Source organism: Lycium barbarum, chromosome 4 (assembly GCF_019175385.1).
Source record: "Lycium barbarum isolate Lr01 chromosome 4, ASM1917538v2, whole genome shotgun sequence".
NCBI classification, from domain to species: Eukaryota; Viridiplantae; Streptophyta; class Magnoliopsida; order Solanales; family Solanaceae; genus Lycium; species Lycium barbarum.
This window is the reverse complement of record NC_083340.1, coordinates 32,651,492-32,723,580: the sequence shown is the minus strand read 5'-3', so window position 1 is coordinate 32,723,580 and position 72,089 is coordinate 32,651,492. Positions and strand designations below refer to the sequence as shown.

Here is a 72,089-nt window from a genome sequence, read left to right as displayed (position 1 = left end):
ACCCAAAAGAAGAAAACTTTGCAATAGCTTAAATTCGATATTGCGATATGGGTGTCAAGGATTAACAGTAAAAAAAGGGGAAATAATTAGGTTTTCAAGAAAAGACATAGGAAAAAGAACGTCGCATTTGTTGTCTTATTATTGTCTCGCTGGAGTTGAAGAGGAAGATGGCGGAGGTCGCCGGATTTTCTATATATATGTGTGTGTGTGTGTGTGTGTGTGTGTATGATATCTCTAACTGTAATTTGAAAAATATGTAATGCCCTCCCTGACTTCACAATCGTTGCCGCTATCGGCGCCGCCGACTCTCTCGCTATCGGCGCCGCCACCACTGACCACAGCCTCTCAAAATTCCACATAGCCCTTAAGAAATCCAAAGTGTGAAATGTAGAGTTTGAAAAATGGGTTTGAAGGGTCGTGGCTCCAACGGGCAGATCTAGAGAAAGATCGGCGATGATGGTCATGAAGCAGGTTTGGAGGCTGAGGTGGTGTCGCTGGATATAATGCTGGTAGTGAGGTGGCTGTGAGGTGATAAAGAGAGAGAGACAGAAAAATAAACAAAAATATATTTGGTTAATAGAAAAATATTATAAAAATAATTTCTTAACATTTGTTTTGGCTTCTCACTCTCTTTGGGAGAGTGGGATATACTCTCTCGGCCACATCAGCGCTCAGGGAGCAATATATGCCATTTTAAGGTATTCCAGAGATTTGGAGGGGAGGGGGTGGCGAGGGGGAGGTAATAGGACCTTCGTAAAGATAAAGTGTGTAGTTGGGATTTCGGTCAAACGCTGGAGGCTCATTTGGCCATTTTCTCAACAAATTTTAGAACATGGTGAGAATTCAAGCGTGTGATTTAATCTAAGTTATTCAGGAAGTGATTCAATTGTACTACATCTCTTGATCATTTGAATTTTCGTGTTTGCATTAAAAATGGCAATTTTTCGAGAAATATTTGAATACCGATCCAAAAAGTGGCTGTATAGGCCAGGCCACCCAATTTGTTCTAATATATTGCTTTTATTTAAACAAAAGGCTTACAACTTGTACTTGCATTTTAAAGCGTAATTTGGACGATAAAGGATCCAATTTATACTGTGTCACTCTTATTTGCTTTGTAGTTACTTTAGATAAGTAAACCTATGTTAGAGGGCTACTTCACATGACATAAAAAAATGGCTTAATATATATAAGAACTAACGAAAATCCAAATTGTATCAATATGCTATTCTGTTCGTAAGAATACATGAATCAAAAGAATGTGTTATCATGCATCTTATTGTAGCTCAGTTCATTCTTTTTAACTTTTTCCGTTATTCTTTTCCATTAAATTTTCCCATATATATATATGGATGTTGGAAAATATTGGTTAAGATTAATCTTCTATATAAAATGCTGATATTTAACCAACCTTATTAGTTTGCCGACACTTTAATTTCTTTTCCACCTTACCCGAAAAGTACACTTCCTTAGAAAGAAGAGAAGGATCAAGAGAAATAGTCAAACACACTTTGCTTTCTTTAGCAAGCAGAAAGGAAGGTTTAATTTTGACCAGACACATGAACAACTTAGTTTCGTAAAAACTTAATAGTTTGGCATCCTTTTCAAGTCTTCACTGATTTACGAACGCAATGTCTTGGCAGAAGATATACAACTTCAAATGGAATATAAAAACCAAGGGTAGGCAAACGACTTGTTCCTAATTTATATAACTCCTTCCGCGTCTCAAAATAATTATCATGTTTCGCTTGTCGAGAGCCAAGATACGTGAAAATTTTAACCAACATTTTAAGATGTATCTTTTTTGGCCATATTGATATGGCAATAATTACACTTATAGTACTTCTCGTATAGGTTTTGAATATTTAAATTTTAATTTTTAAACTATTAAATTAATCTCAAAAATTTGCCAAATTGACTCTCGAGCCGAAACTTAACAAGTATTTTGGGACTGAAAGTATCATATTTTGAAGGACTCCAATGGCTTAAGAAACCTTCTATACAAAGTCATAACTTCATATTGAATCTTTTTTTTATTGGTTAAAAGATCTTGAACCTGTTATAGCATAGTAGGCGTAAGAAACTTTTAAGAAAATCTTCTAAATAGTTGCCAAAGAATTACAAGAATTAACAAAGATCTCTTCGCCGTGATTTTCAGGGCCTAAATCTCGTCTATTCACTCAATAATTTTCTTATTGCACATTGATAATATGAAAAAATTGGGATTACTAACCCGTACTTTTTGTTATGTCAACTAAATAGTTTAATCAGCAATTCACTATTTTCATAAATTGAGATGGCAATCCTAATTAACCAAGTTCTCCATGATATATACTAGGCAGTTTGGTTTAGAAAAGCTTAATATTAAAAAGGGAAAAGTAGTAATATTGTATTTTTATATTAATAATAAATACGTTAAAAGAATTGTCATAAAATAAGGAAGGTAAACATAATATCATGAACCACACAAGGGTGGTTAGTGTGATGAAACAAAACCTGGAGGAGGTCTCTAAATTTATTAACTTTAGTATAATTACCGTAACCCTTAATATTTTCCAATCAAAGCACACATATTATGCACATTGTACAACTATGAGATGGAACTCTCAGAATTTTCACGCCCTCTTCTCCGTCTAATCAAACTAGGGTTTAGATTGTGATATGGGGTTTGCTCTAATGCACTGTGACAACCACCACCGGTGAATAACTTCAGTCGCGGTCATTTTATAATTATCAGTTATCCAATTAGCTTTGATCAACCTGTTGCTTCAAAGGGAGTTTGAGTTATGCTAGTAACACTTTCAAACTCCAGCATATCGCATTTGAGTTTTTCCGTATTTTAGCTTGGGATACTTTTATCCAAATTTTATTTTTGCATAAAATGGCTATCTTTTAATTACAATTCAGATTTCAACCAAATTTGAATACCGATCCAAAAGGTGGCTAGGTCACCTCATTTGTACTAATATATTGCTTTAATTTTAAACAAAAGGCCTAGAACTTGTACTTTCATTTGATAGTGTAATTTGGACGGTAAAGGATCCTTTTAATACTTGTACTTATTTTACATGACATAAACCTATGTTGGACGGTTACTTCACATGACATAAAAATATTGCTTAGTATTTATGAGAAGAGGGGTACATGTTATAATGATGCAATTTTATCCTACGTCACATATTGCATGTAAAAGTTTAATCTCATTAAATCATTTTTTGTTCCTATATTTCTTCGTTCCACTCCAAGAAAAATCTAAGAGAACTAACGAAAATCCAAGTTGTATCAATGTGCCATTCTGTTCTTAATACCAAATGAATCCAAAGTTCAAAACAATGTGCTATAATGCATCTTGTTGTAGCTCACTTTCATTCTATTCAATTTTTTCCTTTATTTTTTCCATTTTATTTTCCCATATATGGATGTTGGAAAGTATTGCTTAAGATTAATCCTTCTTATGCTGATTTTAACCAACCTAATTATCTTGCCGACACTTTTCTACCCGAAGAAAGAGGAGAGGAGAAATAGTCAAAGACACTTTACTTTCTTTAGAAATCAGAATAGAAGATTTAATTTTGACCAGACACACATGAACAGCTTAGTTTCGTATAAACTTGGGGTTGACATCCTTTTCAAGTCTTTACTGATTTACGAATGCAATGTCTTGGCAGAAGATTTACAACTTCAAAATGGAATATAAAACCACAAGTGGGCAAACCACTTGGTCTTAATTTATATAGCATCATATATTGAAGGACTCCAATGGCTTATATACAATTGACAGACCTTCTATACAAAGCCATGACTTCATACTGATCATACATATCAGGAAGATTTTGAATCTGTTAACGCAAGCGTAGTAAGTACTTCTAAGAAAATCTTCCAAATGATTACCGAAGAATTACAAAAATTAACAAGAAAAATAATTCTCTTCCATGATTTTCAGGGCCGAAATCTCGTCTAAACAAATTAAATTTTCTTATTGCACAATGATGTTATGAAAAATTTGGGATTACTAATTACACGTACTTTTTGTCATGTCAACTAATTTGTTTAATCAGCAAAATCAACTATTTTCATAAAAACTGAGATGTCGATCTAAACCGAGTTCTCCATGATGCTAGGCCAGTTTGGTTTAGAAAGAATTTTCCGTTTTTTTTTTATTCAAAAAAAAGAGCATGTTCATTTGGAAAAAAAAAGAGTCCGTGGCATTTTGCACCCTTAATGTGTGCTCTTTTTTTCAACTTGCACCCTATCCTATTTTTTTTTATGATTTAAACCCCAATCTCTTTATTTCCTTGCAAAACAATAAATTCACCCTTTTTATAAATTTATCATGAGGGCAAAATAGGAATACAAATAATATATCTTTTTTTCCTTCAATTTATTTATTTTATTAGAACTGCAACAACAATAAATTTTATTTTCAAAGCTCTTTTTTTATTTTTTTTATTTTAAGTGATATTTCTCTATCAATAGTTGCTAAACATTTGGAGTTCTTATTGTTACAAGTTTGTCGTTTTTCCTTTATAAATTAGTAGTAATTAAATTATAAAGGAAAAACGACAAACTTGTAACAATAAGAACTCCAAATGTTTAGCAACTATTGATAGAGAAATATCACTTAAAATAAAAAAAATAAAAAAAAAGCTTTGAAAATAAAATTTATTGTTGTTACAGTTCTAATAAAATAAATAAATTGAAGGAAAAAAAGATATATTATTTGTATTCCTATTTTGCCCTCATGGTAAATTTATAAAAAGGGTGAATTTACTGTTTTGCAAGGAAATAAAGAGATTGGGGTTTAAATCATAAAAAAAAATAGGATAGGGTGCAAGTTGAAAAAAAGAGCACACATTAAGGGTGCAAAATGCCACGGACCCGAAAAAAAAGGCAGAATGCCTATAGACCCTCTAAACTAGACACTTTTAATTCAGATTCCCTAAACTATTAATAGTCTTAATTATCCCCCAAACTTAGCTATTTGATAGTCTTTACTCCCTAGATGTTGATGACTTGATGTGGCAAAAGAATGTAGTCACTCTGTTTTTAGGCGTGTGGGGATGAAGAAAATTGAAAAATCAGCTCCCAAGTAGGTTATTTTTCAATCGTTATTCGACATAGTCATAGATAATTATGAATTTTTTGCTTCAGCTTAATATATAATGCAATTCCAAAGTTACATTTTCAAAATTTGCTCTTAAATGAATTTGGCTCGAAACACCATCATTTTAGCCAAATAAAATTGATCTTGGTAAAAAATGAAGTACCAACTGTATTTTCTTTCTTTAGAGACGCAATGTCTATTTATTTTAACTGTGTATTTTCTTTCCAGTCCAAAATTAATTTTAAAAACTTAGAGTTCTATTATATTTAGTCAAATAAAAAAAGATTTAGCCAAAATAATGAAGTTGCAATTGTGTACTTTTTTTATTTCTTGTTTAGATATTTATTTCAACTGTTATTGTTTTCTTTTTCTGGTCAAATCCATATATATATATATATATATATATATATATATATATATATATATATATATATATATATATATATATATAAGGTCAGAGTTCATTTATTTTTAATGAAATAAAAAGCTTTTGCTTAATAATGAAGTTCCAACTATATACTTCTTATTATATCTTATTTAGATGTAATGACTATCTGTTTCAACAGTGTATTTCTTCTTTTCGGGCAAATTCTGTAAATAAAAAAGAATTGGCTAAAATTTTATTATTTTTAGCCAAATAATGTTTTCCTTAAAATGGAGTTCTAACAAAAAAGTTTTACTAATTTGACCCGAAAAAAGAAAATCTAAAATATTAATGAATTTTAAAACGTAAAACAATGCCATGTGGACAAAATATCCATGTGGCAGGCAAATGTTTCTCTCTTAGGATGAGATTGTCCGGTGGATAAAGGCTATCAAATAGCTACGTTCAGGAGGGTAATTAAGACTAATCATACTTTAGGAGGATCTGAGTAAAACGGGTGAAGGAGAGTCTTTAAGTATTATGCCAAAAAAATAAAGTATATATGGTATCTGAAACTCAAACCAAAGTATTTTCTGGAAACAAACGTTAATCGAAAACAAGTTTTCATTCTCCAAAATATCTTTTGTCAAAAGTTAATCCAAAAAACACAACTGGTCTCCAAATTTATTTTTCAACAATTAAACCAAAATTTGGACCAAACGCAATATATAACTGACAGCATCATCGTCAACGTTTTAAGGTAGACTTTTTGGTTCGGCAAACCCAAAGCTGCCGTGCATTTAGGATCAAGGCATTTTAAAAATTAAACAGCCATGCATGCATGCTAGATTCAAGGGACGTGTAGTTAATTTCACTCTCAAGTTTTATACCCTAACACCTATATAACGAGACCATAATATGCATGCAAAGTACTACACCTTGAGATCCTTGAGAATAATAACTTTCTAGCATTGATTTTTCCTAGTTCAATTTAATTTAATTTGTTCAAATGGCTCAAACCAGTTTTGGGCTTCTCGCCGCCGTCCTCCTCCTCCTCCTGGTGGTTTTGGCCGAGGGTGGACCTCCTAAACAGATGAAAGTGAAATGCCAAGACAGGAAATTCCCCAATTGTTATCACAAAGACCTTTTTTGTCCTGTCACATGTCCACGTACATGTATAGCTGATTGTAACTCATGTCAGCCTATTTGTGTTCCTCCACCACTTCCACCACCAAAACCACGTTCACCTATGCAAGTGAGATGCCAAGACAAGAAATTCCCAACTTGTTATCACAAAAGCTTTCCATGCCCCGCCAATTGCCCCCGTGCATGTGTAGCTGATTGTGCCTCATGTCAACCTGTTTGTACTGTTTCACCACCACTATCCCCTCCATTGCCTCCCACTCCTCCTTCTGCAGGCGGAAAGAGAGTCTCTTGCAAGAATAAGTTGTACCCTCAATGCTATCGCCAGGAGTTTCAATGCCCTAGTGATTGTCCGGATACTTGTGAAGTTGATTGTGTCACTTGTAGTCCTGTTTGCGGTATGATCCTTAAAACTATTAGTAGTACATTTCTTTTTTATGATATTAAAAATGGGAGTAACTCTTTTGTACAATAACTTTCCCTTTTGAACATGCATAATAGTCAACTTTCTATTCATTAATATATTTAAGCCACCAAAAGATGATAGATTTAAGTTATACACTACATTGATAATGTGAAAAAAAAAATTATACATGTAGTTTAACCTATTATAGCAGGTTAGTTACCGTATTTTATCAAGTTATCAATTACTACTACAATATATATATATGAAAGTTACTTGTAATTATATTATAAGTGACCTTATTTTATAAATATTTTGTATACCGTTAATGCATAGATTTCAAACTTATGAATAATCGTAAGTAATCAGACATTGAATAGACTAACTTCGTTCCAACTGTCCCAATATCTCCAACACATACTGATAATACTTTTAGAACAGTTCTTCTGGAACATATATATTAAAACTGGTGATTATGATATTATGCATATATGATCGTGAACAGTTTTTTGTGATTTGGGTGTTTGTATCATTTATTTTACTGTGATAACTATAACCATTTTAAAATGCGTTTCTGTTTCCCTTAGCCAAACTTTTTTCTTTGTATAGATGATAATAGTGCAGAAATATGAGTTCAAATAAGAAGTTCAATCAAGACATGCTTGCAAATAATTTAGATTTGTGCTCCATAACAGCTCGTTGGCAAGCATATAGTTAATATTGACTTCTAGTCTCTCTTAAGTAGAAATGAGTCTTATGTACTTTATCTAATTAACCTTGAATATTTTTCACAACTCTTATGTACTTTATTTGTGTCCAAGTAACCTTGAATATTTTTTAACATTGTGAACAGACTGCAATAAGCCAGGGGCAGTTTGCCAAGATCCAAGATTCATAGGCGCTGATGGACTTACTTTCTACTTCCATGGCAAAAAAGATGATGATTTTTGCTTAGTGACCGATTCCAATCTTCACATCAACGCTCATTTCATCGGTAGGAGAAACGAAAACATGAAGAGAGACTTTACTTGGGTACAATCTCTTGGAATTCTCTTTAAGAATCATAAGTTGTTTATTGGTGCCAAAAATACATCAACATGGAACGATGCATTGGATCGCCTAGACTTAGCCTACGATGGACAATCAATTATCCTTCCTAATCGTGAAGGGACCAAGTGGGAACCAATTTCAAGTACTCAAGGAGTCTCAATTACACGAAATCGCGATACTAATTCTGTTTTAATCGACGTGGAAGGGAATTTCCAGATAAAAGCTAGAGTGGTACCGATTACTGAAAAAGACTCAAGAATTCATAATTATGGTATCACAGAGGAAAATTGCTTTGCTCATTTAGATTTGAGCTTTAAGTTCTATTCTTTGAGTGGGAAGGTAAATGGAGTTTTGGGACAAACTTATGGGAGTAATTATGTGAGTAGAGTGAAGATGGGAATTGACATGCCAGTTTTGGGTGGGGAGAAAGAATTCTCCTCCTCAGGTATTTTCTCCACTGATTGTGCTGTTTCAAGATTCAGTGGCACTTATCAACTTGATCATGGCAGTAAAGAAGACATTGAGTATGCTGACTTGAAGTGTGCAAGTGGTATGGATGGAAAGGGAGTTGTTTGCAAGAGATGAACAATGTCGTTATTAGCTTCATCCCTATTGATGTCGCATAATTAAATAACTTTAATATAATGTTGTGGAACCATAATAACTAGTAGTCTATTACTGGTACTACATTGTTTTAACGAAATTAAGGAATAAGATTATTATGATATGTTTTAATTTTGTAATGGTTTCGTGAGTTGTACTGAATTATTAATAGTCTAATAAAAGCATCAAATTGAATACTTAGTTTTTTACATCAAGCTATATTAAGCCACCGGCGAATTTGACTGCTCTCCATTACACTTTCTCTCCATTTTCTCAAGTACACACTTAGATGAGCGACATGGATTTGACTCCTCTCCATTTCCTGAAGTACACATTTAGATGAGTGACACTTGTCTAATATAATTTTAAATGGTTAAGATTAGATTAATCTAACAAGCATCTTAACCATGGTTAAAAATAATAAGTTTTGAAAAGAAATTTCTATTTTTGGTACACATTAATATATCATTAATTTCATCCTGTAAATTTATCAATAAACTTCCTACCCCCCTCTCCTTCCCAAATCCGTATAAATAAGAAAAAGATCTGTCATCATAAATTTTAGTAAATTGATTTAAAAACAAGTCCTCAAAATTGAATTAAAGAACGTATGGAGCTCCTAACATTGGAGGTGAAATGATAATTCTAATTTTTCAAGAGACAAATGGAAAGCAAACTAGAGTATTGAAATTATCTGCGACTGTATTTAGTTTAATTTCTTTCATTTAATTTTATGATGAATATATGAACGATTGGGTAGAGTATATTGAACCATTTAGTGGAAATAATATTTAATTTGATGCTCTTTAATTTAGTTAAATGGTGAATATATGAAAAGACCTGGGAAGAATACTGTGACAATAATATTTAATTTGATGCTTTTAAATTTAGTTAAGATTTTGAATATATGAACAAACTTCGAATTTACCCATTTTTTAATGTAAAATTTACAAATGAAATTAATTAGTACCAAAATATGTGGGGAGATTGATATTGCATACCAAAATTAAAGAGTGCTTTCCAAAACTTATTATCAATCATAGCTAAGATGCTTGTTAAATTAATCTAATCTTGACCTTTAAAAATTATATCTGACAAGTGTCACTCATCTAAATGTGTACTTGAGGAAATGGAGAGAACATGTAATGGAGAGGAGCCGGATCCGGAACCGGCGATGAACAAATAATTAATCTGTCATATTGCAGCTGCATGCCTTATAGCTTGTTTGGATGGTTGTTACCTATGTATTGTATTGTTAGTTTAAATACAATATTTGTTTTGATTGTTACTTAGATTTTATGATATCGTATTGTATTGCCTTATTACTTTAAATGCAATGTTGGTTTCATTTTTACTTAAATGTGTCGTGTATTATTGCATCTGTTGTTATGTAACAAAAAATGTTATTTTATGTAATACTAACCGATTTGATGTGGTCGCATTACCTTATTATTTTTCTCATCTTGACTTTACTTACTATTTCATAACCTATTTTTATTCTTTACCATACCAATTCCACAACGTACATACACTAAATTTTTCTTTGTAATATTGTTAGGTTATTCTTCATATTGCTAGTCTATGGCATTATGAAACAGGAAACGATACAATCTATCTAAAACATTATGTTATCAAAGCAATACAACAATATGTGCTCTTCCTCACATATCAGACCACTCTCCTATGATTTTGAATATTGACACTGTCCATTGGAGCCCAAAAGTACCATTCAGATTTTTTAATAGATGGGCTGAGCATGAGAAGTTTTCAGGACTAGTACAAGAAATATGGTGTATAGATCAGCCTGCTGTCAATATGGAAGATATATGGTTAAAGCTACATAGTCTTAAACCAATCTTGAAGCAACTGAATGTGCAGGAATTCAAGGGTATTTCACAGAATATTAGCAAGGCAAGACAAGATCTAGATGTTATCCAAAATCAGTTGAGGATTCAATCTGCATATGTTTTGCTAGAGCTAGAGAAAGACACTATCCTAAAGCTGGAGAAATGGCATAACATAGAGGAGAATGTGCTAAAACAAAAATCAAGGACTCAGTTGGTAAAACTAGGGGATTCAAGTTCCAAATATTTCTCTGCAGTTATTAAGGAAAGAGTTCACAGAAAGCAGATCCTGGAACTTCAATAATTACAAGGCCTCATACTGGTAGAAGATAAAGAGATCAAGCAAGAGATAGTGGAGTTCTAAAAGAGTTTGATGTGATCATCTACATCCTCTCTTCCAGCAGTAAATAGAATGGTAATGAGAAAGGGGCCAATTTTAACTCAGCAACAGAGGATTGATATGTGTAAGGAGGTGACTGATGAGGAAATATACCAAGGATTATGCTCAATAGGTGATGACAAAGCCCCGAGAGTTGATAGATACAATGATTTCTTTTACAAGAAAGCTTGGCCAATTATTAAGAATGACATCATTAGTGCTGTCAAAGATTTTTTTCATCATGGACAGATGTTCAAACCTATTAATTTTACATCCATAACCCTGATCCCTAAGACTCCAAATCCAATGACAGTGAAAGAATATCGACCAATTGCTTGTTGCACAATGCTCTATAAACTCATTGCCAAGGTTTTGACTAGCAACTACAACATGTAATGCCTACTATCATTAGCCAGTCTCAGGCTGGTTTTATACCAGGGAGGAAGATAGGTGACAACATATTTTTGGCACAAGAATTAGTGAAAGGGTACACAAGGAAGCAAATATCTCCAAGATGTATATTGAAAATTGACCTGCAAAAGGCCTGCAATTCAGTAGAATGGCCATTCTTGGAGTAGATTATGGATTGTTTAGGGATGCCAAGTCAGTTCATGAAATGGGTGATGGGATGTGTTCAAACTGTTAATTATTCCATATTAGTGAATGGTGAACCATCAAGTCCATTTGAAGCAAAGAAAGGACTCCGATAGGGAGATCCAATGTCTCCTTATTTGTTTGCAATTTCCATGGAATATCTAAGCCGGCTGTTGAATGAATTAAAAAAGAACAAGGCATTTAAGTTCCATCCTAAATGCAAGAAACTAGGAATTACTCACATGTGTTTTGCGGATGATCTTTTACTGTTTTCAAGGGGAGATAGCGCTTCAGTACAGGCACTGTTCCATTGCTTTCAAATATTCTCAGCCTCTTCTGGCTTACAAGCAAATCTGGGGAAGAGTAGTATTAGTTTTGGTAGTGTCCAAGTACAAGAACAAGAATTGATCAAGCAGCAACTTGGGTTTAGTATAGGGGAATTGCCTTTCAAGTATTTAGGAATTCTTCTTACTACCAAGAAACTGACCTTTGTCCGGTGGATACCTTTGATAGAGAAGATTGTGGCTAAAATCACTTCATGGATAGCTAAAAAGCTGTCATATGCAGGAAAAACTCAGTTAGTGCAATCAGTGCTTTTTGGTGTACAAGCTTATTGGTCACAGCTCTTTGTCCTCCCGGTTAATGTTTTAAACGCAATAGATGGATACTGTAGATCTTATATCTGGTCAGGGAGTAATACTATCACTAAAAAGGATCTGGTAGCAGGGGAAAGGGTGTGCTCGCCAATCTCAGCAGGTGGACTTAATTTGATCAACATTCATTTGTGGAACAAAGCAGCAACTATTAAGACATGTTGGGATATAGCTAGCAAACAAGAAAAACTTTGGATTCGATGGGTACATGCTTTCTATATTAAAGATCATAATTTTTTAAATGTCGTAGTTCCCCAGCAGGCCTCCTGGATGATAAGGCAAATATTGGAAGCTAGAGTTTCTTTAACTCAAATCCACGTCAACACAACAGCAACACAAAGTATTATTAAGCAAATTTATTTGCAGTTGATGGGAGATAGGCCAAGGGTTGAATGGAAATGTGTAATGTTCCACAATGCAGTAAAACCAAAGGCTCGATTCACCATGTGGTTGCAACTCCAGAATCGATTAATGACCATGGATAGACTAGACAAATGGGGTATGCAAGTGGACCTGCAATGTGTACTTTGTTCCAAGCATAATGAGACTCGAGATCATTTGTTTTTGCACTGTGAGTATTCCCTTTTCGTGTGGCATAAGATCAAGCACTGGCTGCAACTCAACATGTTCATAAACACTAACTGGGAACAACATCTAAGGTGGGTGGTAGCAAGTTCCAAGGGCAAGACTCAAGCTGCCCAAATCTTCAGATTAGCTTATGCTGAGACTATTTATGCACTATGGATTGAGAGGAACCAACGGGTATTTGACAAGAAGACAAGACCATGGAGTATTGTTGCTAAGGAGATAGCTTATATGTGTAATGTTAGAGCCCCAGTATGCATTAGACAGTATGTTTCCCAGCTTATGTTTTAAAAGATCCCTGCATAACTTAGCTGATAACTAGGAGTAGGAGTATTGTTTTCAGAGAATTAGCCAGTTGTGTTACCAAAAAAAATACAACAACATAATAGGTAGTAAACATTATGTTAGCTACTAGTAACTTTTATATTATTATATAGCTAGTAAGGTAATTAAATTGAAATTGTTCAGCTAGCTGGTCTAGTTTAAAGGCACCAACCCTTTCTGCAAGATTCGATGCTCGTAATTCGTTGATTATCACAAGAGAGTCCAATTTGTTGCGTCGGATCGATCAGAACTTGTCGGATTTGGCTTCCCTCTATTTCACCGGACATGGACATTATAAGATAATTTGATTGTAATTATACCTACAATAGGTATAGAAGCACTTATAGTAGTGGTTGAAAAGTTAGTTTGAAACAGATTCTAAAATTTCATTGTTTTATGAACTTGAATTCTTGAAATTTAAAAAAGTTGTGGGATAAAATATCTGATGCCAAAAATCTTGGGAAAACGCAAAAGGAATGACCGGCACATAAATGATGACCAAAGAGATAAAATTAAAAAGGGAAAAGTGCAATATACCCCTCAACTTTGTGATTTAGAGCAGATATAACTCTCATTATAAAAGTGATGTATATATATACTGCCGTTACAAAATGGTGCAAATATATCTCTGTCATACAAAATGGTGCAAATATATCATTTTTGCTGACGAGGGTTTTAAAAAAAATCATTTAAGTTATTTTTGAATTTAAAAAAATGTCACGTGACTTTAAAAAAAAGTCTATCCATTTTTTTTGTGTAGACATACTTTTCGAAAGCTACATAGTAATTTTTTTTTTCAATGGGTCGGGTTTGATTCGTTTAAGCAAATGGGTAGACTTATTTTTTTTTAAAGTCACAGAGATATTTTTTTTTAAACGAACCATACCCGACACACCAGAAAAAAAATTACCATGGCTTTAGAAAAATATGTCTACTAAAAAAAAAAGGTAGACTTTTTTAAAGTCACGTGGCATTTTTTTAATTAAAAAATAACTTAAATGATTTTTAAAAAAAACTCTCGTTAGCAAAAAGGGTATATTTACACCATTTTCTAACGGCAGGGGTATGTTCGCACCATTTTGTAACGGCAGGTGTATATATACACCACTTTTGTAAGAGGGGATATATCTGCTCTAAATTGTAAAGTTGAGGGGCATATTTGCACCTTTACCCAATTAAAAATAATAAAGTATGAATATCGGCTTGGCAAGTCTTTTGAACCAAGTCTCAGTTTATCCGTCTAAAGTTTTGCTTGAGTATTCAATTCATGACTTAGAGCCCGTTTGGATTGGCTTATAAGTTGCTTATAAGCTGTTTTCAGCTTTTTTGAGTGTTTGGCTGGCCAATTTAAAGTCATTTTGTGCTTAAAATAAGCTCAAAAAAATAATTGGGCCCATTTAATTTAGCTTATCTAAAGCAGCTTATAAGTTGAAAACAGCTTATAAACCAAAAAAATAAGTTAGACTACCCCAACTTATTTTTTTTAGCTTATAAGCTGCAAACAGCTTATAAGCATAAACCCATCCAAACAGGCTCTTAACCACTATCCTGTTTAGTGAAAGAAATCGCTCGACCTAATGAAAGATTTGATTAGCCAGACTAATGGATAAACAACTAAAAATTTGATCGTTTCACTAATGGACCCTCCAAAATTTTCCATCCCAAATAAGTCGTTGATTGAAGGAAAATAGGTTTTTAAAAAACTTTTTTTGCGCGGATTTCCTTCCAAAGGTGTTGGTCTTTAATTTTTGTCCCTCAGCTGCTGGTCTTTAATTTTTGCCCTTCCCGTAAAAAAGTGGCCGAAAATATCTCAAGGTTCTAGGTTGAACCTCGCTCGGTAAAAAAAAAAAAAAAAAATTGCAATGCAAGGCTTCGTGAAAATTCTGTCATAGTATGCCTTAAGGCAAAAGTAATATCGCAAGGCAGAAGGTATTTTGTTTTTTATTTTTTTACTCTGCTGGGATTTCACAGAAGTTGGGCCTGAAGGCCTAACCTTTGACCGAATAGGCCTAATTTGCTAAGAAATTCTGCCTTGTAAATTATTATTTTTAATATTCTACTGGGATTCAAACCCAGAATTATAGAGGTATTTTCGGCCACTTAAAGTGCCACATGACAAAAATTAAAGACTAGCAATTTGAGGGGCAAAATTAAAGACCACTCCCGAATAAGGGCATTAGTGCGAATGAGACTTTAAAAAACAATTTAGAGGTTATTTCGTTTGTGCAATAGGGCCGGCACAAATGCAGTGCCGACTTTAGGGTGAAGTTCGTAAAGAAAGGCCTTAGGTCTCAAAATTTTTAGGGTCCCATTTTTCACTATTATAGGTTTTTAAATTAGTTCTTCAAACAAAATGAGTATTTTAAAGTAAAAAGTAAAATTTTGCAATTCAAAAATAAAAGAAAACTTTAAAATAGATTTGAATAATTCAAAGCATATGAAAAATGATTACTAGTGCTATTCAAAAACCAGTTGGTAAAAATAATGATGTGTACATTTCATGCACGAGAAATCGTACCGGTCATATTCCAATTAAGTTTATTTCATGTGATGCACGTACGGCGCACGAGATGTACGTGCTTGAACTAATTTTATTGAATATACTTGAGATCTTTGTTAAAATTTATTGAGCCTCCCCTGTTCAAGCAGACATGTATCTCTCCCTGCTGAATGCCAATTAACAAACACTATCCGTCTGCGCCTCTATTAACTTCTTCTCTTTCTGCCACCATTTTTACATACAATGTCTTCTTCATCTACACCCACTGCCACTGCTGCCTACCCCACACCCAGTGCCATAAAAATGTCTTTCATTTCAAAGAAGTGTCACTGTCACCGCCACAAATTGGCCAGCATCCGCCGTAAACCGGCCAGCCGCCACCCGCACTGCCTCCCCCAGCCCCTCCACCGTTACCACCGCGGCCTCCGCAGCCACCCCCGTCAATATCATCAACCCACGTCGGACACCAACTGTTTACCACCGACAGAACCGCTACTGTTGCAGCTGCCAGCGATGTTTCTGTCGGTGCTGCATTTGATCCGTCCTTGTTTTTCTCCTCCTGGCAGTCATTGCTGGGGGAATGTTGTACCTTATTTACCAACCTCAAAGCCCCTGTTTCTTAGTCTCCGCGATAAAAGTGTCTGATTTCAACCTCACTACCACCGCGGACGACACCACCCTCTTTCCTACAAATTAATCATCACACTCTTGGCCAGAAACCCAAATATAAAACCGGTATACAACTATAAGACCATTATTATAACTGTACTGTCCAACCATATTGTTATAGCGAATGGCTCGGTTCCGGGATTTACTAGCGGTCCAAGTAACATTACTATGATCCAGTCCACTCTTCCGAGGTGTCTCAGGAGCTTGACGTTGATTCAGTGTCGGCCGTAAATCCAAACGCGGCCCACACTGCATCCCCCACCGCCTCTACTGTTACCACTGCGGCCTCCGCAGCCGTCCCGTAAAAATCATCAACCCACGTCGAATGCCAACTGAGCCGCCACTGTTGCAGCTGTTGGCGACGTTTCTGTTGGTGCTGTATGTGGTCCATCCTTGAGTTTCTCCTTCAGGCAGCAATTGCTGGCGGATTTTGTACCTAATTTACTGACCTCAACGCCTCCATTTCTCAGTCTTCGTGATTAAAGTCTCGGATTTCAACCTCATTACCACCGCGGACGACACCACCCTCCTCACTACAAAACTAATCGTCACACTTTCGGCCGAAAACCCAAATACCAAACTGAAATATAACTATAAGACCATTGCTATTGTCCAATCATATTGTTATAGCGAATGGCTCGTTTCTTGTGTTTAGTAGCGGTTCGAGTAAAGTTAATATGATCCAATGCGGTCAGTGCCGGCTTTAAGGTGAAGCTGATAAAGCAAAAGCCTTAGATTTATAAATTAATTTTTGAAATAAAATGAGTATTTTAAAGTAAAAAGTAAAAAAACTTTAAAATAGATTTGAACAATTCGAAACATACAAAAATGATTACTAGTGCTATCCAAAAATCAGTTGGTAAAAATAACGAGGTGTATATTTCATGCATGAGAAATTCTACTGACCATATTTTAATTAAGTTTATTTTATGAGATGCACGTGAGTGAGCTAATTTTATTAAATATAATTGAGACCTCTTATTAAGATTTGGCTTTAAGCCATCAATTTTTTTAAGCCACCCTGTACAAATGGAGATTAAATTTTACTTGGTATTTGATTATTTTATGGAAATTCGCTATTAGATTGAGAAGGGAATTCAAAAACTCCTCCTCCATGGGTAATTCAATCCCATGAGAGAATATCTCTCTTCCCAACTAGTGACCTTAATTTTTTTTACCGTAGAGAAAAGAAAACTTTCATATTGCTTTACAATTTTCATTTTATCTATTCTTCTTTTTGGAACTTCACAAGTAACTTTTGTTGCCACGTACCTACTGCTTAATTTATTTTCATGTGATGTACTAAATTTGACTGATTATTCTGGGTTGTTTTGTACAGTTAAACAAAATGCTAATATGTCACAAACTCATTTTAAGCCAATCTAAAGCAAACAAACACCTATTACAATATATTCATAACCATATCATGACTACAATCCCAAGTTATACTGAACCAAACAACCCACTCATTAAACCTGTTAACCGGTTTGAACCGGACCGGACCGGTAACCGGTTAACAAACCGGCCGGTTTCCGGTTAAAAAATCGGAACCGGCCACCGGTTCAGGTTTACCGGTTAAAAACCCGAAACCGAAACCGGTCCTGTTCAAACACGTCCAAAACCTCTTCTTCTTTTTTTATAGTATATATATATTATAGTATTTATTAGTTTATTGTAGGTATATTTACATATGTTATATAAGTTTATAAGTAAAGTTTACATATTTACTGACTAACAGACTAAGAGCAAGTTAGCAATACAGCATATATATATATATTAAGTTATATGCTTAAGTTATACTACATATACTTAAAATATAGTAAGAATATACTTATATATATCAATATACTTAGGTTATATAACTTATACATATATATGTGTTTAAGTTATATGTATACTATATATAGTTATAAGTTATATATATACTTATAACTTATATATTATAACTTAAGTTATGTATAGATTAATTTTTTTCTAAGTTTATAAATTTGTATATATATATATATATAAGTTATATGTTTAAGTTATACTACATATACCTAAAATATAGTAAGAACATACTTATATATATCAATATACTTATATATATATATATATATATATATATATATATATATATATATATATATATATATAATATATGTTTAAGTTATATGTATACTATATATTATAAGTTTATTCTTAGTATATTTTAGGTATATTCCTAACTTAATATAAGTAAAAATATTAACACAAGTAAATAGAAGAAAGCTCAATGAGCCATATATTTTATTCATTCTTCAATAACATTTATTTACAAGTTGTAGTTTTTTTTAACTTGCAAATAATACATGAGTTGCAAAGAAATAGTAGAATAATAAAATCACCAATTCTCAATCATTTGGTTAATTTCCCCCATATCATATTCGGCCATAGAGATATCTTCAAAGTCTTCCATTTGATCTGGTCCACTTACTATCAAATCTTCAATCTCTTCCTCTTTGCCTTCCTCCGCTTCTAAGTTTTGGTTGCGTCGCTCCGATCTAATCCAATCGTGAATGCACACTAGTACTTGCTAAAGCCGGATAATGAGTATCTATGGTCTCCAATTTGTTGTCTTCCTTGGCTAAATGCACTCTCCGAAGCCACGGTTGATACTTGAACCGTAAGGATATCTCGAGCCATTCTTGAGAGTATCGGATGACTTGCCTTGTATTTCTTCCACCATGCTAAGACGTCCAACTCATCTAGTTCCTTGATATCCACATTTGGCTGCATCAAATAAAAGTTATATTCATCAAAGTTTGCACTACAAGAAGGAGTTGGCTGTGAATATAAAACTTTTAAATGTGACAAATCCGACAAGCCCTTTTTGCTACTTTGAGAAGTAGTAGGGCGTGGGAGTAACGGGTGTAGCATGTTCTTTCAAATTAGAATAATGAGTAAAAACTTTTCTAAACTCGGCATCAATAGCGAGTTCGGCTTCAGCTAAAGATGGTTGAACTCCCTCTTCAATTTCTAAAAATGTATAAATTTGACCAACCAATGCTCTAGTATAAGACACTTTTAAACAAGGATTTAAAAGAGAACCCAATATAAATAAAGTTGGATGGGAAAAAAATACTTCTTAAATTTTGTTGTCATATCAAAAATAGCCGCTTGATAACCGGGTTTATATTATACTCTTGTAAAACTCTAGTTATTTCCGCTAAGTAGGCTAAAATTTCGGTTACCGTGGGATAGAATTGTTTAGAAAAAACAAGAGTTGCATTATAAAAAAATTCTAAGAGTTCAACACATTCTTTAACATCTTCCCAATGGGTAAAATTTAACCAATCATCATTATTAATATTATATTTGTTGTGAACTTGTTGTATGGGAATCCTATACTCATATGCTTGTTGTAGCATAATGTAAGTGTAGTTCCACATAATCTCAATTTCTACTTGAATTTTTCTAGGTCTAAGGTTATTTTTCACACAACAATTCTTAAAATCTCTAAGTCTTCCCCTATTAACATTACAAAAAAGAAACGCAACCGCATCTCTAACTTTTTTAATAGAATCGTCAAAACACACAAGACCATCTTTATCAATTAAGTTTAAAATGTGACAACTACATCTCACATGAAAATTATTTTTTAGCGGAGGGTTTAATTCTCTTTTTAAAAAACCAATCGTCTTTGTATTATTAGAAGCATTATCTAAAGCAATACAAAGTGTTTTTCTATAAATGTTAAAAAATCTCATAATAGTAGACCTTGAATTCGTTAAAATTTTCCATCGTGACGACTTTTTCCTTCATCATATAAAAAAGCTATAATTCTTTTTTGCATAACCCAATTGTCATCAACCCAATGACATGTAATAGCAAAAAAATCTAACGTGTTAAGACTAAGACCCAAATTAGCGGTAAGAGAAACATTACAATTTAAAGAATTAAATACATGGCACAAATAAAATCTATATTTTTTATACAAATCTATAACATCCGCTCTACAAGTACTTCTAGGAATACCCTCAAATAACGGATTATAACAACGTTGAATGTAAGTAACAAACTCCAAACCCGAAGGAAAGAAAAATGGTAAACAATCATAAGCTACCATTTTAGCTATTTCTACACGCTCTTTTTTGTTGTCATACTTAAAAATTTTACCGGTTCATGGGTCTATCGTCATTTGAATACCCCCACATTTGAACCTGTTTACTCTCCTCAAACGTCCATATGTTTCTTTCTCATATGACAATTTAATGTACCCGTTCCACCATCCTTACCAGTTCCTTGCTTAAAAGTAAATACTTGTTCACATAGGGTACATTTAACTGTTTGGCTTTCCCTATCCTTAGTCATAAATTTTCAAATTTTAGCGGTTGACCTACGAGTTCTAGGCGGTTTGTCTTGTGTATGTGATTGTGTAGGATGTGTATCTCCTATGGGATTTTCGGGGGCTTGTGTTTCATCATTATCATCAATTTCATTAAAAGTGTCGGTATAATGTTGTTGCATTGCCTCATGACCTAAAAGTAAATTATTTCCACCAACATCAATACCTAAATTAGGTGTTTCTTCCACAAATGTTTCCTCATTAAGCCCACCCCTAACAATACTACTACTATCGGCACCACGTCTAAATCTCTTCGGCATTATTAAATAGAATTAATTTAAATCACTCAAATAAATCACAAGAAAATAAATTGCAACAAATTAAATTGCGTAAATTAAATTGCGAAAAATAAAGATAGAGTTGGAACAAAAGTACCAAATTACCGGACTAATTTCCAACAAAGTGAAGGCTGCTAGAATTGCAAATCCACCAAAGCTACTTCTGATTGTTGCAAAATCACCAACTCCACCAACAATATTATAATTGCAAAATTAATAATTGAAACTATAATAAGACTTTATAATATTTATTTGAGAAAAATTTAAAATGGCTAATTATTGCAAAGTAACTATAATTGAGAGATTGAGATTTAAGAGAAAGAGAAGAGTGAATTGGTGTAAATTAAAATGGAAATGGAGAGGGGTTTATATAGGGATAGGGGATGGGTTAAAGTGTTTAAAAAAAAAAGTTTGGGTGATTGGGGGGGCAAAAAATGGGTTTGGGACCGTTTGGCAACGGCCATTTTTGCAAATTGACCGTTGCCCAACGGTCCAAATTAGCAGCCCAACGGCTACAATTAAAAAAAAAAAAAAAATTCGTCCGGTTTTACCAGTTTAACCGGTCCGGTTCCGGTTTCAAAAAAATAGAAACCGGTTCCGGTTCCGGTTTTACCGGTCCGGTTACCGCTTTGAACCGGTTGACGGGTTTAACACTCATGGTCAATCCTGGTGGCTCGACTTTAGACTTCACCAGAAAATAAAATAGGGGAACATACCATACCAATAAATACCAGTATATAAATACTATTAACAAAAGCCATCCAAATTTCTGTGTCTACATAGGGAAATCAGAAGGAATAAACGAATATATATATATATAGAAGACAATGAATCTTAAATCAATTACTCTGTTGTTGGGGCCTGCAAATCTATAAACAAGCAAAATAAGAGGATCAAATCTCGACAAACTGCTTCCTCCAGTAATCGCTTACTGCCGCCTCAGATTCCTATCTTCTGAAAGCAATATATGCTGAAATGAAGAAATCAAAGATCCAAACTTTTACTATACAAGAAAATTGTCATTCTTTAAATATTCCCAAGACATCCATACCCTTGGCTTGAGGATCTTCATGGTCAATCTGAAGCATATCAGGGGACATCAATAACATCGGTCAAGATTGATCTTCAACCAAGAAGCTGCTTCCCTAGACTCCCTTGAACATACCGCCCACTTAATCATAGTTTCTTAGGCAAGTTGTAAGTCTTTTTGAGGAACTTGGAAGCAGCTTCATCATTTCGGTAGCACAAGACGCGTAACAGAGTGTTTGGTTCAGTTGGATTCCATTGCCCTGATGTAGGGGGCAAGGGAAGCCTAGATTTTGCGGATGAACCATAAGTTTCCAGAGTTGATCGCCTGAAGCGCTCAATGAGGCTATCTGCATCAGCCCGGAAAAGAGGGAGTACATCCCTTACCGTTGTTGAATATTTGTTTATCACATCCACAGGCAATCCATCCCCGTTTGCCCAGAAAACATCTTTCAGGGACTTGAAATCATCCTCTATAATTTGTGAATCCTGCTGCGTGAAAGCTCTAGAAGGTCCTCCAGCAAGCAACACCAACAGGAAACCATCAAAGGATGCTCTCATTATGTCTGCAATAATCCGAGTCCGGACTCTTTCATTAACAGTGTTTGATATGATTGTCAGATTCTTCTCGAGTTCTTGAAGGAAAGGCTCAATGCGCGAAGAAGATGGCTCCCCGATATACAGTCCATCCCATAAAACAGGACTTAAATCATGAAAGATAATCCTATAGCCGACTGCCTCAGAGACCTGTTGGATTCCCTCAACACAAGCAGCAGGTGTGATTTCAAACTTCTTTCCTAGCCCGTTTGAAAAGTCTTCTACATGAGCTGATTCAGAATTCCTCAGAAGGGTAATAATTCTCTTCTCAAGAACTTCTAACTCTGTCCGAAATCTTTGGAAAGTATTTATACGTACACACAACTGCAGCACCCCAAATGAGTTATCACCGTTCATCGTAGCAACCTGTGAGTTCCTCTTTGTACTATGTGACTTATCCTTCTTCTTCCCCCACTTTGTAGCAGTTGTACATCTGGTTAGTGCAGGCATGGTTGGAACATATGTGTTCCTTGATCCTACAAATGACACCACTCATTAATGGGCATGTTAGGCTATAAGAATTGTTGTCTTTCTATTCATAATAAAATTTAGAAATTACCACAGCCAGATTTTGCCTTCGATACGTAATACTGAAGACATCTATCGAGGCCACTCATCAAGTCGGGGAGCAATGCTGGATGCATTGGTATTGGCAGCTGGAAGAATGCATCTAAAGTTTCATCAATAATCCTCAGGACTTCAACAGCAGAGGGGGCAAATCCCCCTTCGTTAGCTTGAGGATTCCAGACCTTTTTTATCACAGTAAACAAGATAAGAACGCAAAACCAAATATCAAAACCAAGCATAGTTAAAAGCAAAAATGTAAGTCATGTCCGGAATATAGGTGATGCCATTTAGTTGGGAATCTATCTTAGTCATGTTAATACTTTACTTTAGATCCTATACTTTCTAGAAGTCTTTTAGCCCTATTAGAGATTCTTATGCCAATAGGAAATATAAAGAACCACTAGTACTTTTCATTTTATTATTATTTTGTAATATATTGGACTGCAATGAATTTAAATGGGTAACATGGTTAGCGAGGATTCATATAGCCGACCCCAACTTATTTGGGACTGAGGCGTAGTTTGTGTTGTTTGTAGTTAAAAACAAATATTACTCAGCAATTTCTACAATCTAAAGGCAGGTTTGTAGTGTCATCCAATAAATAACTCATCTTCTCTGTTGGTCAGGATCAGGAAAGAGCTACAAGAGGGCAGAGTCTGGAAGAACAAATTCAAAATAGGGCCCATGAGATTAAGAACTCAGTTTCCAACGGGTCTGCAACTATATTTAATCTAAGGTGTTCAAGTCTAAAAAGTCTCTTGAGGCTTGTATGGGGTTACTTAACCTCCTCAAGCAGGGATAAGTCATCTCATCTTTAAAACCCACAATCATGTAATGGGGAGGGTACTGGAAGTGATTTTTTCTTGTCTCTTTCTAGGTAATGGTGTCGTTCAAAGCATTCAACTCTTATACACTCTTGGTTCTTACCGCTAATCATCAGATTCAGCTGCTGAGGGGTTTGAGTAAGGGAAATGCAGTATGAGCCTACATAGGAACAAAAGTTGCCTTCTAATCGAAGCAGAACATTTCCATACCATATCGGCAGACATAAAATAGTTGCTTTCATCTTGTGTATGGGAAGTTGAAAGCAAATATCAACTGATGGGTCCATACCTCTTGTTGGAGATTTCTGTCAACCCATTCCTTGAGTCTGTCTATTCTTGTCTTAATCCAATCTTTCACCATGTTGGCTATTGCACCTTCAGCTTCAAATGGTGGCATCTCACGGATAATGGCCTTTCCACCATCATCACTGTCCACTGAATCTTCAACAGCAATCTGTACAAGATCTTTCTCCAATTTATCTGCTGCTCTCAGTACTTGTACAGCATCTGGTGTCAATTCCGTTATACTTGAAACAAATTGTTTCAGCTCATTCCCATAGCAAATGTGCAGGGTGGCAACAGCCACTCCTGCAGCAAAAGGATGCCATCTCTTTAAGATAGGACTAAAAATTTCCTTCTCTTTCGAAGCCAGCTCACCAACATCCTTTGCAAGGATGGCAAGGACAGGAAGAGGATTTGGTTGGTGTCTTGATGCTCTCCTGCTTGAATCCGCCTTCTCCATCAACTGCAATCAAGACAACCAAATTTCTAGTTTTAAATTGCATGCACATGGAAGGTAAGACAATAAGAACTGCACCAAACACCATCACTGCCCTTCCTATACGCAACTGATGACGGTAGAAGTAAATCATTACAAATATACCCCAAACATGAGAATTGTGGCAAAATTTCGAGCGAACTAAAACTTCGCACAAGTTTGAGATAGGCTAGTGAGAATTGAAGAAAATTAGCAGCCTGTGCCCCGAAACATGAGAATTCTGGAAAAAACTACAGGGAATGAAAACTCCATACAAGTTTGAGACATGTTGGCAGGGCTTAGCCGCTGAAGGGTAGGTTTCATGAAGGTGAGACATGGGAAGACTGGAAATATAACTTTATATATCACAGAAAGATGGGAGAACAAGGAATTATAAGTTTCCAAACTGATATTGCTACAATAAATGTCAACTAAGGCAGTACGCGGAATATGACCAAGATAGAAAGTATATCATGTAAACTGGAGCTGAAAGTAGAATCAGATTTCGAACAACCCAACCAAAAGTGAGCAATTTGAGACAGATACAGTATTTTCCGATAAAGGAGATAAATGCAGTATTTTACTCACATTCACATTGATAGACATGCTTTGAGACATACTACACTTATACTTCTGTTTAGTGGCGGAACTAGGAAATTGTGCAAGGGGATTAAAAATAATTACTAGAATGTCTCACTGGGGGTTCGAACCTGTGATCTAAAGCATATTTTGAAACCCCGTTTGCCATTACACTAGAATCTTCCCTTGTGTCAAGGGGATTCAACAATATATATCAAGAAGAAATTAGTTTTTGCCCTATTTGCTCAGTATAATTTTCCAATGAAGCGGATTCAATTGAATCCTCTTGGCTCTACGTAGCTCCAGCCCCACGCTTCTGTTTTATAAAAGCTTTCCAACACTTTTAAATGTTAAAAGTATGCCAGACAATAAAAGTTGGAGTTTATGAATCCACACCTTATAATCCTAATTTGGCAATTTAACACACACTATTAACATAACGTTATGGAAACAGTTAGTTAAAAGGTGTTGCTTGCTGAAGTTACCAGTTTAAAAAGAAAACAAAAAAAGGTGTTGCTTGCTGATAAAGTCGACAACAATAAATTTTTCTAAAAGAAACCAAGCCTAATAACTGAATAATAGTTATAGAAGAGATGGAACTTGCCTGAGCAAATGCAGTGCGAAGTGATGACCTGATGTAAGTGTCAATTCTACTACGAGCTACATCAACTTCGTTCTTACGCCGCCGACGATACTCATTAGAAATATCTTCAACAAGAATTTTTGCTGCAGATACCCCTATAGATACAATGGTTGGCATTGATTCAATATTCCCGGCATCAAAAGTGTCATGGTATGCAAGGAGCCTTTTCTCAGCCCATCCCAACATTGCTGTTAATGTAGAATTCAGGATCTTAGCATATGCAGGATCTTTTGTTGTCTTTGCATCTTTTGCGACTTCAGCTAGCTGACTATCAGCAGCATCTAACAGATCATTCTCAATTTGACCAGTTGCAACATAACGGTTAAATAAAACCCATGAAAAGCAAATATTGTGAAGCATTTGATTAAGTCCGAGAATTCCCCAAGTTTTCTTTATGAGGTCCATAAGTTCATCAACTTCCTCTATGATAGACGCTTCCTCAGTTACATCAAAGCAAGCCTCCAGAAGTATCTCATAGAGTCTGAGATTCAAAGGCAAACCGTCAGCCCAGTGGCATGATTCAAAAAGTGATCCATCAGATGACCTATTAGCAAGAGCCATTACAGCTGTTCGGAGAACTTGCATCGACTCATTGTTTCTCCCTGTTTCTATTGGACGGTTTAAGGCAGCTTGAATAATTTGCCGCAGCCTCTGCGCAGCAGTATTCGACTTATCCAGTGGCATGTGTGGATGTAAAAGAAGTCCCGCCTCGAGAATTTTTAGATTTCTTTTCTGCCACGCATCGTATTCTTTCTGATCAGTAAAATCTGCAGCTTTGAACTGTTGTAAGAGCTCCAGCGGGAGAACTGTTGACTCAATTCTTCTTCCAACCTGTATAATGCACATTAAAGCATGACTTATTACAGCAAATTGTATCAAGTCAAGCATTAACAGTTCTTCGATGCTCATGAGAAAGTGTGTAAAATTCTAAGCGAAAACTTTTTGGTTGAAAAGAACAGAGTAGAAAGAAAGTCAATAACTTTAACTGATTAGCATAGTAACTGAAAGACTGATTTTTGTTTCATTCATGGAAAAATATGTCTGAGAATACAAAATTCTATGAGCAAAGAGGACAGAAAGGTGAAAACAGTAAATCTACAGTACAAGACAAAAACATGATGGATAGTTAACGAGCTGACATAAAAAAGAGCAGGAAAAATCCATTCAATAATAATACTCAGCAGCATCATCAGAAGCGGAAGAAAACTGAAACTTCACACATCCTGCAAAATTCAACCACACAAGCACAGATTGGCTGATAATATGACATCAGCAATGCAATATAATAATAATGTTAATGAGGATACTGCTAAAGTAATAAATGGTCAAAATCTGGCTCAAGAAAAATACACAACTAGGCAACCTTTAAGGAAGGATAATTTTTTTTTTTTTTTTTGATAGCTGCCTATAAGGAAGGGTATTAAGGACTATGTTTAATGGAGCCTTCATTCACCTAATGTACCCACAATCAAATGGATATAACATAACTGTGGTTACTTTGAGCCGATCATTCAGAATACCTTGAAACATACTAAATAATCGAACATACCCATATCTATACTGGATAGTACCTATACACAAGTCAAAAGAAAGGAGGCTCTGAAGTTGTGTATAGAAGGAACGTTTGACTCTCAGAAAGAACTTCTTGGATTCATTTTAATCCAATCCTCCTAAAAAATTGAAAGGAAAAATATCCTCACTTTGCATTATCCAGTCAAAACCTCAAACCCCGTCAAATTGGTACCACAAGGACTGAAATGACGCTCGGAATTCGCCTCAACCTGAATTAAAATTGCTATTCTTAAAGGCAGAAACAGAATTGCAGTTAATGACATAAATTGAGCAATTTTCCTAACAGATCGAACTTGTAAATAGCAACTCACCACAAGATGAAGACTTTATCAATAACTAACATTAATATACCCAAAAAACATGTAAAAATGGAAAAGCTAGTGTTTATTCCCCAACAGATCAAACTTGTAAAAATCCAACCCACAAAAAAAAAAATGCAGACTTTAGTAAGAATTATCATTAATACACCAAGAAAAGATACAAAAAAAAAAATGCATAACCTAGTGATAATTCACAAGAAGCTCTATTAAGAAATAACATTATTAAATGTACATAAATAGAGCATGGTACCTGGCCAGCAGCAATTCTCAAAAGAGCTCTACGAATTCTAGAATCAACATTTTCCGAAACGTTCATTTGAACCCTCATAAGGTCCCCTATAGTAAGGGGCTTTTTGGGCTTTCCACCAGAGCCCGGACTACCCTCAGCCCGCTTATTAGTCCCCAAAGTGGAGTTAGAGCTGGATCTGAGGCCCAAAGCTTTCTTCATTTTGGAAGCAGCAGTAGAAGTAAGAGATCTTTGCATAGACGGTGAAGAAGATGAATTATTCGAATTGGATGGTGAGGGTGAGGGAGATCGATCGGAGGAGTTGGAAGGAATGTAAGTTAAGGCTTTACCAGTGGAAGTGCGGCAAGCAGCTACGAAGATCTCGTAAGCAGTTTCACGGAGGTCTGTGGTGGAGAGTGAGGGAGTTAGGTCAGGGAATGGTGATGGAAGTGGTGATAACACCGCGGTGGCGCCGGAGCTGCTGGATAACCGGCAGCTGTTACTGCTTGTGGTTGTGCTGGTGGTGGAGTCTCGACGGGAAGAGTAGCCTAAAGTACGCTCTCTACTGAACAGAGACGCCATTGTTGTTGCTGTAGAGAGAGAGAGAGAGAGAGGAACGGTGTGTACTTGGATTTCGGAAATACGAGTAAAGAGAGAAGAGAATATAGGAATGGGAGTACCTTTTCTTTCCTCTCTTTTTTCCTTTTCCCTTTGAATATTTCCACTTTTTTTTTTTTTTTTTTTTTTTTTTTTTTTTAAGGAGATGCCCGGAACATTAGAGTATAAGATTAGTAGCTAATTGAGTATTATCACACTTATGCTTTCATGCTAGTAGTCATAGTATTACTCTTATAGTTTTTTGCTCGTCGATTCCTGTTACTATTTTTATTTCTTGTACTTTGATTGTATTACTCTGTTTTTATGATTTGTTCGTTATTTCTTTTTCGTCTTGCTTTGAATTGTTTGTTGTTATATCGAGGGTCTATCAAAAAAGATAGAGATAAGGTCTGCGTATATTCTACCCTCTCCAGACCCTATTTTGTGGGATTTCACTGGGTATGTTGTTGTTGTTGATGGCTTTTGTTTTAGGAAATAATACAATGACCTAATTTATATTTAAGAGGAAAAACAATGATTGCTGCCTGATAATGAGAAGACTTGCATTAATTGATTTTTGTTGTACAACGCAACTGGATTAACAAGGATCCGTTTGGCCACAATTTATTTTTCTTTTCAAAATAGTTTTTTCACTGTATTTGAAAATCCAACTTAAAGTTGTATTTCAAATTTTGAAAACATATTATTGCATGTTTTCTAACTCAGTTTTCATTTTTGAAGTTGTATTTCAAATTTAAAAAGTATATTCAAGCATGAATATTATTCCAAATAGTTTTTACAAAAAAAGTATAACCAAACACCATTTCATCTTCAACTCCATCTCAGTAATTTGGGATCTATGGCCAAACGCCTCTTACGCCTTCTGTAACTTCAATAGAATTTCAAAATTGAGTAAGGAAATGCTATATAAAATTATAATTTAAGGTATTAAAATTAATATCTTCAAAGATTTAGGTTTTTTTTTGTAAATGACATTAGTAAAAGTTTTGGTTCAATACTTGAAAGTTGGTTGATTTATAACTTTATATTGAAGATTAAACGGTCATAACCGCAGGAAAATCTAAGAAGATTTCATTAGTTAGATATTCTCTTAAGTGTCAAAATTAAATATATTTCGACTAAAATTTGAATGACTCATGACTTAATATTATTTCAAGAACGATTATACAATTTAAATATTGAATATAACTATTGAAATCTGTTCTTTTGTCTATATAGCTCACACGGATACTACTAAAGGATATGATGCAGGGAACGAGGTTGCTCCTCTCTTAACTATAGGTCTCGGGTTCGAGCTCTGGGTATGGAAAAAATTTTAGCAGGGATCATTTTCCCCGAATAGGCCCTACACGGTGCGAATCGGGATATAGTCAGACTCCAATGCAGCTACCGGACACCGAGTGAGAAAAAAACTCATACGGATAACATTAACCATTTAAAAATTGCATCATTCGGCATAAAAATAGCAATATATTGAAAAATCGAGTGAAACTATGTTTTTTAATAATTTAGTTTAGGCTTCGGATATTTGAAATATGTTTCTCAAAATATAACCAAAAAAAAATGCTGTAGTGATGAACCTCAACTTAGTATCACTAAACCTCCCTAAATCATACTATTTGTTATATCATGTATATTGGGAAGAAGAAAGCAGGACAACTAGCTGGAATGTGAAGGATATTGGTTGGACTTTGACACTAATTCTTGATATTTGGGACTAGCCACGAGGCCACATACATACATATTTTACAGGAATGTGTGTATTATCTTTTTATTGTTTTCCCAATTTTGTTTTGTCTAAAGGATAATAATTAAAGAGTGTGAAATGACATAGATAAATAAGTGATCGGTGGAAGAAAATCTGTGCATGTTCTCATTGTGTACTAGGACCATTTTTTAATGTTTAGAAGTGTAGATGCACATGACACTATATTGAATTGTTAGTCAAATGAGGAACCCTTTAATGGGTTAACAGACAGTTCTACATATGTTTTAGTACTTAATCTCAATTAATCTGGAATTGACTTTCTCGTGAAAACAGTAAATTTGATTAAATCTTAAACTTAGTTTGTTATATTTTATGGGGAAGGGGACCAAAAACATCCCTTAAGTTTGAGTGTAAAGCACTGATTGTCCTTAATGTTTGTATAATTGGTGCACACTTAGCCTAAATTTTTTTATTTTTTTTTTAAATGTCAATCACTAACGAATAGTGGTTCGTTAAGGTTAATCTTTAAAGCAGTTACCAACAAATTTTGATGCCATGAGAAGGAGCAAGAAAAGAGGAAAGAAAAATTAGAAACAATTAAAAAATAATACTCCATAAGTTACCAAAGACCTCAGAGGAACAAATCAATAGTCAAAATATCACAATTCATTTAATCATGATCCAGAATGGTTTGTGCTATTTTTTCATTTGAATTCTTTTCATAATTTTCGGATAGAAGACTTTGGAAGAAATATAACTCACCTAGCATGCCGATTGATTTTACCTGCGTGATGCTTTAATATTTAAATGTTTGAAAAGAAAATTATTATTAATTAATTAATAATGTTTGCCAGCTTAGACCGGTAGCGAAATATTTAACTAATTAACACTATTTTGCAATAACGTAATTACAAGTACCTATTCTTATGAACTTTATTTTCATCCATGAAAAAATACAACTAACTTTGTTTACATCCATGAAAAAATAAAACTAACTTTAGTTTAAAGGGATAAACAAATGTGAATAAAACGATACGTTTTAATTATTACTGTACATCACATATGCTTAAAAGCTGTTTGAATTATCTAAATTGTTTAATCCTATATGAAGGATAACGTCCAATTGCTTCTAATGTTTCTCTCTAATGATAATTACTACCTCAAGTAGATCATTCTTAGAAGTATTAATATTTGAACTTTAAACGAGGTGAAATTTTATTAGTACACATTATATTAATGATATGAAGAAGCAAAATTGTGATGGGATGAGGAGATATAAATAATTAAAGTTAAAAGAGCTTGCTATAAGAAGTTACCAAAAGTAAAAGATAGAGTAAATAGTTTGTAATCACTTGCATGTTTATACAACTGACTTGTTCTCCCTTCTCACCCTAATTTTATAATTGATCGGAACACGACTTATTTTTATTCTTTGGAGCAGGTTATTGAAAAATTGACTGAAGTATTGTGGAGAGCTTAAGTCCAATTTAGAAGGAAAAAATTAAAATATAAAAAAATGAATAAAGTTCAATCATATATGCCAAGCATGGAAGTGACGTGTAAGTTTCGATTATATTATGTTGTTGCCGCTTGGTCCAGCTGTTTCAATTTAGTATGTACAAGAAAGCATGTCATATAGTTTTCTATATCAATTTGTTTCTACAAAAAAATTGTAACCTATACTTTGGGATTACCCCAAAAGAAAAAAGTATTGGATGGCCCATGATATTATCATTAATAATTTATGTTATAATAATGTTTAGCATGATAATTTAGTTCAAATTAACAGTTGGGCCAATGATTAGGACAGCTGCCCTTCCTACTGTATATGGTGTGATGGAGAAATCCCAACAAGACAAAGTACACATGCTTATCACTGGAGTACTAATTTAGACTATAGATAGAGTACATAGACATAATTAAGTTTTTGACTTAATGCATATGCAACCTTCGAACTTTTTTTTTTTTTCCTTTTATCACTTTAACTAAGTGTTATTCCTATTAAATTTCTAAACTCATTACTCAAGTGTATCTATCAAACACAACTTGACTTACATAGTATTCTATCTTCAATGTAGCAACATGCTAATATATATTCTAATTTAATTATGTCATTTTTTAGCTAAGAGTAGCAGCAATTGAGAGGGAAAAAAAGAGTAAACTCTTAATTAAGCTAACAGTGAAAGAGCAGAACCAACAAAAACCGACACATTCATGACCTAAATAATAGCTTACCACACGTCTAAAATATTACTTTACCTTCATTATCACAATTTATTTTTTGCTTCTAATAAAAATAGATTTAGAGGGTTTGATAGACACACTTAAGGACGAATTCAGGGATTCAATAGGAACAATACTTAATTGAAGTGCCAAAAAAAAAATTTAAGGGATCGCGTATGCATTAAGCCTAAGTTTTTTAGCCGATAAAACAAAGATTATTTGTTACTCGGTTTCCTTCCAAATGAGTGAAGGGATTTACGGGGCGAAGTTTAGATTTTCAATTGTCAGTCTTTAATGAGAATATTGATTTTTTAATATTTAAAAAATAAAATTTACATAATTTAAAACTAGATAAGAATATTATCTAAAGCAAAAATATTCAAATACCTGTGCGCGTATATATATATATATATATGAAAAATTGTTATAAAATATTTAACTCTCTAAATAGTAATTATGCCATATAAAAATTAATAGAATAGTAGTAATATATTTAGCCCCTTCATTATTCATTAACTATGCTGAAATAACGGTAACTATATAGACGAGTACATTTGATTTCCACTACTCCCTTCTTAAATCATAATTCTTCCTTCCAGAGGTAAAATGTATTTGGGTATTTTTGGTGCTAAAGATTTAGTAGTCAAAAGTGTTTTTTTATATAAAAAAGTAAGTGTTAATTCTTAGCGTTAAGTTGTTTGACTAAGTTTTTAGGAAAAATGTATTTTTGTGTAGTAATTTAGAAATTATTTTTCAGAAGCCGAATAAAATAAAAGACTTTTGAAATTTTGTTCAAGTATAAGTTTTTTATGTATTTAAAATGTTTAAAAATTAAAAATTTGTTATGTATTATAACCCTTATTGAACTGATGGGCTAACTCATTCTTAAAATATTTTTAATATGGTGTGATTATTTTGACATAAATTCATACGATTTTCTCCCGAACACCTCCCACCATTTAAAAGTTTTTATACACTTTATATGTAATTTTTTTTCCAGCTATGAGTGTGGACTTTATTCACCAAACAGTCTATCTTCGAACTAAGTTCCACATGACCCATGAGTAAGCGTTTCAAATGGGCAATTCGCAGAATTGCCCTTCTTTTGGGGTGGTCTTTAAATTTTGTCCCTCATATTTAAAATCTTTAAATTTTGCCCTTCGGCTAAAATTCATGGGTTCCAGATTCGAACCCCACTCAGTCAAATTTTAAAAAAAATTCGCAAGGCAGAGTTTAAATTTCGCTATGCCCCCACCGACATACACTTGTTAAGGAATTATCAAAGTTATGCCGGACCCGACATACTTATGCCTTATGGGCAGACTTGAGATAAGTATGCCGGGTCCGGCATAACTTTGGTAATTCCTTCACAAGTTTATGTCGGGTCCGGCATACTTATGGGCAAACTTTTAGTTAAGCCTTAACTAAAAGTCTTTTCCTAGTTATGCCTTATGGGACAGACTTTTAGTTAAGGCATAACTAAAAGTATGCCCCATAAGGCATAACTTTTCCTTAAGACATAGACTTTGTCTTATAAGGCAAATTTTTTATTATGCCTTAAGAAAAAGTTCCGCCTTATGAGGCATACTTTTAGTTGTGCCTTAACTAAAAGTCCGCCACATAAGGCATAACTAGAAAAAGACTTTTAGTTAAGGCTTAACTAAAAGTTTGCCCATAAGTATGCCCCCACCGGCATAAACTTGTTAAGGAATTACCAAAGTTATGCCGAACCCGGCATACTTATGTCAAGTCTGCCCATAAGGCGTGAGTATGCCGGGTCCGACATAACTTTGGTAATTCCTTAACAAGTGTATGCCGGGTCCGGCATACACACGACCCAAACCTTGCCTTGCAATTTTTTTTTAATTTATGCTTGAGCGGGGTTTCGAACCCAGAACCTCATGATTTCTGCGTGAACGCTCAGGGTTGCAATACAAATGGCAAAAATTAATGACCAGCAATATGAGGGGCATAATTTAAAGACCACAAATATGAGGGGCAAAATTTAAAGACCACCCCAAAAGAAGGGCAATCCGCGCAAAAAAATGGTTTCAAACTAAGTTGCACATCACCATCATCTCATGAGCTTAATAGGAGATTCATTGGGTGTCACCTGCATCGTCCAAGTATTCGTGGCGGCCACTAAAGCCCATAACAACTTGTTTTTTTATCGCAAACTACCTTGGTCTGGTAAAGAGAGTAAATCCAAGCCACATCATCACTCCTCAATTTTCATACTCATCCCGCCAGATTATAGGATTTACTATTAGTTGTTGGGTTACCTCAACCCGAAGATATTGTTAACATGATTTAATATTGTTTATTTTGTGCCAAGCTAACTTAATTTTTTCAAAATGTCTCGCATCATTTAATTAAGAGTATTTATACATTTTATATATAACTCTTTTTTTTCTTTTTAATATCAATAATATGGGACTTTATTCATACCCCAACATGCTCCGTATGAACCAATATATAAGAAAATTTATGCGAAAATATACAATTTATCAATCAAATTTGTCTGAAAAAACTAGCTAGTTACCCATTCAAACTTTGCGGACTTCTTATCCCCAAGTAATGACGTGGTAGAAGAAAGTATAAATTCTTTGTTGGAAGCGTGTGGAAGTAAAAAACGCTTAGAAAGATCTTCATTTCTATTTCTGGTATCACCTTCCCTGTTTGACATTATACACTAGTTACAATCAATACTAAAAAAAAAAAATTACCACCTTTTCATTTCTTAATCATTTACCCTTTTTTCCCTCTCTTTCTATAATTTATTTCCAACGGACCAATGTGAATCTTTTTGTCCTCTTTTCTCTTTCTGTTTATCATCTCTTCATTTCTACTCCACCAGGATCATATTCACCACTACTTTTACTCTACTGTCATTACTTTCTCCTTTATTTCTTTCTCTTCCACCATGATCATCACTTCAGCGTCAAGCACGAATTTTGCTCAAATTGAATTGAGTTGCTCCCAAAAATATAACGCTGAACATGTCACATTTCCAACAACAAAAAATATCCCAATTGGCTACCATGTGTGTGAGCACGGTTTTGCTTGAGATGATATTCCATGAAGAGCGTTGAGCTGAGAGAAACGACGTCTTTGGTAGTTGCTGGAGGTATGAAAACCTTCTGGATGTTTTAAAAGTGAGAGATCGTTGAAGTGGGAGGAAAAAGACATTTGAACAAGACACTCTTTCATGCATCCCTTTTCTCATAGCGACTAGGTAACGATGGCCCATGTATTGTGAAAGTTGAAATTATCATTTTGATCGACTTCGTTTTGATACGATCTTGCAAATAAATAAAATTGATGCACGTAAGTTGGTGTCAAATTAGATATATCTAACATAGTGAGATAACAATATATATATATATATGTTGCTCCCAAGCGCACACGCAAGTATACGTAGTCGTACAAGTAATATGACTGTTAAGTCCAGATATCGATCCCTCAGAGACTTAGATTCTACTGTTAAACTAATTCAAATTCGAATGAAACTATTCAAGAAAGTGAAAATCAAAATTGTTTGTGGTACTAAACTAAAATTGAAAAGTAAACAATTTGCGATGGGTGTTTTTATGACTGGGACTACGTCGACAAAGATTGTAAGAAATTTCAGATGAGAGAAAGATCTAGGGTTATGGCTTTCGACAATCCAGTTGATCTTCAGACAATTCCACCTATTTTCTTTCCTGGGTTACTAGTTAACGTTATGCTTTATGATATTCTCTCGAACTACTCACAAGCCTGTAGATGTTACCTTAATGTCTATATCTCTATGGTCATCAGATGTAACAAGAACGCATTTATTTTACCGTATTCAACTAAGTAGGGCTAAAGGGTATATCTCTATCCTCATTAGCTAAACGATTAAATCGAACAAACTCTATTTATTCTTATTACGTACGTGAATTCCCTTTCTCAAGTTCAACCCACACACCACAGATAGTGTCTAACTATTGGCCAGATAATCAAACAATTGAAATCAAACAATTGAAAAGCAACCCACAATATGGAAAGTCAATAGATAATAATTGTCATCACATCAACTTTCAAGTCTTTCGCTACAACCCTAGAACTAGGAGATTTAGCTACTCATGATTCGATCATAGACAAAAGAAGCCATGAATAAACTAGGGTTGAAAAAGATGAAAAATAAAATAACCTAGAGAGATAAAAAGGAGAATGGTGGCTTACAAATCCTTGAATAATCCCAGAAACCGTTCTCAGCTATAAAAACGTCTATATATAGGCTAGGGTAAAAATAATAAATAAGGGATCCAAATCCTAGTCTAATCGGGAAAACATCCGCAGAGTCCCGCTTTCCTTCTGCATCGCGGAAGGATCGCGCAATGATCTGCAGCTTCTCGCCTTCTTCACGCGATGCGGGTCGATCGCGCACCCTGATGACTGAGTTTGGTTGTTCCGCTTTCTTCACGCGATGCGGGTCGATGGCCTGAATTTCTGGAGCTTCTCGCGATCCTTCCGCATCGCGGAAGGAAAGCGAGGATCTGCAGTCGATTAACTCTCCTTTTCAGTTCGTCGTTTTCGTTCGTCGACTCTTCACCTCAGCTTATCGACATATGCTACGAATTCCAATCACTTCAAGCACATTTCCCATCATTTGTCGTCATCGTACCTATACACATAAAATGTAACGACATAAGTTCAAATACGACGGTTACTTCATGAATTAAGCGATAAAAGTCGTAAGAAGAAGTTGTAATACGACACAAAACATGACATTTGTGCCAAATATCAATATATAGTCAAAAAGAAAATTATAAAGCCCAAGTGATTTTGAATCAAACAAAATAGTCTAAATTAGTGACAAAAATTTTGGCTCAGGACATTTGAAGACGTCTACCACCTTCCGTAAGCTCCACAAACCATTACCAAAATAGCCAGTAGTTGAACATTCAAATGATTTTGATAGATATTCACATGTAAATTAAGAACATCCCTTGCTAATCCTGACAACCAAAGTAACTTCTTGTTCTTCTGCATTTTACGATGCCACACAATTACTTCTATTATCACTTAGATCTAGAAAAATTCTATCACCGTTGAATGAAATAAGAGGAAAGTTTTATTCAGCAGCTTACTTTATTGTCCAATATAAATACTAAATGCCTCCAAGTAGCATCACCAGCATAAAGTTGAAATGTGCAAATACCTCGAGGGACATGCACTACTTGTCCTTCTAGGTAAGCTATGCATCCATGCATATATCAAATACTCTAAATTGCTTGGACAATCTAGAAATGGACCAGATTCACCATTATCCACCCAAATCTTATAGCAGTGTTCTTTGCTCAGGTCAATTAGCGTGAGTACTCAATTTTTGTGAGGTTTGATACTTTAGTATCTTTCGAATTTTGTTACATGAATACATCTCTGAGTGTAGTGTTTGTAACACACGAGAAAGAGATTAATCAGCTTAGTAATATAAGGAAATCTTGAACCAGATATTGTGAAGTGAAATTGAAAATTACCAAAGCCATATATAAATCTGCTCACGGATAAAGAACACATAAAGGAATCAATCAAATATATAAGGTCTATGCCCAATAAAACAACTAAAAGAATGTTAATTTGAAATCCAAGAGAAGAAAAATAAACCTACATATATTATGTATTAACTGCAGATTCAGATAAAAATTACTAACCAGCCAAATTTTAATTGTACTGAGAATGACCATTAGAAGTATCCAAATAAAGACTGAGAACTAAACTGCAGTTATATGAAATCTCTGAGCTCCATCTATTCTAACATTTAGTGGTTTTAGATAGAGGAGTTGAAATCAGTACCTCCAGGATAAACCATTCAAATATTTCTTCGACTGAACTTAGTGAAAGATTCAGCACCGATTAGGATATAAATGCTTGAAAAGTTCATGAAAGTATTGCAACTATTTCAAATATTTTAATTTGTTATGTCAAAATGGAATCTGAAAATGCATATAATGTCTCACATTACTCGGAACAAAAGTCGCAAGTACATCTAAATTTTAAACAGAACAAAGAAATGTTTCAGTATATATGATTTAGTAATTCTCATGTAATAGTTCAAAACACAAATTCGAGTAAGGGTCATGTGTGTAACAGGAGCCCATAAACACGCATGTCATACAAGCTGTAGTCTAACTTTTTTGAGTGTCAGACTTACTTTTTGGTAGCCATTGTAATGTTTTTATTCTAACCATTTTTAAGGCAGCACAAAATAGCTACTATAACTGACATTTAACGTCTAAAACTCATTAGTAGGGACGAAATTTAAGGGAAAAGGGTAAAAAATGCTCCTCTACTTTGAGAGGCTAAAAATATCTTCCGTTACAAATTAGGTAAAAAACACCCCTTTCATCGTTAAAGTTTTCAAATATATCCCTGTCTTAACGAGATTTCTCAAAATAACCCGCTTTCATTTTTAAACCCGACCCAACTAAATAAAAAATTCATGTGATGCCAAATACTCTTGAGTACTTACTAGCACATTCACATTACCATCAGCAGAAAAAATAAAAGAGAATATAGCAAAACTTACAGAATTTCTCCAAATTAAAGAAAATTTCAAAAAGGAGTTGCAAGACACGATTTATTGTACCTTCAAACCCAGGAGCATAATCCTTTCTCAGTAGAAGTAGAAATACTCTGGATCTTTGGAGTCCTCCATTCTGCAATCCCCCATTCATCTGCATCAGCTAGAAGATCAAGTACATGCACAAAATTCACAGTGAGAAAATACACTAACTTAAAGAGGACGGACAACAAATGTTACTTTTTCAATCAAATATTATTGTCAATATTAGATTTGTAAGTTATAAGTTGTGCCAGCATAGTACTTCCATTTGAAAAAAATCGTCCATTTCTACAAAAATAATCCACAAGCCCCGGACTTGCAGGGCTGGAAAAGGCACTACATGTACGGTTCATGTTCACAAGATTCAGGAGCCAAAATTTATATAAATATGAAAAAAGGCAACAGTGAGGAGTTACAACCATCAAACCCAAATAATTGATAATAGGATAAAAATCAATTATCTTACACTTAAGCACTTCAAATTTAGTCTAGTGTTATAACTGTAGGCAGCATATGACTGATTTCAGAAAAAATTAAAGCTTGCATGCAGACAATATTTTATATAACTTCATATATCTAAGATAAGGAAAAGAAGAGCCGATCGATCTCTTAGAGAATGCTATGAATGAGCAAAAAGGTGAATGATTCTTGATAAGAACAGGAAAATAACATGACAAATCTAGATACGAAGAATCCAATTTTACCCAAATCCACAATTGAGCAAACTTATGAAAGCTATCCACCAAATTTAGTTTTAAAACAGAGAGGGATTACAGTAAAAAACTTGACAATGGAAAAAGAATTGGAATTCATGACAAGAATTTCTAGACCTTTCAGTAGACAGCAAAGAAAAAAACAAAAGAGGAAAAAGAATGAAATTACAGACCTACAAACAACAGAAATTAAGAATAAATGGCAGAGAGAGACTACTAATCTGAACACTGTTCATCCGACCGGTGAAGACAGAGCACAAAGAAAATTCTAAATAACTTATGCAGAGAATTTTACCGTCAGATGAAAAGGCCATATAAACAAGAGTCAAGAGTGGTGTAGTTCGAAAGACACGGAGGTAGATAATATTGCTAAAAGTATAAAATGCCCTCACTTAGGATTTTATTGACTAATAAGCAGCCATGTTAAAACCCACTCTTCTATCTATAGAAAACTAGTTACAAGTAGCCCATGCTAAGCATTACTACTTTTTTTTTTTTTTTTTTAGATATTTAACAATAATCAATAGATAAAGTATACAATTTTACCAATACCCTTTTAAATAAATTAATATTCTAAATAATGTATGTGATAATGTTAAAAGTAATATCCGATGCAATGCAAAAAAATTATCAACTATATCATTATTTTTTTTAAATGAACATTATAAAAATTAATATTTTTACCTTCTTATTATAGAGTAGAGTTTTGAATTTGTATAAATTTCCTAAGAATAAGGAGGTGCCTCATAAAAATATGTCACTCTCTTCTTTTACAAAATAATATTATAACTAATAGGATCTTCACATTACATATGACTTTTTTTTTTTTTTTTTTTTTTGTATCTTTTGTGATTCTTCTTTTATGATTTCGCTTTTTCGCAATTCTTTAAGCGCATATACTTTAAAAACGAAAATTATCTCCTTGTATTACCTTCAAACTTCAATACAAAACCAGTGGCGTACGTAGTCTTATAAGTGGGGGTTCAATTAAATCCCTAATTTTTTATGCGGAGCACAAATTTATGTGTTAAAATTATTAGAATTGAAATATATAGTAGATATGGACCCTTAACTTTTAAAAAATAATGAGTTCAATACTAAAAATCTTAAAATCCATATAATTTAAATTTTGGATCCAGCTCTGTATAGAACGACATGAAATCTTTAGAAATATGGAAGGGTCATACAGTACCTTAATACATATATGTTCATTGATGACTTAAAAGCTCAAGAACCACCTATCCACCTTCAAAAAAAAAAAAAAAAAATAGGAGGAGCAACAAAGAGAAAATTAAAATCACTTTTTAAAATAGTAAAAAGAATTATAAAAAATTTGTAAAGATTTTTATAAATGATCCTTCGAATAAATGTAAAATCATAATTTGGAGTAATAAACGCATTGAATTAGAGATCAAATACTTAAGTTACAAAAAAACTAATTAAAATATCATATGTCATTATTTTGGAATTATGGATAAATCACCCAAGGTTGAAAAAATGACACTAAATATCACAAAATTAAAGAAATAAAGCCTGGAAACGAATTGGTGTAGTGGGCCCCAAAGTTTCTACAAGTCAACAATGGTCAGCCTTATTTCACTAACAACCACTTTTTCCAACTATTACTAACAGTAGTAGATTGTGTTCTTCCACGTGTAACACCCTTAAGTAGAAGCTAAGGAAGCATTACCATGAAACACATAGGTCAAGCACCTCAACTGATGCTTCTTATATAAGAGAGAGGAAAAAAATAGAAGAGATGTTATGAAATAATATTAAAAGTACACGACACAAGAAATATAGCTAAAGAAGTTGGGAGAGAGAGATGTTTATTGCTCTTTCAATTCTACAAATGGACCTCCTATTTATAGGAGAAAAATGGTGGTCAAGCACATGATAATAGCTTGGAGGCCATGTATTCTTGGTTGCCAAGTTTCCTTGGTGACCAAGTTTTCAGATATCCATTACTAATATTTATAACACTCCCCCTTGGATGTCCATTAATAGATGATGTGCCTCGTTAAAATCTTATTAGGAAAAACCTTGTGGGAAAATTTCCTAATGATGGAAAAAGAATACACATATCTAGTAATACGCTTTGAGAGCTGCCTCACTAAAAACCTTGACAGGAAAACCCAAATGGGACAAAACCTTAGTCAAGAAAAAAAGAGTACAGCGCGTATTTGCTCCCCTGATTAAAACATCACATAATTCTTGAAGATGGTGTACTCCGATCTTGTATACCAACTTATCATATGTTGAGGTTGGTAGAGCCTTTGTGATCAAATCTGTCAAATGATCATTTGACGAACTAGTCGATCATCTGCATCTTCATTCCTTATATAGAGTTGCATCATTGCCAAGTACATTCTTGACTTGTTTCATAAATCGTTGTTGTCTTTTTATAATTTGGCTATCATGTAAAACAACATGGTATGACAGTAATCCTTCATGGAAATAGATAACATATCTGGATCGAACTCTTATATCGATCAGACGAATGCCATGTATATCCAAAACATTTGACAATATTTGCTAGGATAAACATATTCATATCAGGGCTTTCATTTGCAATATGCAATTGATCTTATTTCAATATCTCCATATAGGATTATATCATGCTCGTAGTTATAGCAAGATATATAAGTGCATCAATTACATAAAGATATGGTACTTCATGACCAATTCAATTTTCTTATTTCAACTTCTTTCAGCAGATAATGTACTGCTTTTGTAAACTCTTCAAGAGCTCCAATAATATTCATATGAAAGATTCTAACTATCATAAAGAGACAGGGATAAACATAGTACATTTGTACCATTCGTCAATGAATATACATTAAGGCGATTTCAGTACATTAACCTTGACTCATTTAATCCATTTAAGGATTATAAACCAGTTTCCCAAGAATTTGTATATGCTTCAAGCATTTGGATCCTTCAGAAATTTTTCGTATAAATTTTCTCAAGTAAGCCATATAGGCTGTGACAACTTCCATCAGTATAAATTGTGACATCTTCTAATGTCTGGACTACAGGTCCAATCGCTTACCTAGATGCATCATATCACTTGATAATTATTTCTACGTCAGCATGCTTGAAGAGACGTAGAACTCATATCCTCAAAATCTTATACAATATTGCGCGTCATATCGTATCAAAGATATCGTCGATGAGATATCATCTCGTATCAATTCGCAATTCGACATGACTTACTGAGATCTAATCACTTCATTATTTTCAGGTACCTGAACCTCTCATAAGGTTTGTAGCTCTTCAAGAGAACATTACCTCCTTATTATGATCATTTGCTCCTCCCTTTTTCAAGGATTATTCATATTTGGAACCGATTGGTCTACCATGCTCCATGCATGCTGTAGACTCTGTTTTTCAGGGACATTAAGAGCATTTTGCAGATGAAATATGAAATAGTTGGGTCAGCAAATGCTTCCAGTATTTAACTTGAATTATCTAAGGATCATAATGATGATAATTCACAACATATTTCTTAGTTGATTATTCTCTCCCCCTTATTTTAGTGACATATGTCCCCATTTTATTTGGAAAAATCCATCTGTGCGCGGCATGGTATATCCATTAATCATATATCGCACATCAAACGCTATAAGATGGAAATATCTAGTTCCTGACCCTAAACCAAATATGAGGGGAGAATTTATCAAAATTATTTGATCTGAAGCATACAAGTGCTGTTGTATGCAATATATCATATCTCAGACCAACATCTGAAGCTCTGTTCTCATAAGCAATGGTTTGGCTATATTATGGAGGCATCTAATGTCAAACCAGCTTAGATATAAACCAACATTATCAAGATGATTGTCTTGATTACATATTCTGAAAATTGTGCTTCCAACTCAATTATTTTGAGCAAGCAACTTCATAAATGTCAAACTGCCAGTTGACAATAAACATACATGTGACCATCTCATAGATGCATCTATTTAAGACATCACATTGCAGGTGAAGGGGCCCACATTCACCTTTTATATTTTCCAGAATTTCAGGGATTTAGTTCCAACATTAGCTGGTGTAATCAACTTATCATGAAAACAAGCAACACAAACAAGTTCTTGAAGAATCTTCAAGTTCTTCAATATGTTTTTAATACTCAATTAGCACATCATATTTAAATCAGGACGATTATAATGGTCTTGTCAACTGATAAAATTATTTGTACCCATAAACTTCAAGTTTACCATGACAAGTGTTATTTATTTTAATAAACTTCCGGTTTACTATTGCATGAAATTGTATATTAATAAACTTCTGGTTTATCGTGGTATGTGATCTCATCATGCTCGGGTAACATTTCACATGTGTATTTCTTACCCGTAGTAACTTGAAGATATTTAATATTCCGATCATTTGTAGTCTCAATATGATAACCATTTTTATTGTTAGTAAACTTCAAGTCTACTATAGTGTTCCGATCATACCAATTACGATCCACGATGAATGATATTATCATATATAACATCTTCAAGAGACTTCAATTTATTTATCATAATCAGATATTATTTGGACACTGCTAGTGTCATGATACTTGTAAATAAATAATTAGCACTTCTAGAGCCCTTGATCATTAATTTCTATTACTAATATTTCTTAAATACTTCTGGTACCATGAAAGCAAATTTCGACACTACTGGTGTCACGAAATAAACATTGAATTCTAAACTTCAATATTTCAAACATCTTCTTTAGGGAGATTCATCATTAACTGAATATTTTGTATCTAAGCGTCAAGCACATAATAATCACATCCTTCATAAAGAGATACATTAATTGTTGTTTCCTTCAAGGAAATCAATAACAACTAACCATAATGTATCAATGTGGTCATAGTAGAAACATTCTATTTTGCTTTCTTTTTTCTTAAAAAGATACTTTGATAAAATTATTAAAGATGTTTCTGCGTACGACAGGTACGTGTTGCTATGTCTTAATTTCATACCACAAAAATAACATGTATATTCCTTGTATTTTATCTCTCCAGGAGATAAGTTGTGGTATTTGTTCATTCACTTTGGGGGACGAAACCTGATTATTCAAATGTGTTTGAAATACGATGCTCATCAATAGCTCGTTATTTTGCTCAAACACAAGAAGACATTGCTTCAGAGTATTTCTCAGATATTTTGCTAATTTTTTCTGCTTCAGGAGTACAGTTTCAGAGTTTTACTGCTTCGGGAGTAAAGTTTCAAGTTTTACCACTTCGGGAGTAAAGTTTAAAGGTTTACTAATTCTGGAGTAAATTTTAGAATTCTACTACTTCGGGAGTAGATTTCAGAGTTGTACTACTTCGGGAGTAGAATTCAAAGCCTTACTGCTTCAGGAGTAAAATTTATAGTCCTACTACTTCTGGAGTAGAATTCAGAGTCTTACTATTTTGTGAGTAGAGCTCAAAGTTCTATTACTTCGGGAGTAGAGTTCAAAGTTTGCTACTCGAGGAGCAAATTTACGAGTGTAGTACTTCAGGAGTAAAGCATATAATATTCAGAATATTTGTTCTCAATTATTCTACCTCTTCTGGAGATGAATCATGATATTTTTACAATCAAATGCACGTTTATATTTATTGGCTTTACTACATATTATCACATTCACTTCAGGGAATCGATCTATATTTACAGCTTATATCAAAAGTTCTCATTCTTCAAAAATGGAACACAATCATCTGAACGTGCAGGCCTTAAGCATATCAAATTGTGATAGCTTAGAATTTCTTTTAAGATATTGTTATTTCAGGAGCAAATCGAGGCATACATATGATGTAGGGAATTTTTCTCCAACACATCTTCAATTGTAGCCACAACAATACATAGGAAATATTTCACTTCTGGTGACCATATATTTCTTGCAAACTTTCGTTTAGCCATTAAGAGATATGGAATTAACATCATAATCCTTCTTAACAATATTGTTCTTCAGGGACAAATTTGAGGCATAAATGATCCAGAACCAATTAAGTTGCCATGGATCAAATGAACCCAACGAGTTGTACTATTAGTAGCAAACTCGTGATAGCCATATACACTCCCTGTGAGGCTATGCTTATTGTGTGAAAGCATAAGTTAATATTCATTTGCAAGCTAACCTTAGTGTTGCAGAATATTAGTATAAAAGCTTTTGGCAACTTTGGTACCATGGACATGAGATTGAAGTGTTCAATGATCATATTTAAATTGGGTTACCTACCGTGATAACTAGTGGTACAATCTCCATAGTTGACAAGGATACATAATTACATATAGTAGTTGCCAACAAGCCTTGCCGGGCGAGCAAATAAACAACGAATTCGAGTCCAAATCTTCTCCCAACCATAAGTATTTGCAACTTTCCAAAGTAAATACTCAATTGGTTAGAGCTCCGTGCTGATAACGTGTTATGAAATAATATTAAAAGTACACGACACAAGAGATATAACCAAAGAAGTTGGGAGAGAGAGAGAGAGAGAGAGAGATTTTTATTGCTCTTCCAATTCTATAAATGGACCTCCTATTTATATGAGGTAAATGGCGGCCAAGCACATGATAATAGCTTGGAGGCCATGTATTATTGGTTGCCAAGTTCCCTTGGTGACTAAGTATTCATGGGTTTCAAGTATATTAAATGGATATCCACTACTAAAATTTACAACAAGAGAAGAGTTCTCACAATTTATTTTGATACTTACCTTGCGTACAAAGTATTTACTTTGATACTTACCTTGCATACAAAGTACACTTACCGTAGATAGAGTAATAACCTTGTATAATAATATATTAGAGGCTTATACACACTTTTATTATATTGTGCAAATTACAGCCTATTGTATAAATTTATATAAAAATGAGTTTTGTCTCCTCATACCAACTTCAATTACGGAACTCTATTCGAAATGAATTAAATCTTCATTGAATTGCTTCAAATTTTAGCCCCAACTTCAAAATGACACGTCCAATGAACCTAATCATCAATTTGTTAAAAATTTCAAACAATCAAAACACTCTTTTTATTTTTTTATTTTTATAATTTTCAGGCTTTTAAACTCCCCAACATTTGAGTTTTTAATATGTCACTTTAATTCACCCAACAGTATTTAAATTTATGATGATAAACATGAATATCGCTCTCAATAAGTTTTTAAGCATAAAAAATAAGAATCATAATCACAAATCAAGTTGCTCTTTTTTCCTAAATATTTCAAATTATATACAAAATGAGCCAGATAAAGTAAAATATGCAAATTTAGGCTCATTTTGATTTTAACCTTGGGCCAAATGATATAAAGCGTAAAAATCTAAAAAAAAAAAAACATGTTGAAAGGTGTAGGATTTATGTATTCTCCCAAATATGGAAAGGAGACAGTAATGCCACAAAAAGTTGATAGGGGAGGTAAAAGCAATTTACAAGTTTTGAGGGAGCAAAGCGTAATATTATCTAATTAAAGGGGTAGATAATATTTATCCGAAAAGAAAGGTACTGCAAATTACGGAAAGGAGCCAAACGAATAGAAAATGATAAAATTGTCCCTTATATTTGAGGAAAGATTTTAAAATAGTCTCTTCTAAACAGTTGTAAGTTTGTTAAAAAGTTAGTAACATTTTTAGTCTTTATGAAATATTTATCAAACTCTATTTGATAGAAACTATAAAAAAAGAAATCAGTGGACCGTGAACTCACATTTATAGATATTATTTTTAGTTTTTATTATTTCTTATTTATTTCTATAATGTGATGTAGTTTTTTGAGGTGTAATTTTCACTATTTTTTTTATATATATATTTTCTTAGTATCTAGTGTAATTTTTGTGTTGCATATTTTAAAATTTGATGAAATTATATTGGTGTTTATTATTAAATTTCCTTTTTCACTGTTTCTGTTGAATTTATTGAACATAAATTATTAAATATTTAAGGAAGATTAAAGTGACACAAATTTAAAGGACCAAAACTGTTTGAGGGCAATATTTGAGAGACATTTTCTTGCCAAACTAAACAATTAAGATACAAACAAATCCGGTCAGTAGTGTGTGGCAATTGAGAATGGAAAAATTGGGAGATGATCTGTTAGCTTTGATTATGAGTAGGATTGATGACTCTGCCTATAGAAAATCCATTTCCCAAGTTTCTAAGCAATGGTTCAGAGTTGAAGGTTTAACTCGATCATCTCTACGTGTTTTTGAACCCAATCTTCTCATTAATTTCCTTTCAAGATTCCCAAATTTGCTAAAATTTGAATCATCTGAAGAAATCACCAATACCCATCTTCAAATCTTGGCTGAAAAATGCCCAAGAATCCAAGTTCTTAACCTTAACTTCAAGAAAAAGAACAGATTTTATGATGAAAATCTAGTCTTGGATGATGATTTTGATGAAAAGGGGTTGTCTTTTATTGCAAAGGGTTGTTCTTGTCTTAATACAGTTTGTTTGAGAAAGAGAAGTGGAGTTGGGGATGATGGGGTTGCTTTTCTTGTTAAGTTTTTGCCAAAGTTGTTAACTTTAGACTTGAGTTTTTGTGATAAGGTTAGTGATGAAGCACTTAGAGTTATTGGAAGTGTTAGTAGCTCTTTGAAGAACTTGAATTTACAGGGTTGTTGGTTGGTATCCGATACCGGCTTGAAATCATTAGCAGAAGGACCTGTTAGGATGACTTTGAAGAAACTAATTCTTGCTGAATGTGATAGGATTACAGATTGTGCAGTGTTGAGTTTGATGAAATTATGTTGTTTGGAGGAATTGGATTTGGGAGAATGTGGGCCGAATGTGACTGATGTTGCTGGTGAGGCTATTGCTTCAAGTGAGACTGTTAAGAGATTGAACTTGTCGTGGCTTGTTAATGTATCTGATGCTACTGTTGTTGCTCTTGCTGAAGGTTGCAAGAATCTGAATGCTCTTAATTTAACTGGCTGTGAATTTGTCACTGGTGAAGGTGTCTGTACTTTGACAAAGCATAGGTCATTGAAAGAGCTCGTTTTGACTAGTTGCGAAAAGCTTAGTGGATATGATTTGGAAGAGTTGGTACTAGGATGCCAAACATTAGAGCACATTGTGGTTGACAGACGATTAAGGTTTTGGTTCCCTATGGAAGTGCAGGATAATATCATGAGACAATACTGTTGGATAGATTGGAAATAATAGATGATAGGCGAGTTGAAAGTCTCGTTTCAGGTGCATTTTCTGCCCTTTTTTATTGCTGAAATAGTCATATTAGTGAAACAACTGTATAGAGTAATTTTTAATGAGGTTGGCTACTAGTAATTGTCATGTCATGCTTAACCTTGTGCATAGACGTTACAATTTGGAGACTGAATATAGCAGGATTTTGAGATAGGGTAATCTAAGTATTTCTTTCTTTAGAGGAACTAAGCAAAAACGGAATGTAAGTTGCTTTGTTGAAAGTAAGACCACTTCCAATCTTTGTGGCCTGCTTTAATTTCAGTAAGATAACCTGTTGTAAACAAAAAGAATGTAATTCTTATATAGAAAAAGGAAATAAATATACCATTGCTGGAGTATCATGAAGTATGCTCTGGTATAGGTTTCTTGTAATGCATGACGATGACAGAATGCACATTTCCATCCTCCGTATTGTGTAATTCTTGAAAAGCTGGTGAAACTCAGCTAATTTCAAACTTCACTTGTGTGACATCTAGGAAGAATGCCATCATGACACCTCTGTAGACTGTCCCACTTTACTAGAATATTTCGGGCTGCAAATCATCTTACTTTCCATTTTCCAAACAGCAGTACAGCACAATAGAAGCATATCTTGAAACCTCGTTCCTTAGAAAATTGAGCTTGCATTGATGCACTTCTGAGCTATTTTTTCTCATAAGCTTCTTTGTGGTCTGTTACCTGTTCACAAGTGGTTTTTTTTCTTTGTTAGATTTTAGACGTAACTGTCCCTCGCATATTTCGGGAGAAGAACTCCAAAGAGGTTTGGTTGAGTGCCAATCTTTTAACTAAGGAGTTTATTAAACCAATTGCCACAAGCTATTTCCAGTTACTGCATATAGTCTCCACCACCTTGCAGGATATTGGCCTGGATAACTAAGTAGAAACTAGTTGATATGTTGAGAAGTTTGATCCAAAATGAGCCCAAAGTTGCTCCAGTCTGAAAGGAAAAGCAGTTTGGTTTCCCTCAACCCTTCAGGTTCAAAATAATTGCGTACCTCTTGTTGGACAGATCAAAGAATTATGACTAATATATATGCACCGGAATTATAACACAAACAAACTACCTTCTGTGATATGGTTATACCGAGACATAGGGTCCAAGAGAGGAAGATCATATTGAATCACAGTGAGAAAAAACTTTCTTTTCTTCATGTGCTCAAACCTGATCATAAACTTCTTAGTCCCGTCTCTGATATAAAATGACAGCAACACATTTAAAACGGCTTACGTTGAATGTAATGTATCAATGTATGAAATAATAGGGTCTGTCAAAATGATATAACAAACTGATGCATCTAAAAGCATGAAATATTTTTATGTTATGTGTAACTTTTCCAAAATGGGATTGCTCATGTCTTGTGTGATAAGAAGTTGCCACCAAAACTTAAAAGGTAAGTTCTATAGAGTGGTGGTTAGACCGACTATGTTGTATGGGGAAGAGTGTTGGCCAATCAAGAACTCTCACGTTCAGAAGATGAAGGCGGCGGAAATGAGGATGTTGCGGTGGATGTGTGGACATACGAGGAGAGGTAGAATTAGAAATGAAGATATCCGGGACAAGGTGGGGTGGGCCTCAGTGCAGGACCAGATGCGGGAAGCGAGGCTAAGGCGGTTTGGACATGTGAAGAGGAGATGTACGGATGCCCCTGTGCATAGGTGTGAGAGGTTGGCTATGGATAGTTTCAGGAGAGGTAGAGGTAGGCGGAAGAAGTATTGAGGAGCAGTGATTAGACAGGACATGACGCAGTTTCAGCTCACCGAGGACATGACTGTAGATAGGAGGTTGTGGAGGACACAGATCAGAGTAGCAGGGTAGTAGGTAGTTGAGCATTGTCACGCTTCGTATCTTTCTTGTAGTTTCTTGTCCTTTGACTTTTGTTGTTATCTGGTATGTCTTGTACTTCACCTGTCGTATGATTTTGTGGTAGTTACATCATCGTTGCTTCTTTCCGGACTACTTTGTCATGCTTCAGTTAGTATTTGTCATTGCTTCTTTACTTTTGCTATTTCCTTTTCCGGTCTGCTTTGATTTGCTTTTCTCTGAGCCGAGGGTCTATTGAAAACAGCTTCTCTACCTATGGTAGGGGTAAGGTCTGCGTACACTCTACCCTCCCCAAATCCCACTAGTGGGATTACACTTGGTATGTTGTTGTTGTTGTTGTTGTTGATATTCGTGACCAGTTGCTTGGTATCAATACAGACTTAGCTAAAGATAGGACACAATGGAAGAAAAAGATCCATATAGGTGATAACTACTGGTTGGGGATAGGTTTTAGACTCATAAGAACTTTATTATAATAATAATAATAATAATAATAATAATAATGTTTTTTCGTACTTTTCACTTTTATTTTATTTATTATTATGATGATATGATATGAGCTTAAATGAAGAATGAGGATTCATGGAGCCGAACCCAACTTGTTTGGGACTGAAATGTAGTCGTTGTATATTCGTTACCTGCTGATTTGAGTAAGGCATACCATTAGTATTTTTGTATCTTTTTCCAAGCTTTACAGACTATTATGTTTCAAAGTCTCTTAGTTCTATTTCCTTTTCCGTAGAAAAATATCTCGATTTCCTCTTTACTGTATATTAAAAGGGCTTTTAATAACTTACCAAAAAAAGGGCTTTTAATAAATCAAAGCAGACAGTCTTTTTTTCCGTCTATCTTTTATCTAAGTTAAGTGGTGGTGGCCCTGGTGGAGGAGGGGGCTGGTAAATTATAAACATATCCTACTGGCTGTTGCTTCCAACTCTCTTATTTTGCTCTTATGTCATCATTTTTCTGTTCCAGAAATATGCAGTCAAACATTTCGAAAGACCTTTTGTTGCAAACGCAAAACTGACGTTGGCTCAACTTTGACAGGTTTGAACTGTTGAATAATGAATGATGGACGGTGTAGCAGTATTTGCAACATCTGGCTTTCGCTATTTATTGCTTGTTCCTGCTGGGAGCAAATACATTTTCTGTGCGCTAGAAAGTGGAAATATTGGGCACTGCAAAATACTCAGGTTGGAAAACTATTGCCATGTCAAGTGTGTAGGGATGGTTTCCATAAACATGATGTATGAACAAAAAAGGCATTTTCACGCCATGCGAGAAAACAAAGGGGCATCTCTACAGTGATTGCAACAAATACTGATGCCTTCAAGACAGATATCTGTCCTTATTGCTTGTCAAGGAGCTTAGAACAATTATGACTCAGTGGCCAGTGAAATTTTCCGGAAAATTCAGTCGATGGCTTGAATGTACTATTGTAAACTTATGATCTTTCTGGTTGTCAAGTTAACGATACTAGGACCTTCAGTTGATTTCTCCGAAACATTTTCTGCTCTATGTTACATTGGTCTCAGTTTTATTTATATTTATATTTTTTTCCAGCTATCATTCATTTCCCAGTTGATTTGCCGAGCCAACATAAGGCTCCCTCTACGTTTTGAATTTTATTGTTGACCCTGTGTTGTGAAAGACTCCCTTCAGTTCTTGCACTAAGGCGTTAAGGTCTCTGTGTTATCAGTTCTTTAAGACAATAACAATAGCTATTTCACTTATATACATTTTTTCAGTTCTTTTGTGCATAAAAGCTCAGTGTAAAGGTAGTAAATAGCCTTGTAGACAGACATAAACTCTCAGTCTGGCCACATGGCATCACTTTGCCACCTCCATACTTGTCTCGCTGGCCTATTCACTCTAATATCAGTTGTACAATGGCCTAAACCTGTCAACCGGTCCGGTTGAACGGGTCAAAACCGGTAACGGGTCAAAACCGGTAACGGGACCCTGTTTAACCGGACCCATAACCTGACCCGGTGGACCGGTTTCCCGGTCGCCGGTCTACCGGAGTTCTATATTGGGCCGGTTTTCAAAAATTGTGACCGATTGACTGGTAATTTTTTTTTTTTTTTTTTTTTAATATTGTTGCACCCACTGGACCGTTGGCAACGGCCATTTTGGCCTCCCTTTATTCCCCAACCCACCCAAACTTTTTTTTAATACACTTTAACCCATCCTCCACCCCTATATAAACCCTTCTCCATTTTATTTTCATCCACACCAATTCACTCTTCTCTTTCTCTTAATTTCTCTCAATTATAGCTACTTTGGAACAATTAGCCACTTTAAATTTCTCTCAATTAAATACTATAAAGTTTTATTCTAGTTTCAATTTTATGTTTTGCAATTATAAAAAAAAGTTGTTGGTGGAATTGGTGATTTTGCAATAATCCGAAGTAGCTCCAAAGCTTTGGTGGATTTGCAATTCTAGCAGCCTTCACTTTGGTGGAAATTAGTCCGGCAATTTGGTACCTTCGTTCCAACTCTATCTTTATTTTACGCTATTTAATTTACGCAATTTAATTCTAACAATTTAATTTGTTGTAATTTATTTTTTGTGATTTATTTGTGTGTGGTTTAAATTATTGCTATTTAATAATGTTGAAGAGAGTGAGACGTTGTGGCGGTAGTAGTGGTAGTGGTAGGGATGGGTTTACGGAGGAAACATTTGTGAACGAAACACCTAATTTAGTTATTAATATTGGTGGAAATAATTCACTTTTAGATCATGAGGTAATGGAACATCATACCAGCACTTTTAATGAAATTGATGATGATGATGAAACACAAGCCTCGAAAAATCCCATAGGCAATACACATCTTGCACAATTACATACACAAGACAAACCGCCAAAAGCTCGTAAGCCAACTGCTAGAATTTGAAAATTTATGACTAAAGATAAGGAAAGACAATTAACTATATGTAATATATGTGGAAAAGAATTTTCTTTCAAGCAACAAACTAGTAAGGATGGTGGAACGGGTTCACTAACGGGTCATATGAGAACTAGACATAAGGATGTTTGGGAAGAGCAAATGGGTTCAAATATGGGGGATATTCAACAAACAATAGACCCACGAACCGGTAAATTTTTTAGCTATGACAAGAAAAAAGGTAGTATAGAAATAGCTCAAATGGTTGCTTTTGATGCTCTACCATTTTTCTTTCCTTCGGGTTTGGGTTTTGTTACTTATATTCAATGTTGTTATAATCCGTTATTTGAGGGTATTCCTAGAAGTACTTGTAGATCGAATATTATTGATTTATATAAAAAAAAATATAGATTTTATTTGCGCCATGTATTTAATTCTTTAAATTGTAGTGTTTCTCTTACCGCCGATATTGGTCTTAGTCTTAACAAGTTAGATTTTTTTGCTATTACATCTCATTGGGTTGATGATAATTGAGTGATGCAAAAAAGAATTATAGTTTTTTTATATGATAAAGGGAAAGATCGTCATGACGGAATTTTTTTAGTGGATTCAATGTCACTATTATGATTTTTTTTTAACATTTATAGAAAAACACTTTGTATTGCTTTAGATAATGCTTCTAATAATGCAAAGGCAGTTGGTCTTTTAAAAAGGAAATTAAACCCTCCGCTAGAAAATATTTTTCATGTGAGATGTAGTTGTCACATTTTAAACTTGATTGTTAGAGATGGTCTTGACTATTTTGAAGATTCTATTCAGGGGGTTAGAAATGCGGTTACTTTTCTTTTTTGTAATGCTAATAAGCAAAAAATGAGAGATTTTAAGAATTCTTGTTTGCAAAATAACCTTAGAACTAGGCAAAAATCAAGTAGAAGTTGACACTAGGTGGAACTACACTTACATTATGTTATAACAAACATATGATTATACGATTCCCATACAACAAGTTCACAACCATCACAATACAGAAAGTGATGAGTGGATAAATAATAACGATTGGGAAGATGCTAAGGAATGTATTAAACTTTTACAAAAAATTTATAACGCAACTCTTGCATTTTCTAGACAATTCTATCCCAAGGTAACCGGAATTTTAGCCTACTTAACGGAAATAGCTAGAGTTTTATATGAGTATGAAGATAAATCCGGTTATCAAGCGGCTACTTTTTCTATGACAATAAAATTTAAGAAGTATTTTTTTTTACCATCCCAACTTTATTTATATTGGGTTCTCTTTTAAATCCTTGTTTTAAAATGTCTTATACTAGAGAATTGGTTGGTCAAATTTATAAATATTTAGAAATGTCCGAGGGACTTAAACCATCTTTAATTGACGTCGAGCTCGCAGTTGATGCCGAATTTAGAATTTTTTTTACTCATTATTCTACTTTGGAAGAAAGTACTACACCCGTTGCTCCACGTCCTACTACTTCTCAAAGTAGCAAAAAGGGCTTGTCGGGTTTGTCGATGCTAAAAGTTTTACATTCACATCCAACTCCTTCTCATAATGCAAACTTTGATGAATATTACCTTTATTTGATGCAGCCAAATGTGGATATCAACTGACTAGATGATTTGGATATCTTAGCATGGTGGAAGAAATACAAGGCGAGTCATCTGATACTTTCAAGAATGACTTGAAATATTCTTATGGTTCAAATATCAACCGTGGCTTCAGAAAGTGCATTTATCCAAGGAAGACAACAAATTGGAGACCATAGACACTCATTATCCGGATTTAGTGTTACACCCCGGGAAATTTTCGTTCGCGCACAGTGGATCGACTGGCGAAGGACAATTTCGAGTATCGAACTAGTGATGTCTTAATGATATTTAGGAGAAGAATTATAATTCCCCTTATGTTGGTAATGAAGTGCCAAGTAAGTTTCAAGAAGGACCCATAAGCCAAATATGGGCATAAGCCATCCAAAAAGGGCGAGTTAAGGAAACACTTTCGGAGGATCTGGTTTGTAGGGGCCAAAACTCCATTTTTACGTCGGAATTTGGGAAAACCACCACATTATGAAAGTTGTAGATAATTGAAAGATCTTCCCAACCATAGGTCGTGAGCCCTCACATCATATCGGGATCAAAAGTTATGGCCGTTCTACGACAGACTGTTACGGGCAAAAGTATCACCTTCTGGCACCATCCGCGACTCGCGGATGACCTGCGACTCGCGGATGCGACCCGACTTCATCGCGGATTGTGCCAGTGAGGGGCGATCGTCTGGCATGATCTGCGACACAACCTGCGACTCGCGGAGCATTTCCGCGACTCGCGAAGTGTGTCGCATGTCGTGCCAGTCCAGAAAATTCTGGACCTTTTTAAATGTACCCAACTCGTCCAAAAATCATTTTTTTCCATATTGTTGACCAAGGAACTCTCTAGAACTCTCTCCAACATCCATCTATAAGAGATATCAAAGGAAAACCAAGATCAACAACATCAATTACATGAAATCAAGTGTGTAGATTCAAGCAAAACTTGTCTTCTTCAAGGAAATTCAAGAAAGAGTGAAGTAGGGTTTTGGTGCTAAAGGGTTATTCTCTTTCAAGTCTTGTTCAACCATCATCCAAGGTGAGTTTTATGATCATCCCATGTTGTTTAAGGTCCTAGAAAGCTTAGATGCTTGAAATGTAGAGAAGCATAACAAATGGGTCATTCAAGAGTGAATAGTGTCATGTTTGGTTAGTAGTGGAATTGAATCATGGATTATAGGGTGTTGTGAGTATGAATAGGTTATAAATGACTTGTAAACCCTGAGATAAATGTGATACGTGGGAAAATACGATATCGAACCTATAGCCATAAATGTGATGAAATTGGAGAGAAATGGTGGATTTTGCTAAATGCACATAGATGATGATTGTTGATTGTGATATTGTGAGTAGCATTGGGAATGTTGGGAGTTGATATAGAACATGGGAAAAGTAGTATAAACAAAGGAAGTGCTGCCCAATTTTTCCTAGAAATAACGACGCGTTCTCATAGCTATTTAGCTAATGTACCTCGCATTCTTTAATGAAGGTGACGACGTAACATCGGAGGTGAACGAGAGACCGATAGCTTAGCTAAACGACAAAGGTATGTGAGGCTAGTCCTTCCTTCTAATGGCATGAATCTCTTAGCTTGAATTCCTATTCCTTTCATGAGCTCTCACCTCCTAAGAAGTTAGAGGCTTATGCCTATGAATGTCTATGATGAGTATGAGTAAGACAACATGCAATACTTCTTTTATGACTGCCATTCAGATTTAGATGTTTCATATTGACGTTCACATTATATTATCACTGTCTTTCTTCATTGTTTATGCCTCTCATACTCAGTACAATGTTCGTACTGATGTCCTTTTTCTTTGGACGCTGTGTTCATGCCCACAGGTAGGCAGGGAGGAGACGTTGCTCCAGATTCCTAGAGTTGCCAGCCGATTAAAAGCCCTCCATTGCTCCGGAGGTGCCTATGACAATCTTTTGTGTACAGTTGTATATGTGTCAGTTCATAGAGGCTCGTAGATACTCGATGTGGGTTGTAGTGTCTCATGGAAGGGTCATTTTGTATGTATGAACGTATATGTATTATTTTGCTAGCCTATAGGGCTCAAGTATATACAATGCTTTTGTTCCCAAATGAAAATGGTTTTCTTATAAATTAACTATGAAGTGGATAATCGATTGATAAAGAGGCTAAGGAGTAGTAAAACGAGTGGTGCTCGGTGGTTAGCACGGGTACCCGTCGCGGCCCCTAGCTGGGTCGTGACATTTAGCTTGCAAGTACTAGTTTGCATTCGCGATTGGATTAAATCAGAGTGACGCAACCAAAACTTAGGAGCGGTGAAAGGCGAAGAGGAAGAGATTGAAGATTTGATAGCAAGTCGAGTAGACCAAATGGAAGACTTTGAAGATATCTCAATGACCGAATTTAATATTGCGGAGATTAGCGAAATGATTCAAACTTTTTTATTTTATTCTTGTACTACGTTTTTGCAACTCATGTATTATTTGCATGTTAAAAAAAATTACAACTTACAAATAAATGTTATCCATTAATGAATAAAATATATGGCTCATTAAGCTTTCTTCTATTCACTTGTGTTCATTTCTTACTTATATTAAGTTAGGAATATACCTAAAATATACTAAGAATATACTTATAATATACATCTACTTAAATTAAAAAATAGAAAGTTATATACTTGAAAAAATAACTTAAGTCATAACACATAATTATAAGTAGCTAAGCATATAAGTTAAGTTTTTTCTAAGTTTATAAATTTCTATTTTATAACTTAAGTATATTTATATTATAAGTATATTCTTAGTATATTTTAGGTATATCTAGTATAAATATACTTAAGTTATAAATAGAAAGTTATAAACTTAGAAAAAACTTAACTTATATGCTTAGCTACTTATAATATACACATACTTGAGTTATAAAATAGAAATTTATAAACTTAGAAAAAAAAACTTAAGTTATATAGTAACTTAACTTATAAACTTAGAAATAACTTAAACATAGTGTATATATATGTCACGACCCGGCTAAGGGCCACGACGGGTACCCGTGCTAACCACCGAGCACCACTCGTGTTACTACTCCTTAGCCTCTTTGTCAATCGATTATCCACTTCATAGTTAATTTATAAGAAAAACATTTTCATTTGGAAACAAAAGTACTGTATATACTTGAGCCCTATAGGCTAGCAAAATAATACATATGTGTACATGCATGCAAAATGACCATTCCCTGAGACCATACAACCCACATCGAGTATCTACGAGCCTCTATGAACTGACACATATACAACTGTACACAAAAGATTGTCATAGGCACCTCCGGAGCAATGGAGGGCTTTTAATCGGCTGGCAACTCAAGGAATCTGGAGCAACGTCTCCTCCCTGCCTACCTGTGGGCATGAACAAAGCGTCCAAAGAAAAATGACGTCAGTACGAACATTGTACTGAGTATGAGAGGCATAAACAATGAAGAAAGACAGTGATAATATAATGTGAACATCAATATGAAACATCTGAATCTGAATGGCAATCATAAAAGAAGTATTGCGTGTTGTCTTACTTATACTCATCATAATCTCATATATGCATAATATGCAAGCTGCCCGTCCATATCGGAACGGTGTGATAATCAACAACATTAGCTCGCGTCCAGGCCTCCCGCGTCCGGGGTACCATCTCATGCCGCCCACTAGTGGTGTCTGCCCATGCCCGAAGGTCATGGTGTCTCCGTATAGCTGCCCGCCTTGGCGGTGACTGCCCGGCCAACTAGACACGGTGTAAAATGCTCATGACATGCTCAATGCAAAATACTCATAATAATATGCTCATCATAAATTACTTATCTTATCCTAATGCGTATATAAGACTCATGATAAACTTTACCATATCGGGGTGACGTAAGGTCGTAATCCCCCGGTTACGTTATGGAGCCATTATGGACATTCTGCCTCACCTTGAAAGGACTAGTACATAAGGTGAGTGTACGCAAGGAATAACATCCTCACATCGAATAGCTTAACCCACATAGACATTCATAGGCATAAGCCTCTAACTTCTTAGAAGGTGAGAGCTCATGAAAGGAATAGGAATTCAAGCTAAGAGATTCATGCCATTAGAAGGAAGGACTAGCCTCACATACCTTTGTCGTTTAGCTAAGCTATCGGTCTCTCGTTCACCTCCGATGTTACGTCGTCACCTTCATTAAAGAATGCGAGGTACATTAGCTAAATAACTATGAGAACGCGTCGTTATTTCTAGGAAAAATTGGGCAGCACTTCCTTTGTTTATACTACTTTTCCCATGTTCTATATCAACTCCCAACATTCCCAATGCTACTCACAACATCACAATCAACAATCATCATCTATGTGCATTTAGCAAAATCCACCATTTCTCTCCAATTTCATCACATTTATGGTCATAGGTTCGATATCGTATTTTCCCACGTATCACATTTATCTCAGGGTTTACAAGTCATTTATAACCTATTCATACTCACAACACCCTATAATCCATGATTCAATTCCACTACTAACCAAACATGACATTATTCACTCTTGAATGACCCATTTGTTATGCTTCTCTACAAGTCGAGTACCTTAACCTTCCAATATCTTAAACAACATGTAATAGTCATGAAACTTACCTTGGATGATGGTTGGACAAGCCTTGAGTGGAGTTTTCCCTTCTAGCACCAAAACCCTACTTTCCCTCTTTGGATTTCCTTGAGGAAGATGAACCTTACTTGGGTTTCATACACTTTGATTCATGGATTTGATGTTGTTAATCTTGGTTTCCCTTGATTTTTCTTGTGGATGAAAGTTTGGAGAGGGTTCCAGAGGTTTTAGGACTAAAATGGTGGAAAAAAATGAGTTAGAAACGAAATTGGGTCTATATATAATTGTCCAGAAGATTCTGGACTGGCACAACATGCGACACCATGTGCGAGTCGCATGTCGAACATGCGAGTCGCATGTTGTGTCGCAGGTCTTGCCAGTCGATCGGTTCTCACTGGCACAACATGCGACACCAAGTGCGAGTCGCATGTCGAACATGCGACACCAAGTGCGAGTCGCATGTCATGCCAGAACGTGATGAACTGTCTGTCGTAAAATAGCCATAACGTTTGATCCCGATATGATGTGAGGGCTCACGACCTATGGTTGGAAAGATCTGTCAATTATCTACAACTTTCATACTGTGGTGGTTTTCCCAAATTCCGACTTAAAAATGGAGTTTTGACCCCTACAAACCAGATCCTCCGAAAGTGTTTCCTTAACTCGCCCTTTTTGGATGGCTTATGCCCATATTTGGCTTATGGGTCCTTCTTGAAACTTACTTGGCACTTCATTACCAACATAAGGGAAATTATAATTCTTCTCCTAAATATCATTAAGACATCACTAGTTCGATACTCGAAATTGTCCTTCGCCAGTCGATCCACTGTGCGCGAACGAAAATTTTCCGGGGTGTAACAATATATATAAGTATATTTATATAATATACATATAATTGACCTTGAGTTATAAAATAGAAAGTTATAACCTTAGAAAAAAAACCAATCTAGAATTTATAATATTCATAACTTTTTAGTTAGTAAATATATAAACTTAATTTATGATACATATAACTTAAGCATATATATATATATATATATATATATATATATATATATATATATATATATATATATATATATATATATATATGTTGTTAGTTAGTAAACATATAAACTTTAGTTATAAACTTATATAAATATAGCTACAATATACTAAGAACTACTATAATATACATATACTTAAGAAAAAACAATAAATAAATAAATTACGTTTTAACCGGCCAGGTCTGGTTTCCACATTTCCACCCAGTTAACTGGTGACCAGTGGCCGGTTCTGCGCTTTTGACCATAAACCGACTGGTTTTCTAATTGGTTTTCGGTTTCGGCTAGGTCCAACCGGTTGACAGGCTTACAATGGCCTATAACAATTCAAAGATACTCTTAGTACAATGCGATGCTGTATGCTTTGGGCCAAGCTCAAATAATATTCCCTAAAAGGCCCCATACCATTTAGAATATTACTACAGATTATATGTAACTTCTTTTTCTTTTCAAGTGGCTCAAGGAGGAGGGTAGTAAAAACTTTGTTTTAGACCCCCAAACATTAGAGGCCTCAATTTTTAAATTTTTAAATTTTATGATTTTATTTTTGCTAAGACAATATTGAAGTTTGTAGCAAAAGTAAAAGTAAAAAATGTTTATAAAAAACAAACAAAGAAAAACTATCTACTTTTTATAGTAAAGCATTTTAGAATTTAGAATTAAACTACTCACATCTTACAAATTAGTAATTACAATTTTATAAAATAACATCCAATGGATTATATTGCTAATACATGGCTAACATCTTATTAACTGGATTTAATCTTTAGTAATAAAAATACTAGCAATACTATTACTATATGAAGTTAAAAGCTTTATGTCTTTATAAGATGGGCTGACTAGGCAGAATTAAAGGTATCTGGCACTAGAGGTGGCATCATCATCATATGGGACAAGAGAGCATGGAGATGTAATGGATATAATCAAGGCGTATACTCAATTACTTGCTTTCTTGAGAGCTTGCACGAGGACTTTGGTGGGCTCTCACAGAAGTCTATGGTCCCCATACCAACCCAGAGAGGGATGATATGTGGCATGAACTAGGAGCAATAGAGGGGATATGGAGTGAACAATGGGTGATTGGGTGTAATTTTAATGTTTGTAGGTCAATCAATGAGAGATTGAGCCATTGCTATGAGGAACTTCTCTAACACTATAACTGACGTATACCTGATTGATCTACCATTACATGGTGCACAATACACATGGACCGGCGGGTGGGGGGGGGGGGGGGGGGGGGAAGCATTGCAGGCCTCAGGGATTGATAGGTTCTTGATCTCTACAGAATGGGATGAATTTTTTCAGAGCAATTAAGCAAATAGCTCTTCCAGTCCTATCTCTGATCACAAGTCAATATTATTGGAATGTGGGGAATTACACCCAACCCATTCCTATTTTAAGTTCGAAAATATGTGGCTATTACAAAAAGGGTTCATGGAGATGGTGAAAGAATGGTGGCTGGGTTACACAATTTGGGGTTTCTCAGACTTCATCTTTACTCAGAAGTTGAGGAACTTAAAGAGACATATAGCCAAGTGGAATAAGGAAGTTTATGGTATGCTGGATACAAGAAAAACCAAATCACTAGACCAATTGGAAGCTCTAGATCATTCAACTGAAGGGAAAATACTTACTCTAGCAGAGCAGTAGAGATTGTTGAACTTAAAAGCTGAACTGGAGGCACTTCTTAAAGCTGAAGAGATCTCTCGTAAACAAAAATCTAGATGCAAATGGTTAAAAGATGGGGATAGGAACACAAAATACTTCCATTCAATAGCCAATTCTCATATAAGATTCAGCAACATTGACTAGCTTGGAGTGGATGGTGACTACATAGAGGACAAAGCAGAGATAAAAGAAGAAATTCTACTCTTCTATCAGAATCTTTATTCTGAGGATGAGAAGTGGTGACCCATTGCTAACGTTTATTAATGCAATATTAGATGGTTATTGGTTCAATATTAACTCAATATTAGATGTAGATTAGCTAAGTTGGCATTTCAGTTAGTTAGAAGGTTAGTTTCAGAAGTTAGTTACATTTCAAATGTTAGTTAAGTTCCGGAAGTTAGATACAACTAGTAGGAAGCAGTTATTGATTGAATGAATGAGTAAATTCAATCCACATATACATTGTAATCTGTACAAGCTATTCATACATGAACATACAATCTATTTTCTCTCTTTCTCAATATTTCTTTCTGTAGCTAACTCTCTCAGTTGAAAACCTGACATCAGACTACAATTCTTCAAGTTTCTAACTTCTAGATCTGTTCTTCACTTTGATTACACTGTGTACATCACTTGGTATCAGAGCTATCGATTCTCGGTCGTGAATTACGACTCAAAGTAATGAAATTATAACTAGAAGCAAGAATCAAGACAAATCATCGGAGGAAACGAAAGATCAAATGTCAAAGATTCAAGATCAGTTGCAGAAGTTAATGTTATATCCCGCATTTTTGTGGATTGAGTGGCGCAAGATCCAGACTATAATGCTCCATATATTTGGACCAGGAATTGGACCGACCAACATGAGAAAATTTACCCGAACCCACAAGAATAAGGTCATATACAAGTATGCAGATCAAGAGCTCGGTGTATAAAATGATGAAGTCCTTAAATGATTTAGGACTTAAAAAGTATGACAACGATGATTGTAAATAATATTTTGTGTATGGAAAACTAAGCTATGGACTAGGGCTATATCGCAAGATTATGATAATAAGTATATGAAGTGTGTTAAAAAATGATTATATTTAAGTGAGTTGAGATCAACAAATTAATTATATGTGTAATTGGTTGAATGGGGGATTGTAGTTGGAGACAAGAAATTAATTAAGATTATTGAATAAGTATTATATGGACATAAGCCATGTGGCCTATTGACAAGTGGGAGCAAGAGATATATTCATACATGCACAAAAGGTGGTGGTGGTATCATGCATTAAAAGGTGAACCTTAGAGGGACACATGTAAAGAGGAAGAATTTATATCACTTTCTTGGCTTTCCATCTATGAACTATACATCAACATGACTTATTTTTGAGAAATAACATGACTTCAATTGTTGAGCTGCAACATTTTATATATATTTCAATGGGATACGTATAATCCTTCTCACCAGAAAAATATCGAGTTTTGTTCTCTACTTCAATCTCGTTGTTATGTTTTTGTCGCGTTGTTGAATCAGGTCATATTAGAAGTGAAGTAAGGTGTAAGAAAAGTAGTTCTTGACATATAAGGTAAGAATTCGCCTCTCCTAGATATATTTAAGTTCGTCCAGGTCATAGCTAAATTGTGGGATGAGAAATACGGAATTAATAGCGGCAAATCGTATTTTGATGTTATTGTTGTTGTCTGGACTATTAGGTGATTTTCTAAGTTTTTTTTGTGGCTAGAATTTGGTGGATTTAGCAGGGTTCTAGTTGTTTTGAACTTGGGGGAAGTAGAAGAAATACGGGAGATGTTGTCCGATTCATTATAGAACGAGCTTGCTGCTCGATATACGTGATATACTAGCGTTTCCTTAGCATAATAAAAGTGTGATTGTCATTATTGTAGATTGAGGTACTATAAGGGCTGCGTTGAATGGGTTCTCAAGCGAATAGGCTCAGTTATGCTAAGGCCTTCCTTTTCCTTCTTTTGGCATGAATCCAACCAAAACGAAATGTAAACGAACATTCCAACATAGCGGCTCTACTCATGTTAGTTATAGAGCTCATGTCCTATCCTTCTATTGTAATGTTATTTGAATCATGTTATTCTGGTTCTTGAGTTCTTACTGAGATTCATGATGACTATTGACTACATAGTGACATTTAGAGGTTTACCGACATTACGTCACTCCGAAAGGCTCAGAATGTCTTTCTAAATGATATGTATTCACACTCCGATCTATAATCGGTGCATATGACACCTAGTGTGCGCTGTATATATATATATATGTACTGATCAGTTGGGTACGTTATGATGATGATCTTGGCCTCACAGAGCGACTGTATATGTGTGTGTATATATATAGGAGTATATTAAGTATAAGCATGCATGTCATATGCCCACAGCGGCATTTAGAGTTTCAGGTTGAGTCTTTCTTGTTTCTCTTTACATTTACACCTTTATATATATTCTTATCTTCCTTATATACTCGGTACATTCATTCGTACTTCCTTGCAGGGACGCTGCATTTCATGCTGCAGGTCAAGATAGACGGTCTGACTGGGCAGTCGATTAGCGAGCTCCACTTCTTCCAGACTTGTCTTGTTGTGTTGGTATGCCATTGTATATATGATTTTGGGTCTGTCGGGGCCCTGTCTCAACCTTATGACAACTATGTATACTTTTAGAGGCTCATAGATGTGTGTCATATGTATAACTTTTTGGGTGGCCTTGTCGGCCCTTGCCTTGATGTATATACTTCTATGGTGTCCTTATCGGCTCTTGTACAATTTTCCATGACGGTCCTACCTCGGAGTGCTGGCCAAATGGTTGGGACCAATGGAGGCTGAGTATGCAATGCGGGAAATACACGAGGGTAGCTGCGGGAATCATTCCGGGTACGAGTCACTAGCCAGGAAGTTAGTGAGGGTCGGGTATTATTGGTCTAGCATCGAGAAAGACGCCAAAGCCTTCGTTCGAAAATGTAACAAATTTCAATAGCATGCCCCTACGGTCCATCAGCCTGCAGAATTGCTTCATTTGGTAGTTTCACCCTGGCCTTTCCTAAAATAGGGGATGGATATCGTGGGACCAGTGCCGAGGCCTCTGGGGAAAGTTAGATTTTGCTGATAGTGACGGATTATTTTTCGAAATAGGTGGAAGCAAAGGCATATACAAAAAATAGAGAAAAAGAGTTAACAGACTTTATTTGGGACCACATTTTATGCAGATTCGGGGTTCCGAAAGAGATCCCATGTGACAGCGGTCCGCACTTCATTGGAGAAACTCAAGCGAAAAACCTCCTCACCATATCACCCATGTGCAAACGGGCAGGCGGAATGAACTAACAAAATTTTGGTTCAAAACATTCAGAAAAAAGTTGGACGACGCCAAAGGAAGGTGGCTAGAGGAATTACTGGGAGTGTTATGGGCTTATCGAACCACGGCCAATTTGAGCACGGGAGAAACTACTTTTTCCCTGGTGTACGGTGCGAAAGCCCTGAAACTCGTAGAAATTAGTGAGCCCATCTTTCGATATGCCCAGGCTACGGAGGAGTCCAACAGTGAAGCAATAATGATTGGGTTGGATCTGTTGAAGAATGAAGGGAGATGTCCCTTGAATGAATAGCGACGCAAAAGAGAAGGGTCGAAAGGTACTTCAACAGAAAGACAAATCTGAGGCATTTCAAGATCGGAGACTACGTGTTTCGAAAGGTCATGCTCGCGATAAAAGACGTCAATGCAGGCAAATTGGGAGCTAATTGGGAAGGCCCATACCAGATAGTGAGAATCGCGGGCAAGGGATCGTACAGATTGAAGGACAAATGTGGTAAAGAACTAAAAACAGCTAGTACGTCAGCAACTTGAAGCAGTTCTACTTTTGAGAAGATGATAGGTATGTACATAAAACTGGTTTTTGTTTTTTCCTAACCCGCTTGCTTTCTCAGACAGGGACCGCCGTTAGAAAAGTATGCCAGCAAAAGGAGGCAAGAAACTGAAAATAAATGTTGCACTCTTTTCCTTGATCGAAGTTTTATATCCAATTGGTTTTCCCGATGAGGTTTTTAACAAGGCAACAACTGAAAAGCGTATTACGCCACCGAGTACCGGGACTCCGGAAGAAGGCGCCCAATACTCGAATCCTTAACCCCTCGCATTCCAGTGCTGGAGGGAGAGGGGAAGAGGGGCTGACACGGAACCAAAACAAGACAAAAACCATGACGATCATTGGAAAATAGTCATGCAATACTTCCTATCAGAGTTTAGGTTATTTCTGAAAGGTTCTGTAAAAAGCCCCCCTAAAAGGGCCCATGTGTCAATAGGACGTTACGTTCCTTGAACTTTGAAAGTGGAATAAAAAATCATCACTTATTTCTCTTCAATTGTTTGCAAAACAGTTTCCAGACTCAAAAGGTTCGGGGCAAATCGAACTCGGAAGGCATCAAGCCCCGAAAAATCGCTTCTAACAAACGACACGGCCCCACGAACCTTTGTGCCTTTAAATGAGGTCGTGATGTCCTCCTCATCAGCATCGAAATCAAAGGGACCTCCTTTATTGTGAATCAGACGATTAATCCCCGATCGCAAAAAGTGTTTCTAGAAGTGACATGCCAGATTAGATTAAAAATGATGACCTCAAACTCAAAACACAGATAAAGAGCGTACAATCGGTCAATATTTTTTAACCTAAACACCAAAACACTCGAATATGAACATGGTTCCGAAAGACGGGCATAACTGTCACGCCCTGATGGTTAAGTGTTAAAATAAAAGAAAAGCCAACAGGTTGTTCTTAACCATGACCGTTGCAAACAAAATGTAAAAGCGTGAAACAATCAACAGAAGTAAAAAAAAAAACACGAGGCAATATGATAAAAAGCAGATGCCATTTATAGCTAAAAGTAAATAAAAATAAAGACCTCGGAGACTCAAGAGAAAGCTCACGAAGGGCACGAATGTCCAAATATCCAACAATAAGAGTAAAATAGATTAAATGGCTTACAGACACGCCGACCATCAAACATCAAGCAACGGGGGGATGGGGGGTGGGAGTGGGGGAACAAATCCCTCATCAGGAGGGTCTGCAGAATTATCAGAAGAGTAGGCGGTCTCATCACGGAGGATATCCAAAGCTATCTCGGCGGCCACCACATGCACTTCGGCATTCATTAGGGCAGAAGAGACTTCGTTAATACGACTCTCAAGAACCTCCTGGAGGTATCTGCAAGGGTCTTCAAGATGGCAAAGTCCTTGATGATGTTAGCAACATTCTGGTCAGCAGCCTAGCGGAGTCTCAGCCGGTGGTTACGGGCTCAGAGTCGTGCCCGGGAAGCTTTCAATGCCTGTACTCGCCTTTGGGCAACTGCCTGCCCTGCCTCGGCCTGAGCCACTCTCTCCTAAAGCTATTGATGAGCAGTGGTAAGGTGCTGAAGAGTACCCTAGCGGTCGGATAGGACCCGCTTAACCTCCTGCTAGTTGGAGACAAGGGCAGTCTCGCGCGATTGAAATGCTGATAAGTCAGCCCTCAAACACTGATTCTCAGATGCCGGCCTCCCTAAATCTATGGAAGAAGAAGATGGCATGTTCTTGACCAATTCGATAGCAGAGAGGGTGGAAATACGACCCCGTGTAAAGAAAAGAAAGGGTAACATAAAAACCTTGATAAAGCACGAGAAAGACCTTTAAATTAAGAGAAAGGGTTAATAGCATACCCATAGTTCAGCCAGGTAGGAGAGAGACGCTTCCAAACTAGGGATGGGTCCCTCAGATGGGGGTGGCGGAGCTGAGGTGCCGGCACCCGCATCACCGGGCACATCTTTGACACACCTGGGGCTAGCTAGGCCTGTGCACGAATCGGTTCGGTTCGGTTTTGGCCATCATCGAGTTGAAATTTCGAATTTCGACTTTCTAAAATTCTCAACCAAACTCGATCCATTCTAGGTTCAATTTGATTCGTTTTTTATTATTTCGGTTCGGTTACACAAATCGATTTGTTCGGTTTATTCGAAAGTTTAACAAGCAACTATTTCATTTCAGTTTTAGAGTAAACATAACAAAAAATAATGAGATCCTAAACTTGCAGCCTTATAACCAAGACATTAACCAAGAAAAACCGATAAACTTGCAAGCATAATAGCATATAAATAGCAAAACAAGAGTTTGACAACTTGTGCAAGCATACAAATCCGCCAACACCACATTACATATACCAAATTAGTCATATTAATCACTAGTGGCATATAAATTCAGTTTGTTCGGATCGGTTCGGTTGATAATTGAAGCAAACTGTATCCGAACCGTTAAACCGTAATATTTTACAATTGCATTTGTAAATCGAAATCGAATTGTATTATCCAAATTAAATTATCCGAATTGTTTCGAATCGGTTCGGAAATTCGAATTGAACCGATTTGTGCACAGGGCTAGGGCTAGCATTCCCTAGGGGAACCACCATGCCTTCAACAGTGACGTTAGAAAGACCCCAATGCCTTCACCGACAGCTGCCTCCTCCTCACCTTCATCAACGATCACCACGCCCTGCATAACTTTTTTCCAATACTAAATAAGTTTACTATGTGTTCTTACCCGAGAACCTATCCCCTCATAGGAGAAAGCGCTAGCATCGCCCGGGGGCCTTCGCTTGCGGTTGCCTGAGGCGGCGGCCGCAGCTAGTGCAATGTTGGATCAGGCTTCCTCTCTAGAGGGGGCCCTCCGAGATGATGATCCCCTAACGGGAATGCCTGCAGAAGAAAAAATGCATAGGAATCACACTATAAGGAGAAACAGGTAGAGGAAAATGGCGTAAGATAAAGGCTCTCTGACTTACCGTGGCTCTTGCCTCTCCAACGGTCAGCAGAAATAATCCTCCAGGTCCTCTCGACCCCATGATACGAGCGCAAAATATCCATCAGCCAGCCAAAGAGGCAGGGTATAAAGTCCCATTCTACCGAGGCTGCTGCTGCAAAAAAAAAGATACAGGTTAGAGACAGTAATTAAAGAAGGAGGAAAAAGGTCGTCAAAGAAAGAAATACATACGAGCAGGGTTTCATCGTTCCGAGAATGGCTCAGAGAATGTACGATGCAGAAGGTCGGTACGTATCATCACAAACTGGTCAAACCAACCACGATCGAAATCATCCTCAACACTGGTAATGAGGCCCTGAAAGCCTCGAGAGTCCAAATGTATCATTCCCCTGGAACGTGCGAGGGGAGTACAGGTGGATCAGATGGTCCAAAGTAAAGGGAAGTCTGGCTAGGTCGGCTAGATGTTGGATACATTGGACTATCCCCCAGATTTGAGGCACCAATTGTCCCAAGACAAACTTGATAGTGGCGGCAGAATGCCTTAATCACCTCATGAACAGGAAGAGAGAAACCGATGGTGAAAAGATATGTATAGACCATGAACATGCTGGCAAAGTACTGAGAAATATTAACATTCTCAGGGGGTGGGGAAACCTCAACCTCAGGTCCGCATTAGTAGTCAAGACCCACTTGGTGAAGGAAGGAATCAGTAATCAAGGAACATATTCCTTGTACAGATTCTAGTTGATGACTGGGGCAAAAGTCCTTGGAAAAATTAAAGATCGAGGGAACAATATCAGTGGTATCAGATCCTAAATCGATTTCTTGGGTATCATACGAAGTCGAGCCGAGGTCTCCATGATGGGAAGTGGTGTTGAAAGCCCTGTCCAGTTGTTCTTTCGCCGGGACAAGAGAGTTCGTAAGGAAAGTAAGTGGCTAAACTGGCGGTTTAAATAGTGGAGGTGGTAATCATTAGCCTCGATTGGCGAAATGGAGTGACTGCTCTTAAAACGTCAATCACTGCCACTGAAAAGACAACGCTGAATAAGCGAAGGGGCACATTTAATGATTTTCTGATAGGGCGTCGAAACGCGAGAAAGGTTGCAGCGTTTTGAAAAAGTTTCCCATGTGGAATCAGAAAAACATAGACTCTTCCACTTCCCGGGCTTATGAAATAAAGACCCTCAAAAGTGGGGGACTATCTGTATTGGGTAAAACCTGTATCTGGGGGGCACTTAAGCAGCCGAATATTCAAGGATTCCCGGACATTTGGGGGGAACCGGTGGATATGTACAACTGTTCTCCATTCCTACCAATTGAGGTTAAATCGGTCAAATCTGTATCAGAGCGCCGCCACACAGACCCACGTGTTGGTACAGACACGTCACATCACCCTTATCTTAGGGTGGAAAAGTCTCATTTTGGCTTAGGTATGGATAGCTGAGGAAAGAAGGGAGGCATCATCTTCTTGGTACTCAATATTTTTTTTAACCCTAACCATCTTTTTCTCTCTAAGCTTTATTCTTGCAAGAACCATTCTTGTGGATAATTATCATATACTTATTCTTTATTTTTCTTCATCATCATTATATCCATTGTTATTTACATAGCCTACAAACCATAACCGGGCTCTTGGAGGGGTTTCTGGGATCAAATTCAATTCGTTTGTCTTCAAACCCTATTAAAACAAATCTCTAACTGGCATTCCGTACTGACACGTTTTCACCGAAAAACAAGTATCTTGAATTAATATGCTTTATTTTTCTCTAATTAATAATTAATGATACCGTGAGGTAAATAGCAGCTAATTATAAAAGAGAAAATGTGAAAAAAGGAATTTAATATAACATGGAAAATTAAATAGCATTCCTTCATTGGCAACACACAACGAATTTATTTATGTATATATACATATGTATGATTAAAAATCTTAACAAATAAATTAAAAAAAGAGAAGCCGAAGAAAGAGAAGAAAAACAGTAAGTTGATCAACAGTTAGACTACGAAGAAAGAAGTAGTAGCAACAGCTGGGAAGCTTAACATTTGTTATTTGAAGAATGAATTAAATCAAGAATTCTAACCCTTGAATATTACTAACATTTTGACGAAAAATGGACATTCAATAAATTTTGAGAAGTTCATAGTATCCCCATTTTCTTTTATGGGTGAAATCGTAAAACAAAAAGAAAACTGTAAAAAAGAGAAAAAAGCATCTCCATTGTATGTTTACTTAAACCCTTAAAAGAAAGGAGTAAACCCTTAAAAGAAATAAACTCATATGGTCCTCAACACCCAAATATATATGAATGTAAACTTCCTGCTATCTTTTTTCTTCAGTGTTCCACTTTGTTGGTTTTATGATCAACATATACATACATACCTTGGGAAGGAGATGTTTATATTTTTCTTTCTTGTGGAGTGCTTAATCCTCCATCTTCCATCTTCAACTAGATAAGATGTTTCCTAAAGGAAGGCAGAGAGACAAAAGATAATCTATGAAAATGTAGAGATGATAGTATAAACAAAAAAACTAGCGCTAAATTTCAAATAATGAATATATCAAGAGAAAAGTAGAAACTTTTTCTTGCTCGTCACCCATTAGGAACACAAACAAACAAATAAGGAACAAAAGGGAAAAGTATAATTATAAAGGTGAAAGAGTGTTTAGAT

General features: G+C 35.4%; 5 protein-coding genes and 1 long non-coding RNA gene across 7 annotated transcripts; 4 read left to right on the top strand and 2 right to left on the bottom strand.

The window, feature by feature from the left end:
- Nucleotides 1-6,321: 6,321 nt before the first annotated feature.
- LOC132638348 (uncharacterized) lies at nucleotides 6,322-8,766 on the top strand. Its single transcript, XM_060355268.1, has 2 exons — nucleotides 6,322-7,009; nucleotides 7,868-8,766. The coding sequence occupies exons 1-2, from the start codon at nucleotides 6,478-6,480 to the stop codon at nucleotides 8,647-8,649; spliced, it is 1,314 nt and encodes a 437-aa protein (XP_060211251.1). The 5' UTR covers nucleotides 6,322-6,477; the 3' UTR covers nucleotides 8,650-8,766.
- Nucleotides 8,767-11,609: 2,843 nt separating this feature from the next.
- Nucleotides 11,610-12,255, top strand: LOC132637381 (uncharacterized). The gene is made up of 2 exons (XM_060354476.1): nucleotides 11,610-12,122; nucleotides 12,211-12,255. Exons 1-2 carry the CDS (start codon nucleotides 11,610-11,612, stop codon nucleotides 12,253-12,255), a joined length of 558 nt encoding a protein of 185 aa, XP_060210459.1.
- Nucleotides 12,256-12,277: 22 nt separating this feature from the next.
- On the top strand, nucleotides 12,278-13,013 carry LOC132637380 (uncharacterized). Its single transcript, XM_060354475.1, has one exon. It carries the CDS (start codon nucleotides 12,408-12,410, stop codon nucleotides 13,011-13,013), a length of 606 nt encoding a protein of 201 aa, XP_060210458.1. The 5' UTR covers nucleotides 12,278-12,407.
- An 8,564-nt stretch (nucleotides 13,014-21,577) lies between these two features.
- LOC132635817 (protein unc-13 homolog) lies at nucleotides 21,578-28,663 on the bottom strand. The gene is made up of 5 exons (XM_060352358.1): nucleotides 27,995-28,663; nucleotides 25,814-26,683; nucleotides 24,163-24,618; nucleotides 23,042-23,231; nucleotides 21,578-22,958 (listed from the first exon to the last, which is right to left on the bottom strand). Exons 1-5 carry the CDS (start codon nucleotides 28,550-28,552, stop codon nucleotides 22,036-22,038), a joined length of 2,997 nt encoding a protein of 998 aa, XP_060208341.1. The 5' UTR covers nucleotides 28,553-28,663; the 3' UTR covers nucleotides 21,578-22,035.
- A 7,885-nt stretch (nucleotides 28,664-36,548) lies between these two features.
- Nucleotides 36,549-40,572, bottom strand: LOC132638347 (uncharacterized). Of its 2 annotated transcripts, none has more exons than XR_009581689.1 (3): nucleotides 40,120-40,572; nucleotides 39,136-39,223; nucleotides 36,549-37,170 (listed from the first exon to the last, which is right to left on the bottom strand). It is a non-coding gene; the product is annotated as an uncharacterized LOC132638347 (long non-coding RNA). The 2 variants fall into 2 exon arrangements; XR_009581690.1 differs by lacking the exon at nucleotides 40,120-40,572 and adding an exon at nucleotides 39,998-40,119 and having other exon boundaries at nucleotides 39,136-39,232.
- A 7,199-nt stretch (nucleotides 40,573-47,771) lies between these two features.
- LOC132635816 (F-box/LRR-repeat protein 4-like) lies at nucleotides 47,772-52,397 on the top strand. Its single transcript, XM_060352357.1, has 2 exons — nucleotides 47,772-49,000; nucleotides 51,879-52,397. The coding sequence occupies exon 1, from the start codon at nucleotides 47,876-47,878 to the stop codon at nucleotides 48,965-48,967; it is 1,092 nt and encodes a 363-aa protein (XP_060208340.1). The 5' UTR covers nucleotides 47,772-47,875; the 3' UTR covers nucleotides 48,968-49,000; nucleotides 51,879-52,397.
- Nucleotides 52,398-72,089: the final 19,692 nt, after the last annotated feature.

Coding starts and splice junctions, on each gene's coding strand:
- LOC132638348 (XM_060355268.1), top strand. CDS start 6,478: ATGGCTCAAACCAGTTTTGGGCTTCTCGCCGCCGTCCTCCTCCTCCTC. Junction 7,010..7,867: donor CACTTGTAGTCCTGTTTGCG/GTATGATCCTTA, acceptor CATTGTGAACAG/ACTGCAATAAGCCAGGGGCA.
- LOC132637381 (XM_060354476.1), top strand. CDS start 11,610: ATGTCTCCTTATTTGTTTGCAATTTCCATGGAATATCTAAGCCGGCTG. Junction 12,123..12,210: donor CACAGCTCTTTGTCCTCCCG/GTTAATGTTTTA, acceptor ATCTGGTAGCAG/GGGAAAGGGTGTGCTCGCCA.
- LOC132637380 (XM_060354475.1), top strand. CDS start 12,408: ATGATAAGGCAAATATTGGAAGCTAGAGTTTCTTTAACTCAAATCCAC.
- LOC132635817 (XM_060352358.1), bottom strand. CDS start 28,552: ATGGCGTCTCTGTTCAGTAGAGAGCGTACTTTAGGCTACTCTTCCCGT. Junction 26,684..27,994: donor TGAGAATTGCTGCTGGCCAG/GTACCATGCTCT, acceptor TGCATTATACAG/GTTGGAAGAAGAATTGAGTC. Junction 24,619..25,813: donor TTCGCACTGCATTTGCTCAG/GCAAGTTCCATC, acceptor TCTTGATTGCAG/TTGATGGAGAAGGCGGATTC.
- LOC132635816 (XM_060352357.1), top strand. CDS start 47,876: ATGGAAAAATTGGGAGATGATCTGTTAGCTTTGATTATGAGTAGGATT.